We start from the raw sequence: 72,089 nt of genomic DNA, 5'->3' as shown, positions 1-72,089 counted from the left end.
ATCCAAAACATAGCCCCATAATAGCTGCTGTGGAGAAAATTATCTCTACCCTAGCCAAAACCAGCACAGTTAATGAAGAGTACAGCAGGGTATGAGCTTGCAGAAAACTTACTAAATACACAGTAACTCTTCACATGTGTCTTTTTACTGTTCCTGAAGGGGACAAAATGGGAACTCCCTTATGTTCCAGGGAAAGAGAGTATTTGCATGGACAGCAAGGGAGAAGCCAACACAATGCAAACTGACATGGGGGGGTTATTTGTTTGTCAGCTCATATCCTTTATTCTGTGGAGGGAGCAAAGAGAAAACATTGGGGTAATTTCTTTGAGCAATTTTAGAGAGACTGGATGTAGCTAATTTATTCCACAGAGATCATTATCTTCAGGTGAGTCAGAAGAATTTTACTATTCTGTTTTCAGTGTGTTGCAGAAGAACAACCAAATGTATTCTGAAGAACCACTCTAACTGGGAAGCATACTTAAAGCAGCACACAGAGATCTTAGAAGAGTTCGGTTCAAAGATGTTTACCTTTTCTATTTTTATCCTTACAGATAACACCAACCAGCCTTTTTTTTAATGGTCTTTGAGTCAGAAGGATCATGAACGGCATATTTCCTACTTGACGATCCAGTTGTCTGTGTTAGCTAGGACAGATCAATATTTCCCCTGCTCATGGCACATATATCAACACCTTTCTTCCCCAGGCTTTCTGCTGCTCTTGCAGCTCTACTGCTTGTTTATCCAGCAATAATTATCAGTAAAATCTGTTGGATATTTTCATGTATTCTGCTACTTTTTTTGGGTTGGAGGTTGAGTTTCAATTTCTAAAGTACATTTTCAATATTACTTTGGTGTCCTTTAATTTGTTTGATGCTTTGAATATTAAATTCTAATTCTGATCTGTTTGGAAAGAAGCCTAGGTTGAACTTTTCTTTATAGACACAAAATACAGTGCAAACCCAATTTTGGTATTTTGAACAATTACAGCTGGATTGATTACTCTTGTCACAAAGTCCATCATTATCCTGAAGTTTTCTTCATTTACGTTTCTGGAACCATCCATTAGGAAAATAACATCTTCTTTCTTTGGACAGACTGCAGAAAAATAAGGAAAATATATTACTAATAAAGTACACAATTCTATGTTTATCATTAGTAATTCTGCTTCTACCTCCCACATCCTACTAGTCATATTGACAACCCCCCCAACAAATAGATCTACAAAAAGAAATTTAAGCACATAAAATGTAATGTACATAGAAACACAGACACCTAGTCCCAGAATACAGAACATACTCCTGTAGGCATGTATGTTGCAGAGTAACCGTAGGTAGATTTCCCTCTTACCTACTAAGAAAACAAAGTTACATTAGCCTAACCAAACACCCACAGGGAAGGGCACATTTCATCTCAGCCTCACACAAATGCCAAGTCAGGTGACTCACACACCAAAAATGCCTATTTCTATCCTTGCTGCTTTGAAAGGCAAACTACAGTGACTAGACATGACAGCTACAGAGAGCTAAAGCTGAGTAAGATAAATCCCATCCTATGTGCATATACAAAATTGAAACCCTTCACGATTCATACATGAGGTGTCTCCCCCATCCAAGAACCAAATTGCTCTCAGCATGCTTACCATAGCCCAAAAGGACCAACTTCCAGACAAAGCAAAGCAGCCATAGCTACCTCCATTCAGAAAGATGGCAGAAGGAGAAGGTAGGAAAGAGTAGCCAATACAAAAGCTGACCCGAACAAGAGGGAAACAGAGATGACTGTAATTTAAATCACGTTAATCAGAACAGATTATGTTATCTGTATCAATCTGATAGATGCCTTTGCAAAACCTTCCTTTAAACAGTTGTAGGGGAAGAGGAAGCTAAACACAACAGCCAATAGTGAGTATACACTTACCTGGTACTGAAATATCACATATATTATTTGTTATATTCGTGGTTAAGTTCTCAAGTCCTTCAAAGGTATCCACATAGAAATACTCATCCTTTGATCCAGCCATTGTCAGAAGCTCATTTTGATTAGCTCCTTCTACTCCAACTGTGTAGGTGATAATTCTTCTGTTCCTTAATCTTTGGGCCATGTCATCCAGCATGGTGTTATCACGGGATTCCCCATCAGCTATCACTATCAGAACTTGGGGAACTCCTTTGCTCTTGCGGCTGCCGTGTTCTTCAGCGAAGAACACTTCTGAATGGACCAGTGTCATTGCCGAGCAAGTTTTTTTTTTCCCAGAGGGTCATCTCTCTGGGTAGCCTCAGTCACCTCCAGTTTTGTAGTATACTTACTGAGATAGATGAGCACTACTGGTTTGTAACTCTGAAGGGCAGTGTTCTCCCAGTTACAGACATACAAAGCAGCACAGATGATAGCTGGTGACTGCTTATATTTCAAGCTTCCCTGTTTATACCCGATCATTCTTACTACATAGCGACGGATATCTTTTCCAAAACTGCTGAGAAGAACGATGCTTAGCACCTTGGCTAATTGTAGTAGTACTTAAAAACTCTCTGTAGTTACAAGTTTTGTACTGCGGTAGAGCAAAGACATAGCCACATGTCTGAACGTTGACTGGACGTCTTATGACTCCAAATAAATCACCCTTGCATGCCTTATGCTTTGGTCTTGTCCCCACTCTCCTCTCTACCTCTGTCACCTCACCCCTAGGTGAAAAAAGGGAGTTTTGAAAGCTCAGAACCTAGATGCTGGGTAGAACTGAACTCCGGTACTGAACTCAACAGTTTAACCCAGCCTCTTTTAAATGAGTGCAATTTCCATGACTGAAGCAGCAACTTTGAATCTGAGTTTTAGCAAGCTACCCTACGTTCTACGTTTATACAACAGAGATCAAAAAGTACACACCCTTTAAAGTCTTTTGCACTGCCACAGCAATACATTATGTCTTAGTGCAACTGAATCTGACAATGCATAGCTGCATTTCTGTATCAAATCAAAGCAAATTTGCTGATTTTCTGTGTTGTCAGGACAAAGTGAAAGCATAGCCTTACCTTCTACAGTACCGATCTCTCAGACAACTTCATTTTTAATGTCTTTCAGCAAGTCAAAATCATGTACAAAATATACTCTGGTTTTCACTCCTGCAATCTCATAAAGCTGAGTTATATTAGCTTCCCTCACATCAATGGCATGTTATTCTCGTCTTCCCTGAGTTTCACGGCTGGTTCCTTCACGCTGTCCTGTGATTCTCCATCTGTGAGAACAACTAGATGACAAGGCACTGTAACTCCTCACTGCCTCCTGGCCTTTTCAAACAATGGCTTCATCTAAGCTAGAGTTCCCCCTGTACTGGTATTTCCACCTATTTGCCAAATATTTTCAATCCCTTTTATCAAATCACTTGCTGAAGTGTATTTATTAAGTTCCAACTCCAGTTCATTGAAATGTGAGAACTGCACAAGTCCAGATCAAACTTTATTCATTCCTATGTCAAACGGCCTAATCATTTTCTTCAAAATATTCTTCATATCCACAAAATCCAAGTAGTCAAGATTTGGTGAACCATCAATGAACAAATAAATATCAGCTCCTTCTGTGTCGAGGCATCCTACATGAAATGAGAAAGTCTCTGTTAAATCACCTTTCTGCGCATGGACAGATCACCTATCTCCCCTCCTTTAGTAATACCTAATAAACATGGACAAACTCTCCTTCTGGTAACAAAAAAGTTGACAAACTTGACCTGCTAGGTATTTTAGGCATGGCAGCAAGAAACAAAACGCTATTTATCCATGGCTGTATGACTGCTTTCCTCACAGAAAACAAAACTGACAGCTTGGAGCTTTCAAACACATCTGAAATGCTTTTAAGCAACTACCTCCAGCAATTCCCAGACTTCTGAGTACAACTTATATCAGCCACCATCAGAATTCATCATCCATCATTACATAGCCATGTTAAACATTTAACCGGTATGACTGTTTTTACTGTTGAATAAAGTTCCATGGGCAAGCAACAGTCCACTTAATGTTCTGATAATCCACAGCAGGTAACCACTGACTTTTAGTGCTCTTAGACATAAATCCACAGGTAATTTTTAATAGAATATCTAAGACTACTCTGCTGTTACTACTTCTAGACCAGCCTGAAAACCTCAGACACTTCATTTTGCCGTGACATACAACCCGATGTCTTAAGATCTGCCAAAAAACCCATGATGTACACATTCTTGTCTATGTTTTCTAGGTTTGATTAAAATTAAGGGTAAACTGACTGGAAGGTTAACATTCCGAGGGAAATCTCATTCAGATGCAGCATCGTCCAACAGATCAAGCTCTAACGGTGCCTTAGTAGGTGTTTAACTTACTCTCTAACAGGAACAGTTGATGTTTCTGCCAGTATTAGTCCTTCCTATTAAATAATGGTACAAATAAGCAGGCTTTTAGTACTACTGAATTTTAGCAGTATGCTAATGAGTAAAACGTGAAGCCATGTTCAACTTTAAATATAAACTCCTCAAAGGTTCAAACTGAAAAGTTCTGTTTGAGAACGTGCAAAGGTTCTCAAAACCTCAGTCAGAGTTCAGGACAGTCTTCAGTTAAAACCCCCTAACCTGGAAAGAACCAAAGTTGTTTGGAAAGCTTTAACGGTTTTGAGAATCTCTTTTCTTTCAGAGTGGACATAGAGCTTGTTTTGTATTTAATTCAAGAGCTTCTTTCAAAAAATTGTATTTTGCCTTTGCAGATCAGAAAAACCTTGAGACCGCTAAACATACTGCTCTTGAGGATAAGATGCTATCTGGACAAGCCGTTGACTGGAAGCATCTTCAACACCTATGGCAACCTGTCACACCACTTCTTTGCAGAAGAGTAGCAACATCACTCACACGGTCTTGAGAGAGTCTGTGGGTAACCGGAACAGCTATTTGCTCTACCCCTTGCTTCCTTCTGCTCCCAGTACTTTCAGTAAAGAATTTTAGCCTTGTGACATTAATATCTGCACCAGTGTTGGCTTTTCTTGACCCAGCAGCAAAGGTTCTGTATCATCTGCAGAATTTCAGCTTTCTTTGTGTCTGTCTTCAGATGACACACCACTTCTTGTCCATCAGTGTACATCACCAGGCCAATTCTTATGCACTTCTCTTTCATATCAAATGAGGATGTTAGGTTTTGTAGGACCAGAAGAATTTTTTAACTGTTCAAAGTTTGACTTTGAAGTACTATGATCAACTATAAACACAATGTCAGCAACCGAGTCTTCATAACATACTGAAGTGGAAAAAGGATGAGAATAAAGCAATGTTAGTGGCCATCTTCTATGCTATTTCTAAAATTAACTAACTATGGACTGTTGGGTGGTCTATTTTTTTCCTAAGGCAAGGTTTCCTGCTTTATTTTAAAGTAAAACAAGTTCATAAAAATGTTTTTCAGCCAAAGATGACAGGCTACTGAAAGACAAACCAATAAAACCTCATTTTAAGTTAAAATAAATGACCAAAAGATCAGAAAAGCTAGGATATATAATAGCAGAAGGGTGTATAGGTTTTATATGAAACATATTTTTGTAACTTCAACTCTTGTCTGTATTTTCTAGTGTATTGATCCAGAAGGATACATATGTCAGGATAGTGGTTAGACCATGCATGTTAAAAATCTTCAAGTACAGGTTTTTTTATTTATTTTTTGATCACTCGTCTGATACATATATAATAAAAATGCCAATACACAAACCTATTTTCAATGCTACATGACAGCTGTACCATTAAGGATTTGATAATGGAGAGTATAATATAATTCCTTTAATTCACACTTGCCAAAGGTGCTCAAAGATTAATCATTAACTTACCAACTGTGGAGGGTCCATAGACTCACAAGGAGTTGTATTCCATTAACAGTTACTAGTTGTATCAATTACCAATGAGTGAAAGCAAAAAAAGATTACTACATCTCACTCCTCTTAGTATCAGAGAGCACAGGTGCCTCTCACACACCTACACACATAAAATTACCAAGTTTTAAGAATAATGTCAAGCACAAAACTTCATGGGCACGAGAGTATGTCCGTCTCATCCATATTCCTGCTTCCCTATTTTAAAACATGTTAAGGCCAGGCAAAGTATTTAGAACCCTGGATAACACAATCCTATTCTCTCTATTTCAGCAGCCTGTGTATCTTGAATGTTACACAAGTTGTTGGAGATGAGAAGGTACATGAGGGCTAGAGTGGCTAGCATCAGACTGAAGGTCTAAGTCCTTAAATGTCATCTTGCACATTATTGATTTTCTTACCTTCTACTTCCTTAATGGTATCTATTTGGAACTCCACAAGAATATTAGAGACATTTTTAGAAAATATAGGGAGGTCCCATTCCTTAGGAAAATAATAAAAGAATGGCTGCATAGCCATCAAGCTCAGTTGTTGTACCACTGCTTCATGTATCCCAAGGGCTATCACTTTTACTCCGTTCTCTCGTAACATTTTTGCTGACTCTTCCACATCATCTTCAGAAGGCAAGGAAGACAGGACCACTAAAATCTGATTCCTATCTGTTCCGTTAATCAGTACTTTGAAATACCTTTCATAAATGAGACGGAGGGCATTGCCAGTTTCCAGCAGCCCACCTTGCAATGCTTGCATTTCTTGCACATGCATCAATACATGCTTCTTTGTTTTATATGTGTACAGTTCAAACTCTTCATGAACATCATCATTGTACTGGAGAAGTGCAAGGCGGTATTGGTTAGATTCCAGTGGCAGGTCTTCTATCAATTTGCTAATAACGTCTTTCATGTAAGGAGACGTGTAATTTTCTGTGTCCTGTTGGCCAAGAAAAAACAAGGCAATATCTGTACTACCTGCAGAGGCCACACAAAAACATAGCATTAACGATTTTTAACTAAGAATCCAGACACAAAGAATACATTGGTGAGGCAATAAAGTGACAGAGTGCTCACTCAGCAATAGTCCAGCTTAAACAGTTTCTCTACCTAGAAGCTGGTCAACATAGCTTTTACTTTTTTAAAAGCCCTTTCACTGTTACAACATTTAACTAACAGGATTCTAGACAAATGTTGACTTGCCCAAAATCTGAAATTCTTGCTGACTTTAGCAGAGGATTCCACATCTGTAATTCCTCAAGATCAAACTTGAGGAAATGCTGAGATCTTACATTTCTTATAAAGGAAATGAATTCTTTACATTAGTCCTAGTAAAGAAAATGCTTTCAAGTATTTCATTTCTTCCAGAATTTGAATTCCTGAAAGCAATTTCATTTCTGTGCCTTCTTTCGGTTACAAATATACAGGGCCTGGATTCAGTTCATATTTTGAAATATTTCACATTTTGAAATATTTCATATGTCAAAACCCAGCACAGGAGTTCTGCTCCAACTAACTAATCCTCCACAGACCAGTTGTTGTGGAAATGGAAATGATTTTTTTCAAAGAATTGAATACAACATATAACAAAGCTGCAAATTCCATCATTTGGAAGTTGTCAGGTTCAGAACTGCTTGTCAGCACCAGTTTTGCGACCCATACATCCTATTTCTGCATGACACAGAGTTCCCCTAGGAAAAATTGGACAGTCATTAAAGACAAGCCTGTAGTTAACATGCAAGCGAGAGTATGATTTTACATTGCTCAGGAAACTTTCAGTTTATGCTTTTCTACCTTTGCAGGGATTGTTTAGACAACCTTGACCTTCTATCTGTGTGATGTTTGTCTAATACAGGAGAATTCATAGTTTCACTAGCTATGTGTAGACTTATTTGAGACTTTCTGCTGAAAAATGTCAACGATTTTTTTAAATGAAACCCTACACATCCTTTGCCTACTGTAGCCCTTTCAGACAAGGTGGGAAAACAGCTTTATCCCACAAAAGTTCTATCCAGAGTTAGGAAATTTGCATACAGCTAAAAATTAATATTTCTTTTACTTTGCAGCTCTTACCAATGAGAGTTTCGGCAGCTGGATGAAACAACTGCCAGACAGAAGTGCCCAAAGCAGTAAAAGTTGCACCGCCCCCAAGCACCACAACCCCACAAGGGCTGCCTGAAATGGGACATGAGATCACTTGGTGTGCTCCTTCCCATCCTAATGTCCTTCTGGTTTGTAGAAAAACTCCAGGAAAATAATGTTTATTCCTTGCAAGGAATAGATGGTTTAGGACCCCCTATCTGACAATATTTTAAAAGTAATACAAAGCTGCCCTAATCTCAGAGTAGTATCTTCTAATTCCCTGCAAATGCATTCATCCTGTGGAACCCTGGTATTGTAAGTTGAAATATGAAAATTATGTGCTGTCATAATATATTAATAAGTTCCCTACGTCAGCAAGGTCTGATCTTCAGCACAGAAATTTACTGTGCCGCTCAAGAGCCTGCATGCCTGTTGACTCTCATAGCTCTCACTGAGGATGCAGTTAGGGAAGAAAAACGGCTTGCACTAAAGCTCCAGTGCAGAGTCTACTGCATATGCCAAAAAAACCCTGTATTTCAGAAATGCAATATACACACTTAAAAAGTAGGAGAAGTCTAAAGAGGGCAGAGGAAAGATTAAGACTACAAGCAATCTTCCCATTTTATCTGCCACAGAACTATTGCCTTATTCCAGCTGAATGGTAAGAAGCCTACTCCAAAAAGAAAAAGCCCACAGGTGATGCGGTGCTTTTTCTTTTTCTCTCTCTTCCCACTGTCTCTCTGTATAGACCACGCAATATACATTACAGATCACACATGCAGTATTGAACTAGTGTTCAGAACCTGATATCTAGCCACACACCCAGACAAAATATTTGCTAACTGATGTTCCTTTTTAAATGCTACACAAAAGTTATCTTAACATTTGGAAATACAATGCAGTATACTCCAATTTTTCTGATGGATTTTTTTCATTAGAATACTGAAAATGGTCATTACTCTCTATGGAACTGACATGAAGTAGCACATCTTAGCCTCTTGCACAGCTGTCATTGTGATCAGGTATACTTATTAAGTTGCTGATGTTTACTTGGATAAGATCATCAATGATCTTTGGCATATATTCTGAGAATTTAGTCAGCTCCTCTACCACTGGATTTTGGCAATGACATGGTGGGGCGGCCATCTCAAAATGTTCATTATATGGAGCTTCTTTTGTCCCTATAGCTATTAACTTTACTCCAAGACTGCAAGCTTCTGGCAGCTTCTTGAACATCATCTTCTGAGGGTCCTAATGTCAAAATCACAATGATCTGTTGCTTTCCTTTTTCATCTGCTAACTTTTGGAAAAAGGTTTCATAAGCCTTATTGAGGGCATTTCCAATTTGCACTGGACTCCCACCATTAAGAATAAATTCATTTCTGATATGATTCACCATGCAACCCTTTCTTCTGTAAGCATCCAGCATAAATTCAGTGGACAAATCACTGTACTGAGCAAGCGCCAGTCAAAACTGGTTAGGCCCCATTGGTAGGCTGTCAATCATATGGATCATAAAATTTTTCACATAGGGGAGAGATGAAGGTTCCATACTGTCGGAACTGTCAGCTAAGAGGACAATATCTGTAGGGACTGAAACACAGAAAACTTAGTCTGCTACATCAGCTTTCTCTTCTGGAGCTGTAACATAGTCGGACGTTGCAACTGTCAAGAAACACGACTTTGAAAGAAATTCTGCACATCAGTTAAGTGTGCTAGTGACCACACAGGAAAATGGATGCCTGCAGATAGGGAAGTCTCTAGTCAACTGCACCATGACAAAATTAACCAGATATTCCACCAAGTGTAGTTTCACTTAGCAACATACAAATGAAGGAGAGTAGGACTAAGATACAACCTCTACCTTTCTGATTTGCCTGCTTACATGCAAGTCATTCTTAGGTGGTTTCTCTTGCACACAAGATCATTATATAGGCAAAATTTTCCAAGAATGGCAAGAGTTCACTGTTTCACAAAAAACATGGATGAACAGGTTAGGAGGTAGATTGCCAGCATGGGAAATTCAGCAAAAAGGGCCACAGAAAACCATGTTTACACAAGCCCAAGAGCCCTCTATAGGGGTGACTGGCAGCTACACTATCCCCTGGCAAGTCTGTGGGAATGAGTTGCAAGGGGAGTCATGGCAGGGACAAACCTCCTGCAGCCCATTCCCAGGCAAGGCTGCATTCTGGAAAATGGCCAGCCTCACCTCATCTCAGCTCACCTCACTCCTAACCCCTCCCCTTCAACGTCTCACTTCATACCTCACCTCATGCTCCAGCTCACACCTCAGCCCTCACTTCACACCTCACACTTCAGCTCATATCTTGAATTTCACCTCACCCCCAATATCTCAGCTCACACCTCACTTCACACTTCAACCCACCCTTCAAACCTCACTCAAATTTCATCTCATCTCAAACTTCACCCCTCAAACCTCACCTCACACCTCTTGTTACCTCACACATCACCTCTCACCTTACCTGCCACATCAGAACTTACACCTCAGACTTCACTTGTTGCCATTCAAGCTCAGCTTTGGCTACTGTGCATGGAAGTTTCTTTAACCTCTCAAGCTTCTGGTCAGCATTTAGTGCAAAAATGACAAGCAAAGATTTTTTTTTTCCCCTTTAAGAATTACATTTTAAAAAGAGATATTAAAATACCAGTGTCTGGGGAACAGACATGTGCATCTCAAAGAGGATGAAGAACAAAGACAGCAGCATCTTCATCTCAAGTCAGAGTCCTCTGAGCATTCTCTCTAAGGAAGGTGAAAGGAATGGCCACGGTCAGAAAGTTGAAGAAACTGCTTTTTAACCATGCATGTGTATCAGGAAGACCCAGCTATATTGAGACCCAGATGCACCCTGCTTTGTAATTTTTTTTAAATTTGGAGGGAAGTGGAAAGCACTTAACTAGTCACCTGTTAAGCAAATGGTAATTATTATTACAAAAAATAATTACAAAGTAGTGGTTTTGAACAGCTATTAACCCTTAATGAATGGGCATGTTTGTGACTTCAGAAAGGCTGTGTGTCTTGTGTTGAAATACTGTTGTTTTCCATGAAAGGTTTTGTTTTTTAAAGTAATCTGTGGTGAGAAGCCTTTAACACAATCTTGATAGATGATCCAACTTCTGCTGATTTTAGCAGGAGCAAGACTGTACTCTGAGGCTTGATTTGTGTGAACTTATTTTAGCTGATATCCAGCATCCATTGGGTAACAGCATTCAGATACTGAAAGTTTATGGAAATAATCTAACAACCAAAGGAGTCATTGCTCTCCTGAATGTTGCTCCTGCTCTTGATAGCCAATATAAAAGCGGGAGGAAAAGCCCCATTTGAAAATGAGCTTTTCTATTCACACTACACTGAATTTGGAGAGCTGCAGGAGTAAACCTATGCCAGATAAAGGCTATTTCAGCGTGGGCTGTGTGGCGTTTCCAGCCCTGCATGGAAAATGGCACTTTAAACATCTCTGTGAGTGATCAGTCACCCTGACCCTCTCTATAAAGTGAAGTCCTCTGCATGCCAGCTCGGTTGCCAGCTGGCAGGCTTTTAAAAGCAAAAATACTTCATAGAAATAATTTCCAGTCCTTCATAGGAAATCTTAAGTAAGTTATCATGTAAATATTCCCCCCAGTCTCAGGCTATGATTTGTTCATGCCTGTAACCATCCTGCTTTATAGAAATACTACAACCACAGCTGCCTGTGCTGGAAGCCAAAGCTGGTGCCAGCAGCTCTGTGCGCTGGATCAGGGTCCTGGGAAAACAGTTCAACTGCAAGGAAGAGCTGAGTAAGAAAGGTCTTGGAGAAGCCCTGCCCAGATTCTCTGCCCTTTGCCTCTGGGGGCTGCACTGCAGGCTGGTCCATCACCCTCAGTCCATCCCTGTACTACACTGCTGGCATGCAACTGCCCGGCTGCTCCCTCACCCGGACCCCAGCCTAGAACACGACTGCCTGGCTCAGCCTTGGACTAGCCTCATCACCAGGGACTTGTGGTGCTGGTCTAAGTAATTTGATATTTTTCCCTAAAAACTCCTGGAAAGCCACATTTCCTCCTTTTTCTGACAGCATTGATAAAGCACAGTCACTTGCAGGACCGTATAGGACAGCTGGCTCTCAATCCCTATCTTCTAAGGAGGAACACAGAAAACTGATGTTGACAAAAATCTAGCATCAGTGGGAAAAGTCCTTGCCCAGTACCAAAGGCAAATGGGCACCTTCAGGTGCCAGGTGCTGAAAGTTCTGACAAGTGGCTCTGTACAAAATCTTCGCTGTCACTTCAGATAGCTGAAATGGGATATTGCGCTTGTATAACTTACCATTCTTGCCTTTTACTGTCATTTTGCATATGTGGTAAAATTCCAGTGATTCTCCATCATCCTCCAAAGATCTGCTCTTGATTTACGGTATAACTAAGAATATTGTTTGGCCCATGCTTTCTCTAAGAACATTTTAGTATCAATGAAATCTGAAATAATAGCTGAAATAATGAGTATAAACTCTGCTTGTTTTCATTTTATCTGACAAGTCATAAATGATCCATCTATTAAATAAAAAATAATAAGCTTACTTATTAAATATCTGAATTGAAATTCTGCTCTCAAGCATACCAGAGCAAATGCAGGATTATTAGAAATACCTTCAATTTTTTATCTTCTGTGAACTAAAGTAATAATCAAAGTACTCAATAAAAGATACCACTGTAAAACTTCAAAATAATTGTGCACAGATGGCTAAAAAATGTAATTAATTTAGGGATGCCTGCTCCTCTGAATGGACACAGAAATTGTGTTAGTTACACTGTTCTTTTAAAAGCTTTTTTAAGGAGAAATTTTTTATTATTGAGCAATGTTTTTAGGTACAAAGCAAACTTGCATGAAGAAAGGGAGGTATGTTTCTTAAGGGCTACTCTTAAGAAGAGGAAGCCCGAAGAAAGAGAAGGGTGAAGGCACACACACACTCCCAAGGTGTAGAAATCATGAGGTTCAGGCTTGGAAATGCCCTTGGAAGTAGTGTTTTTTCCAGATTCTCCCTATATAACAGAGTAAGACTTGTAAGTCTAAGGTTCATTGTTCATTGCTACATTTATATTTGTTCTTTTACATTTTTTCAGTCAGGTGTCCTGGAAAGCGATACCCACTACTGATACCCACTACTGATTTCCATGCATTGCCATTACATAGACTATACCTTGTTCCTCCCACTCACAGAACTAGTTTTTTTCTATTTATCAAGTCCAATCAAATTAGCTTTCAGTTATATTTTAAATATTTAAATTTTCAAGAAAAGAATCACCCAGCATTGTCCTCATGGCTAGGCCATTACAGAAAACATGATTAAAACCAGTGGATATCATTCATCATCTATAATAACATTGCTTTTATTAAGTTTTGGAGCTCTGTAAGATTTTACCACCATTCACGCATAACTACATCAGTGTGTATAACAGATATAATCTGAAAGACTTCACTTACTTTCCTTAAGTAACCATCCTTTCAAAATCCTGAGTGCAGAGTGTTAGCCTGCGTGTGTATATGTTCAAAATTAAACATTAATATATATGCCTAGTACAGAGGCAGAAACAGAGGAGAGAAAAAACCCAGAACAACAAGTCCAATAGCTTTTAGGGAAAATCAGTAGCAATTTCAAAAACTCAAATCAAAGATTTTGCAGAGTCACATATTAGCAAATAAATACAGAGAGAAATTTCTCACAAGGAGTTTTTTGTTGTTGCTGTTTTTTTTGAAGAAAATATTTTCTGATGAGCAGAAGAGGTAGCTTGTAACACTTACCAGACAAAAGGAAAGGTGTCTGAATGGAACATTCCAGACCATCAGGACCCCTAAATGGCTTATGTAGAGTGATACCCTTTTATACAGTTTCAATTAATTGGACATTGAAAATCCTCCCACAATGGTATTAAATAGATACATTCTGTTGGTTTGGAAGCCTCTAAAAAAAAAACCCATGTTTGTCATCTTCCCCTCCTACTATTCTTTTCCTTTTCCCTTCTTCACCTCCCGCCCTTTTTCCTGTGGACCAAGAGCCAAGCTGACCTTCAGTACTGAGCTGCTTCAGACATCTGGAGCAGCAGCTCTGGAACTCATATTTGGCTCCCCCATGACATCCCTCTTCTGGGATTTTGGCAGCACAGTCATCCACAGCATCCCTCAGCCTTCTACATCCATAGCAGTGAGGCAGTAGCCAGCAGCTCCTTCAGAGTCTTCAAGGTTGCTGGTGCTCTTTTTCCTAGTTGGGAATAACATCTTGATACTCTCAGTCACCATTTTTCAAGTCTTCACCAAACTGGTCAAGGATGGGGCATTGGCACAGTCTTACTGGAATATATGGGGGAAAATAAACAGGCTTCTATAGAGATTCACTGCCTCCAAATGCCTCATTAACATCATTTCTGGCCTTGCTATCCTGTATTCTTGGATGGCACTTTCATTGTTTCGCTTCTCAAAATTCAATATATCTGAAGCATCACAGTAACTTCTTGGAATTTAAAAAACAGATTTAGTGTATAGAAGACAAACAGCTAGCCAAAAGCTGCAGTTGCTCTTTGTCTATGTAACTTACAGAAACCTGATGATTTTAAGCCCAAAATCAGCTGCTGTAATAAGAAAATCTGTATAGAGCCTTTGCAGTCTGAAAATATTTGTAGAGTTGTAGAGTATTTGTAGGCCACTGGAAAATTTTTTTTAATGCAATTTGCTGTTCTCACATTTATTTCCACTTCAGGCTGCTAGTGGATGATATTGTAGGACATCATAGGAAATGTTTTTTAAGATAATCCCACAGAGTGATGGGCCTGACAGCAATAACTACTTATTTATCTCCATTGATTTCAAAGGAAATTTCACCATGATAAGAATTTGATAGTAGATTAAAGTCTTGATTTACCAAAATCCTGAAATGCTTTCTGGATCTAAGGGCAGCCCAGGTCCAAGTAAACAAGCTGCATCATGTTCACCCACAGACCTCACCTCACAAAGAGAAAAGCATGGAAATATTCTCCGAGATACTTACAGAGGAGATGTATGTCCTCCCATAGCTGTGTTTCACCTTCACAGGGCCTACTCCAGCTCCCTTCACAATCACAGGAGTATTTGGGTGGGGTTGGGAGGTGGTGGTTTTGGTTGGTTTTGCTTTGGGCTTATTTTGTGAGGTATAACTATATCAATCTCATGAGATGCTTGCAAAGAAAGCTGTATCTGTTCCACCTCCGCTGAATGAGTCAGTCTGACACAGACTAGATTCTCTAGGACTCAGTGATCAGGTGCTACAAATTTCTGCCTCCCTTTCACAGCATATAGGACACTTCTTCCACAGTAACACAGGCCCCCAGCAAGATCAGCTGGTGGATGTAAACCACCTGGCAGAGGCTGAGCCTGAACAGGCCAGGAATGATATGGACACGGGAGAGGAATGTATCTGGAAGAATTTGGAGCCGTGATTTAGTCTTCTTAGATTGGTTGTGCTCACCCTTGTTTTTTCAATGCAGTTGAGCAATATTTTGGGAGTCTTCCTTACCAACAATAAATTCTGATGTAATAGCATTTGCTAGTAATAGTTTTCACCACTGCTTGGCTAGGAGACTCTGCTCTGAGTCAGCCAACTTTGGACAAACACTAGTGTAAACTACAGCAATGCAATATTTCTGGGCACAAAGCCAGCAGCTTTTTTAGAACTCCAATAAGGTTACAGCAAAGTGCTTTGTTTCCTCAGGAGCTCAGGCTCTGCTAATCTAAGAAGCCTGGCAGAGTCTACTGCACTCCATCACAGATATTTGGTGTAAGTTAGGTACAGCTGAAACAGGGAGACAGGACCAGAACAGGGATAGGATAATTGCAACATGGTCTTTCACTGCTAGAACATTTTTGCCAGCGCTGGCAGTCCTGCATTTCAACAGTAATTATCTAGAGAGCTGGCTCCTGATGGCCCTTCAGACATGGCCTTTCTTGGGGCTGCAGCTGCTAGCACTGCCTTGCCTAGGGAATGCTATGGCAGCTCAGCATCCTCTTGTCACAGAAAGTGTAAAGAAAAGAGAATCTTTCAGAACTTAAAGCTCTGGTTTAAATTAGCCAAGAAAGCTAATTAAAGAAGAATAATCATGTTATTTCCTCATTAGATTCTCCTAGAGAACGCTCAATCTTTTTCTTCACATCAATGTTGCAGTAAACCCATGCCCTCCCTTGCTATAGATGTAAGTTAACCGATTGTTCATGTGCTCTCAGTTATTTCTACAGGCTTGCAGTAAATATCTGGAAAGATGTAATACACAGCTTCTACCTAACAGATGTTTTAACTCTATAAAGACATCAAACAGTCCCTGGTTTTCACAGTCAAACACTGTATTTCTCAAATGAAGTGGAAACGATCTTCCATTAGACACACTTCAGAGCTAGCAGCAAGAATTTTTTTCCCCCTTTTTTCGAAGAGAGGGTGTGGGATTTGGAAGTAAGTAATCCTTGATTTTCCCTAAGGTCTTGAAAACTGCTGACAGACTTCCCTGGAACATGAAACACGCATTCATCCAGAAAGAAAGCAGTCTGAGCAGAAACAGGCCTACAAGATACTTCACAACACTACCTGACTCCAGAAAACAGTGGATGTACATGGCAAAGGTGTCCATTGTCCAGCAGGTGCATTCAGGTTTGATGTGAGTTGGACCTACGCCAGCTGCCTCTAAAGTCATTGGGATCTCACCTTTGGCTTCAAGTGACAGACACAGCAACGTACACCTGCTAACAGACTTTCTTCTCCTCTCTTCCTCGGTGGCATACCACTTGGTGTAACACTGCTCTGCTGTGCCAGGTTATCAGGTTTATCAGCATGGTTATGAAAATGGAATCAGCCTCAGTGCAAGTTAAATACTCTTCACTTCTGCCACTGCCACCACACAGCCAATAACCCAGCATGGTCCCGAGGGATTCTTGCTGCCTTAAGGGAAAGCTAAAGTTTGCCATGGTGCTCATGGCATTCCCTCAACAAGTACAGACTGCAACAGCTGCACTGCCGAAGTCACAAAGATTTTGTTTTGGCCAACAAACTACAGGAAGAGATCAGCTTCTGCATCTCCCTTCCACTCCAGGTAAGGGTCTCACACTGCAGATCTGCCAGCTAAACCTCTTACATGAGGGGTCCCAGGTCCTATCAGGTAAAATATTCAGGCTTAGCCCTCAGACTTGCAAAATTTTTGTTTTCTTTTTCCCCAAATCAGGATTATTTTGTCAGAAGTGCATTAGGGAACCTTAACACCAGCAGCTACATCAACAGATCTGAGAGGGTGAAAAGACAGCAAAGGAGAGGCAGTGACCTCCCAGTTAGTTCTGCTACCCATGGGTGTGCAAATGGCAGGCCCTCAGCAATACAAACGTTAAGGCACCTCAGGGACTATGCAACAATTTTTTTATAGTAAAGGAAGCTTTACACTTGCCATTGTGAAGGTGGAAGCATTTCGCAGAGGTGGGGCTGGCCCAAGACACCTCAGCCCTTCCACTGGAAGACAAAGCTACTAAGCACAGAGAGGAATCACAGGGAAATCTGCCTTCTTCGCAGGAGTTCTCAGTATGGAGTCAGTCATGTCCCTCCAGTGGACTCTCTGAGTTTGGCTTGTCGTGCATCAATAAAGCACGATGTGTCCAGCTGTCCCCTGTTCAGAGCTACAGAAAACTTTGCTAAAACTGGTTGCTTTTGGCAGGATGTGCAGAACACTTTGAGTGAGAGGAAGCAAGTAATGTAAATGTTTTGCAGGTTAAAATTAAAAGGTTTTATTTAACAAGAAACTTTTATGTATCTTTTATGACAGTGGCTGGATACCAGAACACATAATTGCTGCTGAAAGCACGTTTTCCAGCTGGATTCACTCATGAAACCTGACTGCAGGCAGCAGAGTTATTCTGGAGCAACCAAGAGTAGGGCTGGGTAGGAAAGTCAACATTCGGAGCTTACGTATATTTGTACATGTATTATATGTATGTTTACGACCTGTTAAAAAGCAAGGGTGGATGGTTGTGTTGCACATCCTACGTAGAACAGCAAAGTAACTTAATTTTGGAAGCAAACACAGCTCCGTCCAAGCCCTCAGCTCGCTTTAGAGGTCTGAGCAGTTCAATCCAAGCAGGTTTGCATGACACTACCTTGTTCAGCCATGATTCCATGTACTTGCTCACATTATGGGAGAATTTTGCTTGAACGTCCCAAAATGACAAATGAGGATATTTTGCACCACTGGGGACATGTGGGATTAGTCATTAAGTACAACATATTAGCTTAAGCCTCAGTGACAGAGGTAGCAACGGGAACAGATAATGTGGTATAGGAATGGAAAAACAAGACATAAGAAGGGAAAATAATGAGACTTCTTGTGGTAAAGAGAAAAGGGCTTCCTGACTGCCACGCACTGGTAAAGGTTCTGTGTCCAGTTGACTGCACAAACCCCTGCTAATGGTTTTATGCAAATTTTTGTGCAAATATTTCTAATCACAATAGCTGGCTTGCTCTCATGGCGAATTGTTTCACCCTGTCTCAACAGGAGAGAAATTGTTGTATATTTTGGCAGTTAGCAGAGTTCTCACAGAAGCAGTAGCTACACAGTCACAGAACCACAGCATGACTGAGGCTGAAAGGGACCTCCAGAGGTCATCTGGTCTAACCTACCTGCTCAAGTAGGGCCACTTACAGCCAGTTGCCCAGGACCATGTCCAGATGACTTCTGAATATCTCCAGGGAGGGAGACTCCACAACCTCTCTAGGCAACCTGTGCCAGTACTCAGTCACCCTCACAGTAAAAAAAATTTTCCTGGTGTTCAGAGGGAACCTCCTGTGTTTCAGTTAGTACCTGTTGCCTCTTGTCCTGTCACTGGGCACCTCTGAAAAGAGCTTGGCTCTGCCTTCTTTGCAACCTCCCTTCAGGTATTTACATATATTGATAAGATCCACCCCTGAGCCTTCTCTATGCTGAACAGTCCCCGCTCTTTCAGCCTTTCCTCATGACTGAGGAAAGTCATGAGGACTTTCAGCTCAATCCCTTCAGCTCAATCCCTCAGCTCCAATCCCTTTGTCATCCATGTTGCCCTTTGGTGATCCCTCTCCAGTATGTCCATGTTGCTCTTGCACTGAGGAGCCCAGAACTGGATACAGCACTCCAGGTGTGGCCTCACCAGTGCTGAGTAGAAAGAAAGATCATCCCCCTCCATCTGCTGGCAATACTTAAATACAGTCCAGGTTACAGATAGCCTTTGCAACAAGGGCACATTGCTGGCTCATATTCAACTCTATGTCTACCAGAACCTCCCCGTCTTTTTGTGCGTAGCTGGTTTCCAGCTGGGTGGCCCCCAACATATATTGGTGCAGGGGGTTATTACTTCCCAGGTGCAGGACTTTGCACTTCCCTTTGTTGATCTAATGTTGAACAAAAAAAAAAAAAAAATAAAAAGGAGTTCTTGAAGTCACACTTCTTGTTGAATTTCGTTAGGTTCCTGTCAGCCCATTTCTCCCACCTGTCCAGGTCTCTCTGGATGGCAGCACAACCCTTTGACATATCAGCCACTTCTTCCAGTTTTGTGTCATCTGCAGACTTGCTGAGGGTACAGTCTGCCCCATCATCCAGATCATTAATGAAGATGTTAAACTGGACTGGACCCAGTATTGACCCCTGTGGTACACTGCTAGTTACTGGCCTCCAACTAGACTTCACACCGCTGATTACTGTGCTCTGGGTACAGCCGTTCAGCCAGTTTCCAATCCACCTCACTGCTCATCCAGCCCATGCATCGATAGCTTGGCTATGGGGATCTTATGGGAGGCAGTGTCAAAGGCCTTACTGAAGTCCAAGTAGTCAATAACCACTGCTCTCTCCTCATCTACCAGGCCAGCCATTTCATTGTAGAATTTTGTCCAGCTTGTAAAGCATGACTTCCCCCTTGATTAATCCATGCTGATAACTCCTGACTATTTCCTTGTCTTTCATGTGCCTGGAATGGTTTCCAGGATTAGCTGCTCTGCCACCTTCCCAGGAATCGAGGTGAGGTTGACTGGCCTGTAGTTCTCTGGGTCCTCCTTCTTACCCTCTTGAAGATGGGAGTAACACCTATTTTCTTCCAATCTTTCGACACATCACCATAATTGATCAAAGATTATCAAGAGTGGCCTTGCAATTAAATCTTTCAGCTGCCTCATGGGTGTGTTCCATCAGGGCCCATGGACTTGTGTATGTCCAGTTTACTTAAGCATTCCCTGACCTGGATCCTCTTCCACCACAGGTAGTTCCTCCTTACTCCAGATTATGCCCCTGGTCTCCAGGACCTGGGATTCTTGAAGGCCTGTCACATGCTGGAAAACAGCACCAGGTCACTACCAGCAACCTGCAAACATCAGGGCTCTACAGGTCAGTTGAAAGAGCAACACTGACTTCTTATGCATTGATAACTGCCAATCCTATTCAAATTCTGCACATACACTGCACCTTGCCAAGACATGATGGCATTCAGCTTATGTCTTGAGGAAGAACATAAGATTTGCATCTCATTCACACTGGGTTCAACTTATGGCCAGGACAGGTACCAGCCTTGTTACAAAAGGTAAAATTTACCCATTACATGCTTTATATGAGCTGGGCAGCTTTCTTATTAGAAAAGCTGGTTTATTCACCTGTAAGATATGCAGCCAAATTCTGCAATAGGAGCTAGAAAATAACACAAAGCCAGGAAGCTGGATGTTTCCCCTCAAACATGCTCCAGATCTTTTCTCTCTCTAACACAGACTGCCCCCATTAAATTAATTAAGATAAGTATCACTAGGTCTAATTAATATAAGATGCAATCGAAACCTGTTACAAATTAGTACTAGATTATGAGCATTTTCACATCATTATAACCCTTACAACAAAAAATAACCAAATAAACAAGGGCATTAAATTTACTCACTTTCATTCAGCAGGCATTTCATTTCACAGGCAGTGTTTTGGTCCCAGGGACACCTGTTCTCTGTTGATCACCTTCCTTTTCAGAGAATTGGGCCTCAGAATTCAGCTACTCTGGATTACAAAACTTAGAATATGTGCATTTGGGTTGACATATAACAGTAGTAGCATTAGGTTTAGTATATCTACCTTCTTGCACTTTTTAAACTACAGATTATCTTAACCAAGGCCCTCAACAGCATGAACATCACACACAGGTTTAGTGTGACAAAACTAAACTGCTCCCTAAACAGATATGTGTCTTGACTCTCTAAATACAGCCTCTGACAACATCTATAAAGAAGCCATTTCCTTGTTACTTCTGAGAGGTTAATGGGTGTTTTTTTTTTTTTATAGTTGGGGAGGAATTTGGGATTGAGTAGGGAAAGGTTGCTCTTAATTCACTCAGCTGAGCAGCAGGTTCATCTTCAGAAGGCTGCTTTCATTAGAGGAGAGATGTTATCTCATGGCAGACAGTCATCTACCAGTAGAAACAGTCATACCTCGGTTTCTATTCTGTTAACAGACAACTATTCATATATTAATTTGTCTTTAAAAAGCAGCATTTATTAGCATTGGCAGAAAGGCCTTGAGCTACAGTGTTTAAACTACTTTCAAACTGGAGCCAGCTGCAGGAGAAGACATACGGTAGCACAGGCTATGTAACTATGTAAGCATAGCTGCACAAGGGCAGCTGGGGAACAGGGTAGGAGGAAAGGCAGGAATCCAAGGAGATCACTATGTGCCACACCGTACACTAGAGATCCTTTCCAGTTCCACCATTTGTTTACACGACAGCCATTCAAAAGAATGCCAAGGGTTCAAAAAAAGTAGGTGCTAGGTATTCCATTACCTAGAGCAAAGTTCTGAAGTTTAAGCACCCACAGCACCAAAAGTACAGTATCAACTCAGGCAACATAAGAAATTCAGCACCTAGGCTTCTCGCAAAAGCCTGTTAAGTGCCTAGAACAGCAACACCAGAATATTTCATTGGCATTAGAACTTAATATTTCACAAAAACATTTTATCATCTGCTGAATGCTGATGTTTCACAACTCAGTGAAATGCAGCAGTCAGAGTAATCTGATCAGTTGCCTTCAAAATAATCCTTTTCATATGTTATCTGTGTAAGTGATCTGAATTCCTATAGGACTCCATATGTCTGAAAAGGAAAAAAAAAAAATGCCTGCGAATGCTGCTTGCTGGACCATTTGACACAACCAGAAGGATGAGACAGGGGTTAGACAACAGACCCTTAAGCATCCTATGGAGGCTAGCATATTGCTCCCTTTGGAAAAGAACCCAAGGGATTTATGCCAGGGGTGAAAGAACTAAAAATAACAGATTAGGAGGCTTTGATAATCATTCTTCAAGGCAGGGCAGCTGGTTGGTCTTATCCTGCATCGCTCCAAAAAGAAGATCATCAACCAACCTCTCTGAGGTAATGAGATGGAAGATGTGTGTGTACAAAGCATGATCTGGTCAGTCCACACCAACATACAAATTTCTCCTTATCAGGGAGAGAGGATCCCATGCAGTGGGACTCTTTCTTCACTGAAAAAACAAGAATTTTGAGGCAGCAGCATGACTAGCCCCAGATGACAAGAGCCAGCTGAAAGGAAGAGATGGATTGCAGGCAGCTGAGATCCGTCAGGGGACTCCATGTCTCCTGGGCCAAAGAAAACCCGAGATATCAAATATTGCTTCTGCTACAAAAACAGAGATGTTGATTTTTCACTTTTCCCTTCCAAGCAAAAGATTTATTTACTTATCTGAACAAAATGAGAACATTAAAGTTCTAAAGAAAATAGGAAATCAAACTGCCAAGTTGTCCTGTCTTAGAGGCAAGATTTCTGTAAGTCTCCTGTAAAAAACCTAGTTCTCCAAAAAAAGGCAAACTCACTTCTCATGTACACCTGACTTTAAGGGGAGGGAGCCATTGATTTTGAAAGAGGAGAGAAACTACTGCCAACTGGCAGCATTTTTGGAGAAAGAGCTATTAGAGACAGGTAACAGCGTTTTGGAAATTAAACACTTCAGAATTAAAAGCACTGTACACATTGTAGTAAAAAGCAAACCCAGATTCAAGTTATGGCTTCACAAAATAAATAGAACAGTTCAAGCTCCCAAACAGACAGCTAAGGTGCCCTCCTTAAGTACCATCTCCCAGTCTCAAATGTAGAAAAAGAACAGAGAGAATAGATTATCTCCCACTCCATGGAAGTCTCATTCTGTCACTTGCAAAAAAACCCAAAGATGAAAGACCAATGGCTTCATCAACTCACCCATCCCCACTCAGAGTTTGGGTCAGTAGCAGTAACCCATGAGACATTTTGACCCTTCCTCAGCTAAGAGTGTCACTGTCCCCTTTAGCATTGAGTTGCTCAGCGTTATAGCTCTGAGACTGGCAAAGCCTTACACGAGTCCGCTCTGTTCAAAGTCACTGTTCACAATAGACTCCCTCTGGCTGTCCGCCAAAAGCACGAGGCTCTGAAAATCCAAGTTCATGTATGTTCCTTAAAAGTTTGTTGAGGAACTCTTGGCCAGTAGCCCATGCAAATCTAACAAGATATCTATCCCTACTGTAGACAAATAAAAAGAACAAAATTCCAGATGAGTACAGCCACCTCTACAAAGAGTGGCCCAAGGTGACAAAGTTAAACACATTATGACTTCTACAGATATAAAATGGGCAACAACAGAGCTTGGGTAAATCAGCAAAGTGTGAAAGCTCATTTACTGTTTAATCAGTAAATGTCCTCAGATTTTTTAGTTTCCCTCAAGAGCAACCACAAAAAATCTAATGTTCTAAAATGAATGCACTTGTCTAACCTTCGGTTACAAGGGAAAGGGACCAATGCTTATTTACATATGAGAAGCCACACTATGAGAATATGCTTACATCTGTTTCAAGAACTAACAACAGAAGCGAAATATTTGAGAATGATTAATTTTATTCACATGTTGGATTATTCAGAAAAAAAATTAAAAAGCCAAGGATGACTCTATGGTAGAAAATCCTCTAAATCAAAGTGATGTAAATTCTAGTAAGACTATGTCCTTTGAGAGCTAAATGCTTTTTGGTATTTTCTATAAGCAGGATAAATGCAAGCAAACGCATCAAAACATTTTGACATTAGTGTCTCGCATCCAATGTTATTTCATGACAATCCCTAAGGTATTGTTTTATATTATTCAATACATTTAAAAAGTGCACATTTGGGTGTTTATGGAACAAAGTCAAGTTTCAATACTTTTATTGCTTTTAAACAATACACTGTTGGCTAACACAAGTTTCTCAGTACTCAGCATGTTGTATCTGATCAACTGAGAAATAGTTTTAATCTTATTTTCACTGTTAAGTTAATAGGTAATAATGTCACAATCAATTATTTCTGTCAACTGAAACATGGCAGCTGAGTGGTTATGTAAAGCTTTCTTTCAATTCCTTTTCCCCATCACCCTGATAGTGTAACTGAAGAATTAAAGTAATTCAAGTGTCTCTGCACTAGGAAGACTCTATACACAAGAATCCACATTCTTCTTGCGTTTCAAATCTATTTTTATTGCCTCCACAGCCCCCATACCAGAACTGATCACACATTTTCCGCTCTTTGTCGTAGTACCACTTCAGAACGTGATTCTGACATTCTCCACTGTCTTGAACAAGGTCACATGCATCTGGAAAAGGCAAATAAGAGACAGATTTAATGAAAGAAAGATCAACCCTTCTCAGCATTGTAATTTCAGGGAAAAGTAACATTCAGTGGAAATTAGCAGATGAAAGAGGTAGCCAGTGTTCGAGGTCTCCCAAAGATTCATCCACAAACCCACAGTGACAGTGTGGCCTGAAGCCTGCTTCTTATGACTGATTCAATGAAAAAGGAATGACTGAAACAACTAGATTTTCAGTGGCATAAACAGAAGGAATGCTAAAAGGTTTTCAGTCTTCTAACATAGACTTCTTACTAAAACTATTGTAAAATTATTATACCTGGTCTATAGGGACTAGTTAAAGTTTTTCAGAATGTCCCTCCTCTTTATTCCAACTTGTTATACTTGTATCCATCAGTAAAATTTCATAAACAAACATACACAGATGGTTAAATTATCCATAACCTCTTAGCCAAACTCAGGGTAATATAGATTTAAATTGCATAAATTAGCCCCAAAGTAGGTGAGACTGGCATACTTTGTAGCAATCTGGTATTAAGTATAGATCTAATCAGCTTTCACCAACGTAAATTCAGAGTTAGTCAAATGAAGTCAGAAGAGCAGCTCTAGGCTTTGGTATCTGTATGACATCTAAAGGGAAGCACTGAGAAGTAAAGCAAAATTCTGACAAAACTACCCAACCTAAAGATTTAAAACGACATAACCTTCTCCTAATCAACTGAAAAACCGTAATGACAAGTAACAGATCAGTTACAGATCAGTTACATCAGTACATCTCTCAAAAGACAAGATTTAGAACTATGCTACATGTTTTTAGAAGTAAACTGTTGAGCCACTAATTACAACTCAGGATTGGGAAACGGCAGTTCATACGCCTCCAGTAAGCCACTTAGGTCACTGGTCACAACCTCAGTGCAATGACCCTGACTACTTCCTCACTGGAAATATTGTATTTGTAAAGTATAAACAGTAACATACCTTCATGCTACTGAATTTTCTCTGTGACCACATAGATCATGCACTGCTTAATGGGAGCACTGATTCAAGACTGTACACTTGCAGTTAAGCAACAGGACGAATTCCATCTGTGCTCAGCAAGTCTGCCATGCACTATGGATGTATGGCATTCCCAGAGGTACATTAGCTCTTAATCAAAGATCCAATGTTAAAACAGCTGTGCAAAAGCACTAGGCCTCTCTCATCAGGGATAGGGCTACCTGACATTCCCAGAATAATTTTTGAGTGGAGAGGGATGAAGAACAAAGGGACAGCAGCTGTAGTAATGAGCTACAACACCCAAAGCTATGCAGACACCATTGCATTTTTTTCCACAGAAATCTCTCCAATTGTAGTCTAAACAGTAACACCACTCAATGGTGTTAAAAGAATGCTGGTGACAAATTATCTCACAATCAGCTTCCCATACCTATTGTATCAAATGGCAAATCTCGAAGAAAACATGCATAAGTAGGAAGGAAAGTAAAAAAAATGTGAAGAATATATACTTTGATAAGATACCTCTGCTGAGGGATCCTGTTCTTCCTACAGGAACAGACTGTAGCAGAGACATATTTAGTTCTTCCATGTTAAGCTAAATTAGCAGCAGGAGTAACTCAGTAATTATAGTGCAACTTGGGGATTTTAAATGATCAGCTGTTTCAGGGATTAGAACTTCATATTATATTATTACAAGAAGTTACATATCAAAGCTAAAGTCATAATGACACCTGCAGTTCAGCCTTTAATTACAAACCCTATTGTCTCAATTTGGACTGAATACAAACATGGTGACAAAATGCTTTGGAAAATGTAATTAATGGAAATGCTTCATACTGTATAAATATTCAACTGAGCTCTTAATAACTTAGAGTCTTTTTATTTAGTTAAAAAGTTTTCCATATTCTAAATCATACCATAATCACTATAGGCAGCTCTAGTTTCTACTGTGGTCTCTAAATTTCCCTTGTTCTCCTCCTGAGCTTCTCCATACTCTTGTGGCTTTTCTCCTTCAGCGTCTTCCTCTGTGAAATATTCATTCTCCTCATAATCATATCTAATTTCTGGCATCATGTATACAGGTTCTGTGGTGGTCTCTCTAATATTCTCCAGGACTCTACTTTCAGTTCTTTCAATGTCTTCTAAACCATGACCGTAACCAGTTTCATCAGTTCCAGGAAAAGGCATCCTTCCAAGGAGAGAAAAAAACCAATTAAGTATCTAAGCACCAGTACGGCCTTGAAAAACGCATCTGGTTCATTCCTTCTGAATATCATGAAAAAAAAAATTTGATCCTGTTTGTGTTAAAGCTACTTTGAATATAACTACTAATCCAAAGGGAGAAATCCTATGTTCAGAGATACACACTTAAATAGTTTAATAGGCAGTTCCAAACCTTTCAATCATAGACTGTTGCTGTTGTGTGTCTCCCTGATCTAAGTTTTCACACTCTTCTTGAAGTTCAGGTGAAGGATAACTGTTCATTTCTTCTGTGGGGAAAGCACAGATACCATGGGTGAGTTTTAAAGTCATCCAAACCCCAGTATGTTTAATAAAAGGCACTACATGATTTTTTTTTTTAATTGTGAACTGGAGTTTGCTCCTTTCAACAAGTAACGCACCATATCTAGAGTGACAGGCACTATGTCCAGGAAAATGAAAATTATGTTAGAGATCCACTAGATGAGATTGACTCCTGAACCAGCCTTTTATACATTTGTCTTGCTCTGTAATACATTATTTATCCTTCTATAGAAACTTGGACATCTCTAAGTAGATGCTTCTGATCAGTGACAGTTTCCGTCTTGATATTCTTATTTTTATTTCAAAGCACCTAAAACCTGCTGATCTGCATGAATGTGTCTTGAAAAGTAAAGTAGCTCTTTCTCTCCTCTACAGAGGAGGAATAAGTGCAGTAAAAAGAGGTTAATGCCAAATCTGCTAAGTATTTAAACTTGTATCTGCTCCAAAGCCTATATAGGCATAAACAGCTCAGTAAATCTGGACCTGCCAATGGTCAGAGGAGAAATGTAGGCCTAAATCAGGAATGTAACTGTGTTGTCTCAGCTGAAGACTGGTCTTTCTTTAGCCAAAGTGGAGTCAGAGTAGTCACACGTTAACTATAAACTTAAGGCAAAAAAACCTACTTGGGACTTTGGCATAAGGCACCTTTAGAATATAATGCTGGTCTGTCATTACTGGGACTTCCATTAGCATCCAGCATCTGCAACAAACTAAAGGTGAAAGATTGGCTAGCTGAATTATGACTAGAAGCTGAATGATAACACATATACACTGACTACCTTCTTCGACACAGCATTTCTTTCTTTCCATAACTTAAGCAAATGCCATTGTGCGCTACTTACGTTGTAGAAGATTTAGAAATGCCCGACTAAACCTCTGAGCGTATGCCATCTCAGACGTTGAAACCCTGCTCAACGTCAGTAAGTGCTGGTCTGTGGGGGGGCTTGACAGCTCCATCAGCTGATCATCATTCACATCATTGCCAAGTGCAAGAGTGAACAAGGTGAATCCTTGGCACTTGGCACCAAGTGAAATCTCTTTCAGCTTCTCTCTGTCCCACGTGCTTGTTTTGCTTCCAACTATTGCAAATACGACCCTGTGTTTTCTTTGTCTGGGGGCTTTAAAGAATACATTTTCAACTGTCCACTGTAGGGCAGAAGCAATGGCTGATGGCCCTTCCAGTTGGTGAACAGACTCTTGGATATGTTTCTTCATCAAATCTTTATTGCTGTATGTGACTAGATCAAACTCCATAGCCACAGGGGTCTGGTTTCGGTCAGGCAGGAAGCCTCTGGGAGCCTGCTGCACCAGTGCCACTCTAATGCCTCCATATGATTCATTTGGCTGTGAGGAAATGACAAACTGGTCTAGCATGTTGCTCACAAAGTCTTTGGCTCTCTGAAACTCTTCACTGCTGATGCTGCGAGAGCTGTCCACAATGTAAGTGATATCCATATCCATCAGAACAGGGGGAGAAAAGGGCACCTCACAGTTGGTACTTGGTTTGCATTTATCTAGAGAAGAGGACCCAACAGGCAGCAAACTATTTAGCAATACAACAAAAGCAATAGTTTAGAGAAAAATCACACAGTCCTACTCAACTATTTTATTTTTCTTAAATTTTGATTTTAAAAAACATCAGTTTGACAACTTGAAATCTTGCTGTTCTATTAGGAAAAACAGATGAGTGTTGCTGAACAAGGTTTTGACATACCATGGGAAATTATTCAGGTATGACAGCAAAAAACATTCATAGGTAAACCTTAACAGATGAGAGTTCCCTCAAGAAATTTTCTTCAAGATCTAAACATTGTAAATGATCCTGGAACAAACTCTATTTTTAATCTCATACCATTGTTCAGCATTCTGAAATATTATCATTTAGTAGCTTCTCCCCCCTCACAACGCAGAATTTACAGTAAATGAGCTTAGTTTCCCAGAATCATAATGCTATTTTAAGTGCATTTCTGTTAAAAAGGAAATGCCAAACACAACAATTCATTTCACATGGCTAAGACAGCAACTAATTAAACAGCTTTTGTGGTTTTGAGATTCTAATTCTTACCATCCACTGAAGGGGAAATTCAGATTGTAACTTCTCAGCAGTGGTAATCTGTAACCAAGGAATGATCTGGCATGGAGGGTAAGAAGACCCAATTGCACAAGGGGTTAAACTGGCTGGAAGCAGGAATGCCAGAGACAGAACTCCCTGTAAAGGAGTGAGGTTTCTCTTGGTGATGACAAGAAACAGCCACAGCACTGCCTTGTAACCATCCTGGAATGCAAGCACCCAGGGGCCACCTTTGGGCAGCAGAGCTGGGCTGAATCATGCCATGCAGCCACTCCTGGGATTGGTACTGGTGCAAGGGTATACAAGGAAGCAGCTCTTAACACGTCTCTGCAAACTCGTTGTAGAACCACTTATGGCAGCAGGACTCTGCCCAATGCATTGTTTGTTTTTGAAAAAATATATTTAAGCACAAACATGTTTAACATGTTCAACCATGCAAACTCCCCACCACCACAGTGCAAAATAAAATCCATAGGATTTGTTATTTAAAGGGTAAAAAGACCAATACAACAGCTGGAATTTGTAAAATGTCTTACCGAAGCAAAGTGTACAATATATGATGTTCTCCAAACTTTCATCCTGTTGTCTTTCCCAAACAAATAATTGAAATCTTCTAGTATCATCAATCTATGTTTTAAAGCAGACACAAAAGTAACATTAAAAAGATACACACAGATGTTTTATCTTTGTTCGTAACACTCAATGCCCTTACTATTTCTCTGTTAAAATAGATACTATCCCTAATGTGATGGTTTCACTGCTATTGGAATATCGAGCAGGTACACAGAAGTGTGTTTCATTTGCCATTCTGGAGCATTCCAATTGCCTTGGAGGATTACAAGGAAACTTCTTAGTGCCTGAAAGTTTAACTCTACGGTGTGCCATACGGAGATTGCCAGGTTAGCGTAGCCGCTAATGTCAATTAATTGGTGTCAGCACAGCTTATAGCTAAGAGTATTGCATTAAGACAGTCATGACAGATTATTCAAAGCTAGCTCAGGTATTTCTGCATGGCGTTGAACTTTGGTCCTCTCTTCACTTTCATTTTATATGTCATCTTTCTGCTCTTCCTAGATCAGGTAGGGACTCAACTTTTATTCTCTGTATGTATATGGCTACCTAGCTCTTGACTGGGGTGGCTATGTGCTACTGTAATACAAATGAGGGGAAAAAATGAGTCACCATGGGATTGCAGCTGAATGCAAATGAAAGAAAACCCTTATGGTTTAAATTAATATATCAAGAGTTTTTCTGTAAAGGTCACCATATGCTCCCCTTGACAATGCAGAGCACTATGTTCTGGCTTGAAAACTTACTTTCTTTTAAAAAATATGGGGAACAGCTTTATAGGTATGAATGAAATCTCAGCACAGGCAAAAGATATTAAGACCTTCCTTCCCCCCCCCCCCCCCCCCCCAGTGAAGGCCTATCACTTTTTTTTTTCTTAGTAGGGTGCTACAGAGAAAAGGGTTGGATCTTCTCTCTCAGCTCTTTCTGGGACAAAGAGATCTTCCACAGTGAACATGTTTTCTTGGGAAAGAAAATTCTAGCATTAGAAAATTTTAGCATTAGAACAACCTATGTGTTGCCTGTGATTAGCTGAAGAAAGACAATCTCCCCCAGTAGAAGGCTTGACCATAGAAATGCTTGAGGAACTCTGAAGAAGCTCCAACAACAGCCTAAATTTCACTGACCACCCAACACCATCCCAATGTGATTCAAGGGAAAAAACATTTCCTTGTGGAATGAGATAAACAAAAATGGCTGTAAAATATAACAACATTGCAGGATATGAACCATATATATGGATAACCTAAAACGGTGAGGAAAGAAATAATTACCTCTTTGCATTAAACTTAAGCTTCGTGCGTGTTATATACAATACATACACAATACAACTAACTTCAGATTAATGTCTGTAAAGGATGTTATAGATAAGCCCCTTCAAAAGAATTAGAATTGGCAATGACTGTTTAAGTTATATCCAAACTGAGGCTCCTAAAGCAAACCAGCCAAAGCCAGTATCTGTGGCTACAGGCTGGTAGGATCATGACAATTAAACCACCTCTCAACTGCAAGGGCAGAAGTCCATCTGAAAGAAAAAGGAAGGTTGTATTTTGTTGGGGGGTTGTGGCAAGGTTGGTGGCCTTCCCATCACTGTAACCATAAAGGAAAGCTGGGCAGTGAATTTTTTGCCTTTCCCCCTGCTAAGCAGCTTTTTTAGACTTTTCTACTCTCAAAACTGATATATGGAAAGTTGGCACCTTTGTAAATACCATATGTCATCATATGCATTCGGATTTGCAATCTATTTATACTAAGTAAACAAAATACTGATGCTTGCTCCTGTTTATCCTGTGGAGCAACCCAGTGAATATAAGCTTCCTTCTCATATTCCAGCAGAATTTTTTCATTCTGCTAAATTAACATTCAGCCAGACAAATACGTGAATTGACTAAGAGATATGAGGCTGCATGAGAATAAATGTAATACGAAGATTAAGGGGCTGACTTAGCTGCTACTAGATCAGAACTCAGACTCCAAGTTTTGCGCTTTTTGTCACATGTAAGTAAACATAGTTTCCTTCTGCAAGGATAATTTTTAAGAAACAGCAGCTGGAAGGAATTTTATTTCAACAAAGTTAAAACTGAGCAAAGATGATACAAAAATAAATTGAAAAAAGAGACAACATGGAATCCATATTATGAAACCTTAAAGAAACATAGAATTGTTTTCCTTTAGTACCTAGTAAAATGGACTGCTTGGTTTTTTGTTTACCATCTTTTTATATGAAGTCATATTTTAAAACAGAAGTTGTTAATTTTCTCCTGTACTAATGGCAAAACATCTATCAAAAGGGTTTTTGCTTAATTTAATTTTGTCTTGAAAAAAACTGGTGTACTTGAAGCCTTCTACCACTACTTTTTCTAGAAACTAGGGCCACAGCTTGTTAATTAAATGGTTAGTACATGTCAACTTCAGAAGAGAAATGGCATAAGTAACCAAGTGCAATTAACACAACACTATTGAAATTCTGTGATTGGCCTAAAAGTACAGGTCGTAAATAATTCGTGTGCACAAAGAGGTCAGATGGTGATCGTTATGGTCAAGTAAATCAGTGTTTCTTTGTTAAAATCGTAACCTTAAATAAACCCCTTTCTAATAAGGGATTGGACAGTTTCTGTAGAACTCACTGACTGGAGAGCACGCTTTACTCAAATACTAGTAGATACTCAGCAAATGGACGACTGACTCATTATTCTATAGTCTATCTACTTACTGAGAAGGCACGTCTGACGTTTGGCACTTCACTGAAGGCAATAACCACTGGAATGATATCCAAAGCACTCAACTCAAGTACAGCTGTATTGATGGCAACATCATCCTGCGACGGACCATTAGCAAAAAATAAAGCAACTTTTCTTGTAAGGATACCCTGACGAACACGTTTGTAGACATTTCTTGCAACAAATCTCATGGCGGCCCCAATGTTACGTTTTCCAGTGGATCTCTCCAGTGGTATTCTCTGGACTGCTTGTAGCAGCAAGTTGCTTTTTTGGAATTCTGAGAATCGGATGAGATAGTGCATATTGGTGTTGAAAGAAACAACTGAGACACGAGCACCTGTTGGGCAATTGCTTTCGCTGATCTTAATTGTCTTCAGCAATAATATGACAATGCTCCTCATTCTTTCAAATGCAGCTGGCGTAACATCTTCAGACATATCAAAGGCAAACACCACTTCAGTTGGATAAACTGGACATGTGTCTGTATATTGAAATAAAAACTTTGTGTGAGAACCTTTCCACAACTCAAACATTGTTAGTTTTTTCTTCGAGTCTATAAAAGAACAGACATGCAGAGGCCAGATGGGCTTACCTGATGAGCATGCTGGAATGAAGAGGTGGAGAGCAAATAAATTATTTTTGACTCATTAATTAAAATGGTGACATATTCACTAGCTTTCACTAAAAAGCCTGATCCAAAGCTCAGACAACAGACAGAATCTGTCAGTGAGAGACAACATTCCTCTTCCACAATCAAATACTCAAAAGTTTTACTGGCAGTTTTACTGGATGAGAATTTAAGAAATTGTTCTGGGTTCTGCTGAGTACACAAGTCAGGGAGAATGAACACTCCAAATCTGGATGACAGGTGATATTCAAATATTGTCTTCTCTCAGAGAATTCCCCAAGGGGGGACTGGCACAATGCCAAAGAATGAATTCAATCTTAAATGAGGACAACAGACATTTGTTACAGTTTTTGTAATTAAGAGACAGGAAAAATAAGCAAAAAGTGTAAGCCGGTTTCATACACCTACTAAAAACCCCTCAGAGTTAACAACTACCAGTCATCATCAAACTGAACCCAGACACAAACTGCCAGTCTACAGGGTTTCCAATAGACACTGTTCCATTTAAGGAGAGCGATCAGGTGGAATCAGAAGTGAGAGAGGATGCTCCCTACTTACGGCAGTTTTTTCGTGTAAAATTCACAAGTTCACAAGGCTGCAGGAGCAAAACAAAAAAGCAATTAACAGCAGATCCATCCCACACCGGGAATCTTACTGTTGGTTTCAGCTGAAGGTCATATCCCAGTTCCTGAACTCTGACTACAGTAAATCCAGAATCACACATTCCAGTTCCTCTCTATTTCAAATAGTACAGGGGCTGTGCCCCTGCTGCAGAAACTAAGGGGGTTTTTAGGCATGCTTTCTTGGCATTTAATAGTGGTCTGAAGTATTAAGCACCCATTTATCCATTTTTTTTATTTTGTGTAATAATCTGATCTAGGAGGTCATCAGGCAACGGCACTTCCATAGGAGAATGGACATTTCAATAGCAACTCACATAAGAAGAGAGAAGTCCACAAAGGAGGAGAGGACACACAACACACCAGTCCTCCAATTGTCTTATTATGCTTGGCATATTCACTTCACACTTCTCCTTTCTGTCTGAGTGGGTGAGACCTGGACTATGCCTTTATGAAAGCTGGATATCAGTAAGATTTATAAAAATAAAGAAAAGCTGAACTTGAAATGAATTAATGGCATGGAAGAGTTGAAGAGAATTCCTTTTGCAAGTTGTCTTTTAAGTGAAGAAAAACCTCAAGCAGCCGGGGACCTTTCATGGAACAAGACAGCAAGCTTTAACTCTTCCCCTTAACATCTTCCTGCTCCTTACAGACATTACTGTGCAAATGCCGGGAAGAAAAATGACATGAGTGTTACACAAAACTGGCCTTAAAAATGTAACCTGTCACCAGCCAGGAAAGACTTGTGGCTCTGGGACTGACTCCATTTTACTTTTTCTCTTTCAGTGTTCACAGGAAGAGAAAAATGTTTATTTCAATGGTTTTCCTTATTGAACGTGACAAGCTTTTCTACAGTCCCATGCTCAGGCAGCAATAGTACTGCCTGCAGGTAGTTGTCCACACAAGGGTTAGATGGAGACTTTACTCAGAAGTGTTCATCTTACATGGGATTAGGATTCTGAAGAAATCCTGCCCAGTGAAAATAGCTACTGCTGAGGAAGTGCCTTCCTTATGAAGAGGGTGAAAAGTAACCCTAAACCTGAGCTGGTGTGCAAACTGATCTGAATGAAGAAACAGATAAAGGAATATTAACAGTCCAACAGTTTGTAAGAGTTTGGACACGGCGTTAATCCATATGCATAATTCTTTCTCAGTCCTTGATTATTTGCAGAACAGAAGAACCACTGCACTCTGACAAGTATTTGAAAAGGATAGTTTTCTAACAGCTAATTGTGCTTATTGCAGTCAGCGCTTATAAATGGTACAGAGCTAAAACCATTACTTCCATACAGTGTGGAAGCAGTGTGCAGCAGTTAGCTGCAAGGTAATTACTTACTTCCATTAAAATGGTGCCCGTTGGTCCCTTGGCACCCTGAAACAAATTAAACACAGGTTCAGAAAATCAGACCCCAATAACGTATTTCCATCTATGACTTCTTAGCCCAAAGAAAATGCAGACATGAAGCGTCCCCCTGATAACCACTGGTGAATTTGAAATATGAGGAGACATCAATTCCCAGCACGGATTTCTGTGGACCTGTTCCCAACAGAGTTGCAGACCACTTCTCAGACCTATTTCTCAGTCCACTTTCCTTCCTGGTTCTATAAATGTTCAATACTTTTTGCCCTTGAGGACCAGTATAATTCAGAATTGGATTTCCTTTCTAAACAGCAATTTCTGTGGTTCAGTTATCTGCATCTTACATCCTTTTCAACCTCTGATGTGTTATCTGCTTGCCTTCTTCCTCTTGCAGGGTACAATCCCCACAGTTCTACCTCGAGAGATCCTGCAAGACCATACACACATCATGACTGCTCAACCAGTCTAGCTAGCTTTAGCTACTCTGCAGTCTTCTCCTTGGGAGCTGTGGGCAAATGCCAGGATTCCAAGCATTATTTTTTTTTTCCAAAATAAAAGTACTGTTTAATCTTCATAAAACACAGGGAAAAGAACTTTTTTTCCAAGGCAGCTTGGAAGTTTTTATCATGCATGTAATTCAGATATGTATCAAGACTACTGAAAATTTTCACTTACTCATAGGGGGTTGCAGTAAGACACACCAGATAAATCTGAACTCCATGTCCCACGACCTTTACCTTGGCCTCTTTCTACCATAACATTGCAGTTTACAAAAATCATATATTTCCTCACATATCATATACTTCCTCACATTCCCAAATTACATCCCCATCTCCACTTTTGTTGCTTCCCTCTCCAATCCTCCATTTCAACAGCAACCCACATAGAAGAGAGAGGTCCATGAAGAGGAATCCTCCCCTTCCATTCCTCCATCTCCTGCCTGAACTACCTTCCTTATCTCCTCTGCTGTCTTGCTGCTAGCACCATTGCAGCCATTCCATGCTTTTATCTTATGTTTCCCAGCAGGTCCCAGTTCTTCTTTGGTACTGTTCAGCAAGAGTTAACTGTGAATTGCCTGAGCCCTACTGAATACTACTTGCGGCAACTTATTAAGTGATGACTGAGCTGTGCAGATTTGACCCATACAGATAATCATGCCACCAAGTTAGGAAGGATGGGTAAAACAGGCCTGTTTTGGCTGGCCCTGCCTATTACCTGTACCCCTTCCTGCATCCCTCTTCCACTTCCCACAGAATTCCCACTTTCCCATTTCACTGATGCACTGCTACTACAATAATCCCACCAAGCCCATACATCTCAAGCCCCACTCTCACTTCTATATCTGAAGAGAAGATCTTGAGTGTGAAATCTCTCTGTAGACTTCTTGGACCATGGATTGGCAAGGCCAACAGCTATCTGGCTCATCAGCACCCCAAGGTTGGTCTGTCTGTAACATTATGTGAGCAGCCAAGCAGCAGAGAGGGCAAAGCATTCCAGCTGGCACTCTTGGCCATTCTTGTGCCCAGCATCATAAAACAAAGTGGGCCAAGTACGTTCATTGACCAGCACAATGTAATGACAAAAAAAAAGGAGAATTTTTTTTCTAAGTTGCATGTATCCTGTGAGCCATGTTATACAGGTAAAGATACTGTTATCAATAATGTTCCATATTTAAACTAAAAGACTAAGCCTAAAAAAGCTTAACAAGAAAATAATTAACAGTAGGGATTGTTTCTGGTTACCATGGAGCTGATTTGCAGAACTGCTGCAAGACAAAGATAGACACATACAGGGATTTTCCTAACCACCTACAATGTTAGTCATGAATCTTCCTGAAATCCACGAACCTTTATCCTGCTTAGATACAGAACAAAACTTTTCTTTGTATGAAATGAAGATCACAGACACTGGAAAAGCACATCAAGACATCTACTTGTATGTAAGGATTAACAGGTTACAGTCAATTTAAGCTTTAGTTAAGTGTCTGTAATTGCAAGTCTGGTTTGAAATGGCTTTTCTTTTTAAATTAAAAAATACATTGGCTTTCAGCAGAACAATTAGTTCTGCATTTTAGTACTCTCTTCTTTTTTAATTAGCTTTTACCCAACCCAAAGACAGTACCAAATACTGTGGAAGAAATTCTGCCCTGTACTGTATCTTTGCAGTTCCATTTCCAAAAGCAGGTGCTCTTGTGCATACACATCCATAGGCAAAATATAACTCTATACTACTGCCAGGCTGATTAGGCATAGTTTACCATAAGAAGCATTATTAAATATTCCATTAATCTAATAGCAAGTTTAAGAGCAATCTAAGAGGGATTTTTAAAAAATAAAAATATATTACCTTAGGTCCTGATGGCCCTTGGTCCCCTGGATCTCCCAGGGAACCTGGTATGCCAGCATTACCCTAAAAATAGAAATACAAGTTTTATTCTTTAGAATTGCACTCACAGGTGCAGAATTTCAGCCGAGAAAAACCTCTATAACTATATTGTGAGTTTGATCTTGCATTTACATAAATACAGACTACTACCCCTAATAATTACTAGCAACAAAGATCTCTAAAGAATTAGACCTGCACTCTCTCAAGGTCTCTTGCCCGTGAAAGATCAAAGTGGGAACCAATTTCAAAAGTCTTTGGTGAGGAAACACTTAAGACATAAGGGTTTTACTCGTAGAACTCTTCACAGAGTTAACAGGTTTATCATTCTTACTCTTCTACCCCTAACTCCTTTGGGTCCTTCAGCTCCTGGAATGCCTGGGTCTCCATCTTCCCCCTGAAAATTAATGAAATCCAGAACTTTATAGGAAAGGAGAAGACAGACGAAGATAGATTACCACTTCCAAATGAGAATAATGTAAAACAAGACATAAAGAGAGCAAACATGCCCATTTAATCATACCTCTGGACCAGGATATCCTATGAATCCAGATTCTCCCTACCAAAAAGAAAGGACAAAGACCTCATAAGAATGTAGAACTTTGTCATCTGCTTAGTGTTTGATGTCTTTAAACCAAAAAACAATTTCGAAAATATTTTTAGCATTCCATCCCATTCAAGTAACAGTGGCTACTACTCAGGTCTCAAACGACACCATTTTAGATTAACACCCTGTTGATCTAACAGAAGAGCATTTTAAAAATTTCCAAGTTCCTGAATTTTCAGTAGAATTCTATTTCTCAATAAGTGTTTTATCAAAACTTATTTAGGCCTCCTAGTAACATACAGTGGAATTCCTGTTCAGCGATCATAAATGAAGTATAGCATTTAGAACTCAGTGTTCGAATGCAGTTTCAAAATGTTGTAACCGCCATACTAAATAGTGATACCATAATATTTTGTTAGCGTATTAGATGTCACTTCATTAATTGCTTTCAGTTCCTTCAGTTTTTGGTGTGTTCTTTGCCCATTTATGAGAAATATGAGAACCTTCACAAAGACCAATCAGAATTGAAGTGTATCTTTCCTTGACATCAATTATCAGAATTCACACTACTTACATATCTCCCTGTTTTAAGAGTTCCCTCCCATGAAAGTAGACATGCTCGTCAAGTATCATATGACTTTATCCTACAATTTCTAGAAAGTTACATGCACATAGGCCCCATATTACACCAGGAGTGTAATGTGACTGTGAACCAGTATAATTAATAGCAACCTTAAGTAAAACCTTACCAAAGGCTTTCTTCTTAGCTATGAGGGGAGATCAACTCTTGCTGCATCACTATTCTGGGGTGAATTGTTTTTTGTTTTCATTAATTGCTCTAATTCAGGCCCTGCCAAACCTTGGACAGACACATCAGTGCATAAGAATGGCTTTAAGTCAATCCTTTAAAACAATGAATAATGACAAGATGATTTAGCAGAAAGCTTTTTCCTCATTTCTTGTAACAAGGAGAATGTTCCCTGAAATGAACAAGTAGGAGATTCCAAGAGATTAAAAGACGCAGTCTTACATATAACAGATGTGTAACCTGTGAAACTCTCCCATCAAATGAAATGGTTGGAGCTAAGAAGGTAAGAAAAGAGACTGGATAATAAGAAGCATCAGGAATCATTTTAATAAAAAGCCATTTTAGAAAAAGGTCATCAATTGGAGAGGCTCCTGGGAAGCCTTTCATTTCTTTTCTGCAGCACTCTGCTTCTCCCACAAAAAGGGAGAGTGAAACAGATGGGCCTCCAGTGAGATCCATTGGACCACTTCTGTTTCACAAGCAACAGGGACGAACTAGTATTGTAGCACTACACAAACCCTTTGAAAGGAGGTCTGCAGCCGTTTCCAACATCCTGACCATTTTGCTCACGGACTGACCTACTGGTGACCCAGGTGCCATGATTTTGCCCTCATCCTTTCCACATAATTATTTTAGCGGGATTCTAGTATGTTTTTGGAGAAGTAGGTATTTCAGTGCTATTTTTTTCAAGGCTGTGAAGGGGTGTTAAGAATTTCTAAATATGTAGCAATCCCGAGGTTAATCCTCAGATCTTATTGCTGACCACAGGAGTGCAAGGAAGAATATTTCACATTAAAACACACCCTCAACTTGGTGGTCAAGGAATCCCTCCTCTGAAAGAAGAAAAAATTAAGAGTCCAAGGTGGCTAGCCCACCAATACTTGCCAACAAGAGTGGCTAGTCAAGCAGGCTGAAGTGAGGAGAAATCACTGTGTACTCCAAGAAGTACAATCTCCCATACCCATAAACACACACACATATCAAGGGAAAAAGTAAAAGAGAAGAGAGAGTGGTTCTCAAAAGAAAATCCTCTTGCAGAACTTCTCACAAGGGTGGTTGTGGGAAGGCTAAGCCTCTTAACGAACCTCAGAAATGCACAGTGGCCATGTCTCACACTTCTTTTGAATCGAATGTGGATGGTCATGATTTGACACTGCAGAATGGAGACTGAGAGACATCCTAGCATCTAGGCACTTACCTTTGCTCCTTTGCTTCCTTCAGGACCGTAGGCATCTCTGCCATCCATGCCCTGTATATGTTGAAGATATCATGAGTTATAGCATTTAATAGAGGATTAGATTCACATCCAGTTCCATTTTGGAATAAACACCTCCCATTACAATGAAGTGTCCAGGCTGTTAAGACTGATGAAGTAGGGCAAGCTATCACAACACAGTCTAAAACCAGTAGCAAATGTTGGCAAAATCTGTAGAGAGAAAACAAGGATTAAGGCCACAGTTCCTCTCCACTGTGTGCCCTCCCTCTAGCATATTCTCTCTCGCCTAGAGAACTTGAGGGGAAAGATACTCTCTCTAGCCCACAAGGAATCTAGTGTCAATAAAGAAACTGACCAAACGTGAAATAATTTTAGTTGTATCAAATAGAGAAAATATAAGGGAATGAACTGTACTGATTCAGATGCATGGGTATTAAACTACAGGGGCCCTGAATTAGGGCAGAAAGACTCACAGGCATGCCTCTCTGTCCAGCTGGCCCCACTGGACCCTTCTCTCCAGTGTCACCAGGTTCACCCTGTTATAATTGAAACAAAAGGCATTAGTTTGGCTTATCCAGGAGAATTCTTCTTTCTGAAATGTAAACTTGTCTGCTAGACTGAAGTGTACTTATACATTTTGTAGAATACTTGATGCTGGTCAAAAGCATTTCATTACAAGACCGTGTTTCATAGAAGGTTTTGAGGTGGAACTGGAAAGTACTTGGCAAATTGGAATATGCTGAGCATTCATGCAGCTAAACCCCAAAGGCCTTCGTTCAATAAAACTCCCATTGTTATATAGAATTACCAGTGAAAACAATTCCAGTTTTCTGGAAAAAATTATATTAATGGTAGCAGGACATAGCCTGGAAGTCTACCAGTCTGAAACACCTGTTGATAGAAAGCCTGCCTGAGAAATAATGTCTGCTGCATGTGCTCTTAGTCCTCTTGCAAGTTTTCTTCAGTTCCTTTTCTGGTTTTCCCTTTCTTAATGAACTTTATTCTAAAAACAACCCCAATATTAAACAGGGCAAAACCAGACTGAAAAAATGGAATGTATGATGGATTAAACCCCTATGTTTCTTCTCAAGTTCTGTCACTTTTTCACTCTATGTTTTCACACTTCTCATAGCAGCACTTTGACCTTCTGATACCTCTCTGTCACTGAACGTAATAAACCTTCAAAGAGACTGAAAGGCTTAACTAACTGGTATTATTTAAACCTTTTAGATCTAGAGATGCAACGACCTAAAATGAGTTGTTTTTATTTATTAAAGTAAGTGTCCCATATCAACGCATATTAATGAAAATAAGGGATAACACACATATTAAGTGAACCGTAATGTGGACCACCTATTAGTATAAGCCTTTAACTTTAATGTTGATTCAGTTCTTCTCAACACATTCATTCCTGCATAACAGACATTATAACAGTCAAGGTTCCTTGAACTGGTTAGGAATCTTTGGAACAAAAAGGTTAAAATAAGCAGCTATGCTTCACTGAATGTGGAAGTTCAGGTCTGACACTAGGAAATGGTTGTTCGCTGGGAGGGTGGTCGGTCACTGGAAGAGGCTCTGCAGGGAAGTGATCACAGCACCAAGCCTGTCAGAGTTCAAGGAGCATCTGGACAACTCTGAGCCATACAGTTTAGCTTTAGGCAGCCCTGTGAGAAGCAGGGAGTTGGACTTGATGATCCTTATGGGTCCCTTCCAACTTGAGATATTCTGAGATCAACTGGTATGTATTTTCAATAGATTGGGCAGATTCTAGGAGTCATAAAACAAGCTCAAGGGTCAGCACTGCCTTATTCCTACTGCATCTTGCGAGAAGCCAGGCCCCAGCGAGAACCACGACCACAACAGCAATTAGAAAAGCAGTCGTGGCAACACTAAAGACTTTGTAGTATAGCTCTAACACCTGTAAGATTACCTTGAACACATCACTTGCCTTCCCATGCAATCTAAAAATGTCTATAAAACTTAACATTCTTCACATGTTCCATAGGAACAACACAAGCATTAGTTCACACTTCTTAAGTCAGATTCTTAAATGAATGATGCTGTCAGATTGCTGCAGTTAGGTACCTTAAACATCTTTACCTTTTCTCCTCTTGCACCTAACTTCCCAACAGAGCCAGGTGAACCTGGGGCCCCCAGACTACCCTGTAATCAGAAGCATCAGTTAAAAGGTGCACAATGAAGACTCATTGCACTCAAGAACTCCTTGCCACTTGACATTATTACAGAATCAGTATAAGTATTAGCACATTAACAGGTTTTTGAGTACCACAGTAACAATTACTGGTCAAGCTATTATTCCAGTTATTTCCTGGTTTCTGTACAACTGCTTTAAAATTCTCAAAATGTTAAGTATGACATGAATGTTATTTTCTATCTACATAGATACCTAGCAAATACATGCATATGTGCACAAACAATATTAATACATATACACACACACACAAATGGGTGTGTAAGCATGAGCATCATTACATGACTGAAGCAAATGCCCAAGGCTGACAGAGCAGGACATTCCAGTCCTGAGTTACACTGGCATACTTCCAGAATAAGAACCCCCAAAATCAATAGCATCACACGAGTGAGATCAGCAGGGAGTGCTCATTAGTTACAACCTCATCAGACCCTAGCATTAAATCTCACAGGCCACTGACCATTATCTAACTTTGCCCTCAACTACAGCACTGTACATCTGTGTTTACACGTGCTGCAAGCCATGCTGTTAGTCCTGATACTGTAGAATTGAGAGGGGAATCTAGAGCTAAGGCTTTTCATTGCAATCATGTAAAAGCTTGGTGACACTGAAGTTCACTTCCTATTCACCCACCTAAACTTATTTTCAAGGCTGTTATTTTATCATGTGAGGCTGCAAATCAGTTTCCTTAAGCAGTACACTGAAAAAATCCTCAGTTTCTTCTTTCTATAAGTTTTTAAAAACTCTTTATAAGCACAAGGATCAACACTGAGGACAAAAATCCCTAATGTGTACAACAGGAATATATTTAAAACTAACCAGAGGGCCTGGCACGCCCTGGGGTCCTGGAGGCCCTCTGATCCCTTGTAGTCCTCTTGGGCCCTGATGTAAAAAAGCCATTAAAAAAAAAAGTCAGTCCAATGTTGATAGCCTTTCAGTGAAGATTAGATTGCTGCAACAAGCAGAATCCAAGTGCCTGTTTCGCAAGCCTTCATGCACAGGTGAAACTTCTGGCTGTTTGGTTGTAAGGATTTGCCTGTCTGAAGCAGCTGAGGTGGTCACTGCCCGAGGGCCAGAGAGCCACTGCAGTGTCTAAGATACCAAGGGAGCCATAAGCAACCCACTATTAACTATGCACACTTTCTCCAGATGCCTATATCAAAGTTAAGAGCATCTTCAGAGCATCTTAAAACTGGGAGCTACTGTAGGGAGTCTACCACCATATTTCTCTTCAAAGTGACTCCACCAAGTGAACTTTTAAAACACAAAGCTTTCCTCATTGTTTTTTTCAATCAGTATATCATTTTTGTCATTTCAATGCACCCTGGAAATACAGTACGTTCAAAAATGAAATAGATTTTATGTACTTATTGCTAGCAGTTTGTAATTAATTCATTTTGAAGATATCTGCTTGATAATATTCTGTAAGCTTGAGATATGTTTGTTAAATTACTTATTTCTGTTATTCACTTTCTGCTTTTGATTTCACTGGAAGCTGCACCTACATAAACCGAAAGAGAAACTTGCCATATTTAATTCCTCAGAATTGCAGAGGAGATTTGACAGGGAAGAATCTTACTCATAATATCCATTAGTTGAAGTAAACAAAGCATTCCAAAAAAAACCCAAAAGATCAAGACTGACAACTCATCTTCTCCATAGCTAACAAAAACAACTCAGAAGTTCTTTTAGCTACCTGTGGGCCTGGAATACCAGAGTCTCCCGGGTAACCTTCTTCTCCCAGATCTCCTTGCTCACCCTGCCAGAAAAAGAAAACAACAACAAACCAACTAAACTGAACCAATTAACACCTGTCATGTGTACATCAACAGATAATTTCATATCTACATAAAGTATCCATTGACAGAATATTTTTCAATGCTCACAAGCAGCTTTCAAGCAGCTTCAAATTCCTACAGAAAAAAAACTCAATTAAAAGAGTTGAGTAGCTTTTCTTTTTGTTTAGAGTGTGTGATGAATAGAACAGCTGCAGCACAAGAGGTCAGTTCTATCTGCTTGGCATTTTGCTAAGTGCATTTTACACCATGGTCTCAGCAATAATCCTGCATGACCCTTGTCCACTGCAGAGACCACAAGAAATCATAAAGCCAGGGCCACAAGGGCAGATCCCCTTCATCCTTGTCCATGAAGAACTACTCTGAGGGGGAACCATGACCTCATAATTCATCCTAGAATTAGATGTCTTTATACTTCCCATCTTTCACTCTGGTTACTCAGTGAGGGAAGTCAAGTCTTCCTTGATGATTGGGGAAAAAAAAAAAAACAAGCCCACAAAACTTTTCCAGCTCCCATCTACATAAAGTCTCAAAAGTTGTCTCAAAAGGTTCAACTAATTCTGCGCTCTGATTTTTCTAAACAACTTGAATATTTTTATTTTGTAACCATATCAGAGTTCTTGTGCTTGTTAGTACAACAAAGATAAGGTACAAATCCATTTCCACAGACTTCAGTTTTTGTCCTGTTACCCTCATAGCTCACTTGGATTATTTCTTTCTGCTGGTACCTGACAGAAAAATGCAAATGAAGACTTTAGAGTTCCGCAGCAATCAAGTGGAAAAAAAAAAGAAAGCGCAAAGTTACATAATTACTTAAGAAATTGATTTCTGAGCTGTTAAGCAAGAATTGGAATAATTAAGCGGCAGATTGATTAATATTGTTCAATATTTTAACCTAAAATGTCTGCATAAACCCTGTAAAGAATTTCCGAGATAGAAATAGGAAACAGTAACTATAAAATGCTCATATTCTTTCATGTTATGCTGATCCCTGTGAGTAGCCAAGGCATAGTGATTTCCCCCTATTGGCAGAGGCTATCAAATTCTTCCAGAGCCTATTCTTATCTGCGATACCCAAGGCAGTGAAAATTCTGGATTTTCAAGGTGAAATCCAAACTGGGATTTTCAGAAACCAGGTGGGGCAGAGGTTTTGGCACAAGGCCTACCTTACTGAAGCTGGGATGTGACTGTAGTTTGGGGAACTTGCCGGTCTCTCACATTTGATTGTCATTTCCCAGAGAAAAAATAATTTGAATCAGTTTAAAAGTTAAAAAAAAAAAAAAAATCTGTGTCACCTGGTGGCAGCACACAGGAAGACAGCCATAAAGGTACAGCAAAACTCTGCTCCTCTCAACAAAGGAGGGACAGGAAGCCCAGAAATGACAGTCAAATCAAACACTGTGCTGTTGAAGAAATATTACTACCATAAAAGACACCCCACCTCTCCTAGCAGCCTTTTTGCTTCGCTGAAACTTATGTTTTACAGTGCATCATTATGGTTATTCTCACTGTTATTAACATTTTACATTTGGCCTTCAGCATAAATGCTTGTTCCTGTTGCAGAAAAAGCACTCAATCCATGCAAAAGTTTCATGAAAAATCATGAACCTTTTGCCAAATTAAGCACTTCAATTTACATACTGCACCCACTTGTGAGTATGGTCAAATGGTCTACTCAAAATGCTGATTTGCACATTTATTCAGAAGCTACAACTCTGCCCATTTCCCAGACTCCAACACAGGGCAGGACTTCAAGACATATTCCGTCCTGCAGGTACTGACAGTATCATACCCAAAATTGTGATGTTTCTCTGGGTTTATATGCATTAAGATAAAGGGGAAAGGCTATACCAAGGAATATACCATCTTATCTGTGTCAGCAGCTCTGCAGAGAGATTGGGTCAAACGTGAACTATTTGTGCTACAGCAATGTGATTCCTGGAATGATCATATAACCTATACTGGAGAAAGAAAGCAATAGGATAGAGATAAGGGATGTATCTTGCAAGTAGATGTATGGAAGTCATGGTTTTAAATGTTCTTATAGACTCTTGCCAGGGTGATGGACAAAGGAAAATGTTTGTTTACCCTGTCCTATAAAAAAAATAAAAAAAGAGAAAAAAAATAAAGAAATCTGAGTCTTTTTGGGCTCCAGGAATTTAACTCTTACTTGCACTAATCCACTCTTGAATATAGCTGCTTTTAGATTTGCTTTGATAACATATTTTGTAATTTATACCCTGCGACAAACAAACTTTCTTTTTTAAGAACATTATTAAAACTTCATTCAGGAGGATGGCATTGACGTCTTTACCAATTACATCTCAGGAAAGTTTCCCTTCGTTGTGGCTCCGTGGGGTACAGGTTTAGGAATACCAAGGCTACCACCTAACAATGACATGAGACAATTTTCCACCAAGAGAGGATCTTCCTAGAATGATCAGTCAGCATGCACTGGGGTTGACCTATTCATTGCATCCCATACAATCATTCAAACTATACTATATTCTCTTACATATCTATTTGGGAAACTAAATTGTTTCAAAAAATCTTCATTCTTTTATATGCTTTGAGCCAATTTTCAGAGCTGCAGTCAACACACTATGTTTACGTGTTAGTAAAGCATCATTTAGAACTTGCCTTAATTTTGTCTCTGCTGCATATGTGCGTCATGCAGATATCTGTGTGCATGCAGCAAAGGAGAAAAAAATGTCAAACTTTTGGCCTTATGTTTTAGGAATGCAGCCTGACTATTCATTCCCATCAGCTTTAGCGACAGTCTCTTTATTTACATTCCCACATTTATTTACATTCCCACATTTGCCTTAATCATAAAAGTAACTGCCCTTTCATTTCAATGAAAGCTCCTTTCCAATTCTAAATCCTTCAGGTCAGGAGGGCCTTTGGTACTTCCACCTGAGATCCAATACGTGAAATGGCTTGAAATAGACTTTTGACTGTTAAACACTTGTTAAACTTGTGTGTTGGGTCACACTGAAATTTATCCCTTAAGAGGAACGAACGCTGAGGCGGGACATGTAGCTATATAGATAGGTAGCAGCAGTTATCAGCCACTCACCTTTATACCTGGAGGGCCTCTTCGACCTGCTGCACCCTAGGAAGGAGGAGTTGCATGAGAGATTACATCCAGAACACTGAGCAATATGTGAAACAACAGCCTATAATAAAATACATTATACATACAATCAAAGCAAATACAGCTTACAGAAAGCAGATATTATTTCCAAAGGAAGGTTTCAGGTAAAAATAACAAGAGTGGAATTGGGACAGAAATTCTTACACAAGTAAGCCTTATCAAACAAAAAGGCTTTAGACTCCTAGTGAGTGCAGAGGGAAGGCACCTCAACAAAATTCTGGAAAACATCTTCCCAGTCAGCTGTCCCTTGGCTAAAATAAAGAGAACAAGAGCCCTCTTCTCTTTATCTGAGCTAAGAGGTCTGTACCACTTCCCACTGCATGCTGCTCAGCAGCACGAGTGAATGCTACTGTTAAACTTCACATCACTGGAGACCTTTAGGATGCTTCTGCAGCCTGACTGAGGAGTGATCATCATTCCACACTTTGGCATTAGGCACCTTCCTGACAGACTAGATGATGTGCCTTCAAAAGTTCCAGTCCGTGGTGCATTAAAAAGAGCAGCTCAGCTGATGGTGAGTTTATATTTAGGCTTAAACAGGCATACAGAACTTGCAGTCACAGGGAAAAAGAAGGGATAGATATATCTATGGTGAAATTATGAAGCAAAGGCTCATAGGAAAGGTTGCATTGAGTTTAAGGCTTGTGATTTCACGTGAATCAGACCTGAAATTAACAGGACAGCAAATTCCTGATTTCAAAAAAAACCCAACCCAAACCACATTGCAGCACACATAAGCTACTAAATTTGAAGACAAATTTTTGTTCCCTCTCATTGCAGGAGTTAAGTATGCGATAAAAGGAAGAAGAGAAAAATCGGTTTTCTCAATGGGAACCCCACTGTATCTTGTAAAAGTTACTTCCACCTTCCACCCTGTAGTGATTACTAATCTTACATCAGGGCCAGCATCACCCTGTTCTCCTTGGAGTCCATGGGGTCCTGTGTCTCCCTGCAAAATAAAGGAATTAAACAAGCTCTTTAAATACTCTTTTTCTTGCACTTACAGATTCTTCTTCATACGTTCCTTTTTTGTTCCTTCTCCTAAGTAATTTCATTGCAATCAGTTGTACCATGCTAAATGCTGATTCTTATTTTCTGCAAATCATTTACAATCAAAAATTATAAGGCTTTTGTGAAATAATTTTTGTTGACTTCAGTCTTTCAGCTGGACTTCTTAAGATCAGTAAGTTTGATGAGGTTTGTTTCCAAAAAGTCATCAAAACAGAAATATTCTCCAAAGACTGACCCTCACAGTTTTTCTACTGCTTTTAGCACATTCTACATAGACATGTATGCATGCACACATCTGAACATGTGCATACAACCCTACTTGTTCAGATAGAATCTAACTTCTAAAACAGTGGATTTTTCTTACATTTTGCTAGTTCTCACCCTCATAAGCTTTCAACCACCATCACTTACATACTACTGTCCAACTACTTATCATCTTTGCTTATCCTTTCCAAAGTGCAACAGTAAAATGGGCTGTGCTTTTCTGTTATGTTTCTCTTCTTGCAGTATTGCTTAAATTCAGACATCACTAACTAAGCACATAACCCAGCTCTTATCTTCTAGATACAAGTCGAAATGGAGTTTATCCACCACCCTGAGGAAACAGCAGTTACACAGTAAAATTAGCACAGCCTGTTGATACCCAATGCATTTTTCCTAGCATGGTTTTTAACATGGTTTAGCATGTTTTTAGCATGGTTTTATCCTTACAGTCCATTACTAGAAGCCTCTCAGGTTGGTGATATAAATTTGAGGTAGAATTATATATTTATACTAACTCTACATCTTCCCTTAACTCTATATTATGAGAATATTTCCATAGTCTTTGTTAACCTTTTTAGCTTTTTTTTTCCTTTTTTACAGTATCAAGCACTTCTCAAAGCTTTCTATGTTGCAGACATACACTAAGAGCAAAATACAAAATAAAAGAGATGCAAGTTCTATTGGCTGCCCAGTGACTAAGCAATTATGCAAACCCTCTCTCCATAACATAGAGCTATTTGCTTACCTGCTGTGCTGAGTTTCCCTTTTCACCCTTAGGACCAGGAACATCATTGCTAGTCCCAGGATCTCCCTGGAAAAGTTAAGCAGAAAGCTCAGCATTTTCAGTGACCACACCTTTATTACTCTGATTACAGAGGCACAATATGGAAATAGGATTAATGAGATTTATCATTGCAGCCAACAAGAAATACAAAGGCTATTTTAAATTAAGATGCTTGTAAGAACACTATATAGTTCTGCAAAGGCCTCAAGTTTCTTTTGCAAAGAGATGAAAAGAAATATTACTAATAGGCAACAAATTAAATCCTGAAAATGTGAAGCTGTTCTGGTTGTTTGGGTATAGTCAAGTGAGTTAAGATCATAACTAGTTAGTGACTTTTAGATGGGGTTACACTAGAATGGAGTCCCATTTAGCCACTTAATGCTAGACACAGGTAAGATCTTGATCTTTCCAAGAGGCAACATATCATGACATTTTTTTTTCTTATAAGCATTAGAAGACAGGAGTCAACACTACATTTGTGTGAGAAGACAAAGTTGTGATACAAGAAGTGTGGTGCCTCCACTGAAATTTAAGTCCTCAGGCACTGCATTTATATAGGGCTCTAGAGCATGCAAGGAAAAAAAACATCAGCATGAAGAAATAACTTCATTATAACTTCATTATAACTGCATCATTATAAATTGCTAACCAAAAGTCAGTGCACAGGATTTTCAAGTGATCCAGAAGTTCCTCTGTAGGGTGGGAACCACCAGGGAGGACTAAGTAGCTCCGAAAGAAGTTATGTTGCCCACAGTGAAAGCTAACAAGCAAACAGATAAGTAGAACAAAAATGCAAGGAACAACCACAAGACCTGAGGCTTAAACACTCACTTCCAAGCAACATATCAAAACACATCCATCCATCTGCATCTAAGGAGTTCAGGACTCCTGTAATACGCCATACTTCTTGCAGAGTACTGCATCATCTAGGATTGTGAAAAACTCTTCAAATCACCTATATGTCAGGCAGCTCCATCACAAAATCCAGGCACAAATCAGTGCAACGTAACGAAAATGAAGGAATGCACTTACATGATCTCCTCTTAGACCAGATTCTCCTCGTTCACCTGGTTCTCCCCTGGGGCCTTTTCTGCCCTAAATTCATAAAAAGAGCACAATCAATGTAGGTACAGGTATAAATAACATCTGTGGTAGAAGGCAGCCAGAGAAGAGAACACAGATCTGTTTAAGTCAATGGAGCTACACTGATTTAAATCAGGAGCCACATCATACTAGAGAACAGGCAGCTATTAAAAGCAACTCACAGGCATTACAGATATCTAAACATTACTATAAAGGATACTTCACCTGTTTTCCTGTGTTGCCTTTCTCTCCAGAAGGTCCAGGAAATCCATGTTCTCCCTAGACTCACAAACGGGGAAGAAAGAAGAAAAAAATTAATGGTTGTTCTTTCTGATAAATGTGGTTCCCAAATTTTGTCTGGCAGAATCCAACTTCAATCAGATATGTGACTCTGAACATTAAATAACAGAACTTCTGTTCTATTTTAAAGCCCGTTCAAAGGCACAAAAATCTGTGCTTTTGAACACTCAGGTAGGTGTCTTTAATTGCACTGCACATTTAAAGCAATGATTACCTGCTCTCCATTAGTGCCATCAAACCCATTCTCACCACGTTCACCCTGTAGCAATAAGCAAAAAAAACCCCAACCCTATTAGCATGAGTCTCTGAGCAAAGGAAGAAGTGATCACCTTACTTTTGGAAACTTGAATAAGAACAGTGGTTTTCAGTGGGTGGCAAGAATAATTAAGAATTATAATTATAAATAGGAATTAATAATTCATATTTTAAATTATTAACATTTAAAACCACTCAGAATGAAGTACACTTAATAAGAACAATGGTTATTAAAACTATAGATCTTTATCAGGATTTAAATTCTGCTTTTCTATCTGTTAGTTTTCAAATATTTTCCCAACAGCAGCACCTTCAAAATCTAGATATATGCCAAAATATAACTACTAGTATCTGATCTAAAATGTTGATAATCTTGTAATTCTGGTGTCAACCATCATACATATTTGGGTTTTGGGTTTGTTTTTTTTTTTAGTAATTTTATACTGTGAACAGTATATTGAAAAGCTAGAAAGAAAAAAAGCTCCAGGACTTGTTAAAAGAAACTTTATTACTGTTTCAGCAATGTGATGCTTGCTACATAAACATCAGTCACATTCCCATTCAAACACACAGTGATCTTCTCTTTCCTTTGTCTGCAAAAACAAATCACTATGTTGCAACCATTTATGGAAGCCATTTTCTCACAAAACACCCGTCTCAACAACTTGTTGTTCAGACGAAGAGTGAGGCTTCTGAATAGAGTTAACTGTGATAACCTTATTTCATTTATGTGTGCTCTACAATGTTTCAGACCTGGCCAAATAACACGCTCAATTTTTAAAGAATATTTTGAAGTACTTCTTCCACCTTTCTTTATTAGGATAAAACTGAAGGAATTAACTGTGATGTGTTTATTCATAATAAGAAATGAACTTAGCAGAGACCACTACCCTGCAAGCTGAAAGGATATTCCACAACTCACTGAAAGTGGCACAAGAGCATGTTGTAAATGCTAGTTAAATAAACAGGAGTCCCACTCTGATAGAACGTACAGATAGAAGTGCTTTGTAGATTTTGATGCTAAACTGACTTTGCAAAACGACCTAGTTAATGTTGCTGAGGAAAATTTTCATTCCTTTATAACAGTTTTGTATGTACCACAAGAAAAATTAGCTGGCTGTACATTTTGGTAAGATTAATATGTCACGAAGAATTTCTTGAATAAGTATTCCAGAAACATTTTGAGCACTAAGTAAGCAATCATGACTTTTACTCAAGTCTTAATTTTTCCCTCACTCATTTCCTACCAGAAAACCTGAGCCAAACTACATAGTATTAAATATTCAGTATTTCCCTTTTTTCTCCAAATAGCTGTATTCAAATGCCTTGCAGACTTTACAATAAACTGCCTCAACCTTACTAAGTTAGCAGTACTGAATAGGATTTTTTATGTGCTGAAGGTTTCATGTTTTTAGTTAAAATAAAATTGGTGGATATAATGACACAACATAATGAAGACATTCACATATTTATCAGATTTCAGTAGAGCTTGTGCTCCTGGTAAGTCCTACTGTACAATTTAACTTGGACAAATCAAAATTGTCAGCAAGCACTCTCCCTCTTCTATCATCAGATGTTTCAGATATTTAAAGGAGGACAAATTACGTCAGGTGACAGAGCAGAAAATGGAAAAGGCAAGAAAAACACATGGGAGGATTAAAAGAAGTCAGTAGAGAGCACTACTTTAAACAGAGCTGAGGCATCAGAAACACTCTCTGAACTTTCGCACATGTATAGCTGTTCAGGTTTGGAAGCAATTGTCTTCTGGGACTTTGAGACTCCTAAATCTTTTCTAGGAGTGGTTTTGTATAAAAGCACTCAATACAATTTGAATTCAATTTTAATTGCTCTAGCTTGGAAACTAATACTGCTAAATAGTAATAAATATTAATAAACTAACTATAGATCATTGTCTTCCAGGCTTCACATTTTATTAATGAATTGGTGACAACAGGTATGTTTGAAAGGTTAAGTAAGCAGACTTGCAAGATCAGTGGACGACAAAAACAGTTGATGAGAAGCTTGGATATTGAAAAAAATGTCAGTAATGATTCAGTGAAAATGCTGTCCAAATATGCAATGAATATTAGTCACAATCTTCCCCCCCCGTTCTGCACTGCTTCCCCAACAATCAGAACATGAGATTCAGCTGACCAGAATTACTACCTTGAAAGACTATTAAAATAGCCAGTAAATAAATTCCTTTCCTGTCAATGAGACTAAAACAGCTATGACTGCAACCATGCTAAAAATACAAGACTGATGGTTTTTGACAATGTGATACCTAACAGCTCACACTTAAATCCATTTGTATACAACCACAGCAAAAGTACATTACTCTGAATAATGTACAGTATACTGAAGTTTTTGCACTGTTTTCCTTCCTTGTTGATATTTTCACCCTGCAAGGTAACATGAACTTCAAAGGAAGCAGAACAGTGTTCTCAAAGAAAATTGATCACACATGAAAACACGTACCTGACCTCCTCTATAGCCTCTGGCCCCCTGAAATTGAAAATAAATATAGATGAAATTTGGTGAAAGTACTTTTATTGAGCCTGACAAGCAGGGTACAATAGTTTGCTGTGCAGAGGCATGATGGGCTCATATTTGGACTCCCTACTCTAAACCTGCCAACTGCCACATACTGACCCCTTTCCTGTGGGAAGACAGTACAGCCTTCATTTTCATTCCCATTCTGTAAAACTTCAGAATTTTACCTAAGGCCAGTCTGGGGTTGGTGGTAGAAAAGTCACAGGCAAGTTGCTGAGTTAGCAAACTCCTTAGCCATTTGACCATTCTTTGGTTACACAAAGTACCTCTCAAAAGGAAACAGCAAAAACTGTCTGCCATTCTTATAGCTGAGTCTTACTGTCCATCCATGCCTTTACATTACTGTCTTACTGTCCTCCATACAGAAAACAGGTTTGTGGGAAAGAAAATTAGGAAACGCTTCCCAGTGGCGTACTTGCCTTACGGCCTCTGGCACCTGGACATCCCCTGTCTCCTTGAGTCCCGTTGAAACCAGCCGGGCCTCTCTCCCCCTAAGAAACAAAAGAGAACGTTCAAACTCTTCTATACAATGATAGTTACTGGTTAACTCATCATATAAGATTAAAGCCAGACAGAATTATATCAGCATTCACTGCACTAAAGACACAAATGGAAGTCATCTGGAAATTTTCATACTGGCCATAAGAGAACAGTCAATTACTAGTTTGAGTTGCACCCTGGTTCTCTGCTCTCACCATCATGCCATCTGCACTACCAATCTCTGGCTGAAATCTCTGTACTTGAAAGTAGGCCTTTTCGTGAGCTGTTTTTAACTGAATATTGAATACTTTTCCTCTAGTCACTGAACCCTGAAGACTTCTATTCCAGGTTTGTTAGGATGGAAGAAAATTTTTTTTTCTAAAAATAATTGGAAAGAGAGCAGCATCTCCCAGCAGATCCCCTTAAAATTGCTGTCTAAAAAGGTAAACAATGACCAACAAAATTAGAACAAACACACAGTAAACATGAGAGCTCCTGTACTACCATGCAAAAGAGAAGACAAACTTGAAGAGGCTAAGATCAGACAAACAAAGACCCCTCTTCTCTCCTCTCTAAAAAAGGTGTGTCTAAACTAGTAAAAAAGCAACATGGATCACATTCTAGATTATTACACCGTGGTGCCACAGAACCAGGCCACAATATGAAAAAACAGAAGTTTAAGCATTTTGGCCTGGCTGCATTCCCTATGTGAAACATGAAGACTAGTTCCTGAGCTAAGTACTACACCATGATAAACCAAAGCTGTCCAGCATTATCTCCTCAACATCCTTTCCTTGTGGCATCTTCTGTAGCCTATTTTCAGCACTCTGCTTTCTGCTTTGTATTTACTTCCTTCAACCATTTTGAATGTTTCAAATTCTCATCTTGTGTCTGGAAAAAAGCTTAGCCTTTAGCAAGAAAAACTTACAACATGGAAGTCATTTGTAGGCTTCATACACAGGAGACAGAGAAAGTTTCTGAAAGTGCGGACAATACTACTTCTCATCCTTCCACAGTAAAGAAAAGGAAAATGAAGGTAACAGAAAATTCAGAAACAAGACTTCTGTAATTTACCTTTCAAGAAGACTTTTCTGGATTCTCAGAAGGTCAAAACCAGAAATTCAATTTCATACACAAAAACAAATTTAAAAATGTTTTCATGCCTTCACCACTTCAAAAAAGACAAGACTTAGAATCTTTAAATCAAAATGCTGCGGTGAAAAATTTGGAGCATCCCATTTCAATATGTTCATAATGTTTCTCATTTTAAAAAACCCTCAGGGTTTAATTTTAATTCCTACTTAATCATGTCATTCGTATCTGTGAAAGCATGTGAAAATAGCTCTATTCCTGACTAAAATAAGTATTTTTAAGTCATTCTGGAAATTCCTTATATGGAATTTTATTCTATCATTCAGCATATCAGGCCACCTGAAAAAAAAAATTGCATGGAAACTGCTCCAGTAATTACAGTCAGTGATTTCCAAAGAAACTGTAAAACTACCACCACAGTGCACTTTCTTCATAATCCCAGAAGACCATTATTTCCCACTACTGCCTTTCTCTGAATAGACAGTTGGCTTACCCCAAGCTGCCTCACTAAAGACAAATTCAGGCTGACCAATCTACTGTGATAACTGGAATTACTCCAATGTGGATTTTACAGTTATGTAGAGAGAGAAATCCTTGGCTAGTTCTTGGTTTGCAGGCTTCTCACCTGTCATTAGGAGTAATATTCATGTCATGGGTTCAGTGTTGTAAACCTAGTTCCGTGCTTATGGTGCTAAGGAAATTATGTCTTATTCTTTGGGGCAATTTTGTTTGTTTCTAGACAGCAAAAGAGGAAGAAATACTCCCAGTTGGTTGGGCTTTTGCTAGTGCATATTATGTTGAAGTTTATGTCAGGAACAGCACACTGTAAACGATTCGGAAATCACCAAAACGCACTTCAAAATTTAGATTTGTTATCCAGTCATAACATATTCACTCATGCTAAGAAGGTAAGGGATGGCATTTTCAGTAAGAACTACCAGCACAGAATCTGGTACAGTCTGTCACAAGAAATGAGTATTTGAGTTTAGTCATAATCATGCCACATAAGATGCTGTTGTGTGATTCTTTCTAATTGATTACTTTTCTGCATTAGAAGTTAGTAATGACTATGGTGAGATGCAGATGCACAGAGAATCAGATCCATATATTTACCTTCAGATACATGTTGCTTAAACACATTTTAAGTTAACGCTGACGAGCACTGAGTGAATGAGTAAAAGCAGACAGGTTCAGGCACCAACCAACATCACCTTAGCAGAAAGGAATAATGCTTACTTACAATCCCACCTTCCTCACCAGGATGGCCAGGAGATCCTCTGTAACCTGTACTTCCCTGAAAAACAGAAACTTAAGAGATAAGTAACACTGTTCTCCAAGCACACTGGGTTCCCTTCTATCAGATTACTCTGCACATGAAGACAGAAAATTAGATCTGGTTATGCTGAGGGAGGCAGGATCCATCAACTACATTTTCACAGACACTCTGCACAGCCCTACGTACCTGACACGGCTGCAGGAAAAAAAAAAAAAACCAAAAAAAACCAATGATGCTCAATATAAAATTTCAGTATGTTACTTCAGGAAACTGCCTGTTGGGTTACAAAGCTCACTGGGATATTTGGTCAAATTAAATATCTTCCTCAGTGATTTGGAAAAGGAAGTATTATACAGTAATTAAATTCTAAGGTGAAATGAAAAATATAAGGAGTTGAAAATTTATTAGGACAAAGATATTGCAATACCTTACAAAGACTTTTAGGAACATTGCAACTTTGCATTTGAAGTTATGTAAACCTCATACCCTTAGGGCAAAATCTTCAGCGGAAAGGAACTAGAACAAATGGAATTTCCAGGACTGAAAATTAACAAAAATGAGACATGAATTTGTGCTGCAAAAACACGCTTTAACACAGTAGGCTGTACAACCCAGGTATCATGTCTGCCTGCCTGCAAAACAACTATGTCTACATTCTGAACACTATTCTGTCTAAGCATGTTAATCAAGACATTTTAGTAAAACAGGAAGGTGTAAGAAAATCAACAAAAGTAATGGAAGAAATCAGTAAATTTGTTTATGAATACATATTAGGAAACTACACTTTTGCTAAGAGATAACAAAAAATTCATTTAACTGCAACCACGTAACTGAAGAGTGTGAACTACAGATACAATTTACTTAGCTTGTTACTGGAATAAGTAAAAATAATGGAATGAATAGTAGTCAAATGGAGACTACGTATACTAAAAACCTTAATAATGAAGCCTACTAGCATGCTGTAGAAGTGGTGATATATGTATTACTCTAAAGACTTAAAACAGACAATATAACTTCTTAAAGGAAAGAATGTAAATTTGTACTGTATTGGATCAGAAGAAACTTATAGAAGAGAATATTTGGATAACCAGAGGCATAAAAGGATAAGGCTCACACCTAGTGAAGCAGGATTATCTTCTACTTCCAGCTTGTCAGCTAGAAGTTTCTCATTCACAATAGCTAATAAGCCCCTTGGTTAATCAGACTTAATTTTTAAAATCCCTCTCCATTTTCTGCTGAATTGGTGAAGGAAAGCGCTTAATGATTTTTTTATATGTACAAATGATTTTCATTACAAAAATACTTCCGCAATAGGAATGTGCAGCAGAGAAATGGTCACGACGTGTTTCTCCTTCACCTGTCCCCACAGCAAAGGTCATGGGCACATGCATGCATGCTCTGAAATACTAAAAAAAACCATAAAACACTTTGAAAAATAAAGCAATTCTTAAGTAATGTCTATCTTAGCTCTCCTACCTTCCTTCCAGAACTTCCCTGGCCACCATGATCACCATTTTCTCCAAGGCATTTACAAACAACCTTACAGCATTTCCTTTCTGCAACAGTATCCTGAAAAATGACATTTCATTTATATATATTAATCACAAAACAAAGACTGATTTTTCCCCCTTTTGTTTATATCACAGAAGGACTTACAAGATTTCTCTGCAAGATGTTTGCAATCTCTGCAAACCCAACACTCAAAGGTTCATTGTATCCAAACCCTCTGCCAAACTCTATCTCCTGAAGTTCAGTCAAGTTCTGTGTATTGTCCAGGCCAACTAATAGAAGGGCATCCAGACCTTCAATGTAAGCATAGATTTAAATTAGTAAATGCCTGACCTATATTATTTAACCAACAATATCATTGTGAATAACAGCAGTTCTCTAAAGGACTTACATTTCATGGCTTCAACACAATACGTTAAAAGAAATTGAGCTATTGAGAACAACGTGTAAGAGAAAAATCCAGAGCAGCAATTTTCCAATTCTTTCCCAGTTGTCAGACCAGACTGCTACCCAGTGCCCAAACAGAAGTGTAAAACTGTTTTCTCCTGCAGAAGTCAGAGTTGGGTCTAACTTCTGGTGCTACACTCATCAGTGAGATGGGCTGCCCTGAATTGCCTCAGCTTCTGGAGCTGAACTCCAGAAATCAGAACCATTCCAGGCCCTCTTCACACCTACGTGTGTTTCTGGCATTATCTGCCAAGCAGTGACCAGCCATCGTGTACACCAGTTCACATGGAGAAGTGACTCCTGAGGAATGCCATCTGAGCATGGAGAGGTAACGTTATGTGGAAAAGTTGCAGTGGGGGAGCAATACATTGGGCTGTTGGTAGTAGGGGGCTGGAGCATCCATGCAGTGCTGTAATACCTTTAAAGCGAAGTGAGTCTGCTGCTTTTCTGAGATCTTCCAGCGAATCATCCAGCCCATCTGAAAATACTAACAGAACCTGTCAGGAAAGGCAGTAATGCCAAGTCAATTGAGAAGAGACTAAAAGTTGAGTCATTGTGAAAAGTACAATTTGCATTGAAAACTGACCATTGAAAAGTGGTCAAATTGCACTACACTGTGGTAGATCTGAAATGTGCTGAAAAAATTGCTGAGGAGCAAGGAGAACAGAACACAAAAGCCTCTCTTCCCTGACAGTGCTCCCATTTGAGGGATTTGTCTTGCTGACAAGGTCACAGCATTGCTATTAGTTATACCTGTCATCTTAGAAAGCCAGGTGGAAGGCCAGTTCTGCTGTGACTTATCCACAGAAGAGCTTTCTCTGATGTCAGAAGAGTTCTCCTATATATGAATGTGGAGAAGAACTTAGAGCAAACAAAAATTTCCCTTTCTGCAAAAGCAGCTTCAGTTGGCTGTCACCTGGGAAAGTGCATCCTCTCCGGGTCCAATTATCTCTCCCCACAGATGCTTACGTCCCCTTGCCCTTTCCATGTAGGCAGTGCACCACCCTGCTCCACTCTCTCATATTCTTCCTTGTTAAGACATAGGGCTTAGCACACCTAAGGATGCTAAACCTGACCCTTTCTATTGGCTACATTCCCACCTTTTCCAGCCAAAGAGATATAGTTAAACCTCTTTCAGGGCTGAGGAAAGCACAGTTTCTTACAGTTCCCCTCCAAGCTACCAGTCTCTTCCCATTTCTCTCCTCACCTTCCCCCTTCAAACCAGCAGAAGTCTTCTCAAGCCCACTCATCTAGTGGACTAGGTTTCCCAGAAGGAGGCAGCACAGTCAATGCCTTGTTAAGAATAAACTGTCAGGGCAGTCACCCCGAAACACTCCAATGAGATCCAAAATTCTTTCACCTAAGTGGAAAGATTTCCCATTCACTTCAGAAGATATTAGATCAAGCCTTATGCTTCTCCACTTCAAGACAGATTAATTAACTGCAGCATCTATGCAGATTTTCCTGACCATCAGTTATCCATGAGCAGAACTCAGCTTTGTTATTTGAAATTATTTGACAGGTTACTACACAAATAGACTTCTGTAAACAGATTTCTTGGATGATGTTTTCTGTGACTTCTGCTTCGAGCTGTCATTATTCTGGACAGAGGTTCAGATTCAGAATTTAGAGTTTCTGAAAGAGAACTGTTTCCACTACCCAAAGTACAAAGACATTCCATGGTATGGTATTCCATGGTAGACATGGAAGAGAATTTTCTGTATGAATACTCATGATCATATGTATTAACCCAAATATTCTGGGTACCATCTCACTGCAGGAGTGCCTAGGGAATCAGAACTGATATATGCAGTTATATCAGGGTGAATCAATCATAGAATGATTAAGGCTGGAAAAGACCTCTAAGATCATCAAGTCCAACCGTCAACCCAACACCACCATGCCTGCTAAACCATGTCCTGAAGTGCCATATCTACACGTTTTTTAACATCTCCAGGGAAATGAAAGAACAGGAGGTTCTGTACAAACATAAGGAAACACTGTTTTACCATGAGAGTGACTGAGCACTGGCACAGGTTGCCTAGACAGGTTGTGGAGTCTCCATTCTTGGAGATACTCAAAAACCATCTGGACATGGACCTGGGCAGCCTATTGTAGTTGACCCTCCTTGAGCAGGGGGGTTGGACAAGGTGACCTCCAGAGGTCCCTTCCAACCTCAACCATTCAGTGATTCTGTTTATTGGATTCACCAATTCCTGAACTACCTTTTTGTCTCCCTGCAGTACTCAGCATCAGAGACTGTAAACATCAAACTACATAAATATTTCCAACATATACGTTCACACAATTAACTTACCTTAACTTTAGCAGAGGTCGCATTAATGAACTTCTCAAGTGCCTGTAAGAAGTCTGCATTCAGGTAGGTGTCCACAGTGATCTGTGCCTCTAAGAACTTCTGAATGATCTCTTCATTATAGTCTTCAAAATCAGAGTCAAAGATTAATTGTTTGGTCTGTGCCAATACTTGGAACTTGAATCTAATGTTGACTGGAGAATCAGCACTACAGCTGGTATTTGGCAGCAATTTCATCTGGAGTAAAAGCTTGGGGAGGAACGCTTGCAATTTCTGTTTCAGAAGCACTGTGGCTGCTGGCCTCATGCGCCTTGAAATATCGATTGCTATAGAAAGATCTATGTTGCAATCTGAAAAAAGTAGAAGAAACAGTAAACTATAAACATACGCTATTTGTGATCTTGTCTTTTGTCAGAATCATGGGAGTAGAACAGAATTCAGTACGGTAGATTTAAAACCAGAAGTCAGAATCAGTGAGATAGGTTTTCCGTAAACATAAAATACCGTCAGCCCATTAGTTTCAGTAGGCCTATGTGAACTTGCAGATACTAAGGACTACATTACTGGACATATGTACACACCTAAAGTGCAAAATGGGTAGCTGTTCTCCAGCTGTCTAGTGCCCTCAAAGGACCTAATCTTGCAAATGTTTCTGTGAGCTTTGCTACCAACTGAGAATGTGCAACGCACATTCCAATTGCAACAGGAAGCCTGAAGGCTGACTGTGCTTTATCACTTTGTCACAAGACCAGATGATACATACAAATGTAGAACAACAGGCCAGAGAAACAAACATGAGAGAAAGAAGCAGCATTGCTTGCATACAATGTCATATATCTACTGTGAATAACAGTAGCTCTAGGGTGAGGGCTACCTCAGTTAGGGAATTGCTTGCATAGGTCCCAATAACAGCAGCAAATACTGCATTGTGGTTAATTCCTCCGCCCTCCCCAGTCATCTTACCCTCATCAAGCAGCTAAACCACTTGGTTTATTTCTTTTGTACCTTGATTCTTTACGTGTCATGCTGAATTTTATTCTGTGCCCCTAGATGCATTATCATCTGTTGTGGTACCTCTGCAAGGAGGTCAGAGGCATGTTATTTTATCTGTAAAAGAGCACTCTCCCTAATTTTGTTCCTCTTCACCCATTGATTCCGAAACACTTATCAAACACAAGGTTGTTTTCCATGTTTGCTACTTTGGGCTAGTTCCTATAGACCATTATTCCAAATAAGCTTCATTAAAGTTTTCTGGGTTTTCCCTCACTCATAAAAAAGATGAATGTGTTCAGCTCTTTAACCAAATAAATCCAGAAATAATTTCACCTAAGAGTGGCCATTGTTATGTTTCAGTATTTTCACGTGTGGTACAAACTGCCCCCTAGAGGGTATGATTTGCTGGTAAGCAGCGTGAAAATCTACATGTAAAAAGCTCATGTTGAATGAGAAATTTTCATGGCTAAAAATTCCAAGATTCAGGCCTCAGAGCAACAGAATGAACCTACCCAGCCTTTCTGTTTAGTCCACAAGAAAAAAAAGTATCTTAAACAGTTAAATATATCTATACACACATATATATCTACATACAGCCCACTCAGTCATGCCCCTTAACCAGGCTGTGAGGCTGCACATCTGATTTCAAGATTCACAGAACACTTGTGATGCAAAGGCCATCATCAGTTCAGGGAACAGCACTTTGCTAATTGTGAGGGATGTTTCTGATTAAACATTTTGATGAATATAAAATGTATTGGTTATTTCTTCCAGTATGTGCTCATGTCTAGCACACACAGGGTACGTTTTCGTAATGAGATTTTTCTGAGACCTAGGTCTTTTTAATAAAATAATTTGGATGGAGTGTGAAGGGCAACCATGGATTCAGCAGTTCAGCCCTGACAATTGGTCACCCACGCTGCCTTGCTCTTCCAACATTCCCTGCCAACTCCCCCGTGTACCAGCAATAACACCAAAACAGCAGTAAAGCATTCACTTTTGTGCTGCTGTGATGTGCATGAGAATATGTAAAACAGCTTCTGGTAGGTACTCTATCCTCTGTCGATAATCTGTATTTATTTGCAGAAGTAAACACCTCTGTGTAGCTAACCTTTTCTAATCACCTGTTCTCCCACACACATCCATATTGTTAAACTGCCCCATCTTACTGCTGCAAAGATATCTTTGACTTTCCATACCTTGAATGCAGTTTTTTTAATTTGAAAAATCTGGCAGTAAAGCAAAGATGACTGGAGAAAGGGGAATAAATAGATTTATTACAAGAGAGAAGGCCAGCTAATATAGGAAAACAGATGACGGGACAAGATAAAACAAGCTTCACAGGAAGCTGATCCTTGTTTTATGAGATAAATGTATGCAGAACTTAACAATAAATACATGCATCAGTAAGATCAAAGCCAATATGCTTTCCTTAACTTCTCCCTCTCTAAACAAGTGTACCTATATATATCTCAAGTTTACTGCTGCATCTCCCATTAAATCTCTCTGTTCCCTGGCCGTGAAACACCAGGAGGTGCTACTGCATCAGCAACCATCACACTGTTCCGTGGCAGTGCACCCCGCTTCCACAGCAGCCCTCTCTCTCTGCTTTCAGGAGCCAGGTGATGCGTTTCCAGCTGGAGGTTTGCTCAGCTCTTGGGAAAAAGAGGGAGTGGGGGTGCAGAGCTCACACTGAAACAAGCCCAGCTGTCCTCTCTGAAAACCACCTGAGCAGATTCACACAGAGTAGCTTCTGGCTTTAAGAGGGAAGGCTCAGCCCTTCTTCTTGCCCCCAACACCAGCCAGTTTTGCTGTCTTTAAGATCTCACAAGCTTAGGGTGCAGGAGAGGCAAAGCTACCTATTTGTCGAGCCACTGTTACAAAAAGCCTTAGACAAGCAGTGTGGTCACCCCGGTGCTCCTTTCTCACAGTAAGTGCCTGTCACTAAGGGAAATGAAACCTGGAGAGCTGGGTAGGATCAGTTTTATGGCATAACAAAGAGCATGTTATCCAACACATGTAAAACATCACCTATATAGTGAAAACACAGGGAAGGCATCAAGCAGGTCTAAAGGTCAGTCACAGTCCCTGTAAAGATGGGTACAGACAGAACAGCTCCAGCACTGTTTCTTCCTGCTATGCCCAATACACACCATCCATTTATACCACAGTAGGTCCCTCTCACCTTCAGTAGAGGAAGAGCTCAGCTTTTTGATTTATCATTCACTACATTTTTCTTTTTGCAACTTAACAAATACATCTAACAGTCTTATTTTACCACAAAACTGGCACGACTATATAATTTTAAAGAGAAGTTGTGTATGTTTTCTGCTTCAGTCTTCCCGCATAGGAAGGTGACTGACACCATAGCACCAAGTTGGAATAAACTCAGATACAAAACCAGCATCTGACATCTGATAAAAGTTGCTACATTAATCAAAGGCAATACTGAAGCTTTATTTTCTTTGGGGTTGGGAGCCTCTCAGGCTGTGTGGCATCCAAGCTACTGCTGCCACCAAGAAAATGTAGTATGAGATACCACCTTCTGTTTCTTATATAGGGAAAGCTTTTGGGTAGCATCTCAGCATTACTGTGGATTTGCTGCTCACACCTTGTCAATACCTCCCACATATCCAAGGATGGATTTTCTCACACCCCCTCTCCTCAGAGCCTCTGAGACACTTAAGTTTTGTCAACACATTGCTGCTGAAAGTCCCACTGAAACAGTATGGTCAGTTGTAGATGACAAAGTCAGGTTTCTGGAAGGCTTTTTTTTAAGTAGCACTGAATTGTCTGTTTTTCTTTTTTGATTGCGATATCATGCGCATACCTGCCCCGGCTCCTTTCAGATACTGAGGAGCTATGAATACGAATGCTTATCTCAGAAGCTATGTCTTACCTCAGAAGCTATTTGCCATAGTGACTCACCTCATAGCATTTGCCACAAGAGTGGAAATGGTCCTTGACTGAAGCAAAGTGCAAGTCTAGAAAGTTGCAATACTGAGTAACCCAAGCAGTATTCTTTGGTAAAACAGTTGCATTGCTGTCCAGCACAGGTACTTTCATCAGGGACTGAGTGTAGCCATGTGGTTATTCGCCATTACACACCCAATGAAACATTTATGTTACTTACCCTGGCTAGGAAGATCTTTGGATTCACAGACTTGATTGACAATACTCCTTTCAATGGTTTTCAGTGCATCAAAGTTTTCCACTGTGAACACTCTCCTTGCATCACCAGCTATTACAAGCAGCTCAAAGGAGTTTATAATCCCTATGCCAACTGTAAAGACATGGATCCCATTGCTTCTCAAAGCCATTGCTGCATCTTCCACCCTGTCAGCAGAGTACCCGCCTGTAATCACTATAAGGTTCTGTGAGACTCCTTGGCTCTTGCGGCCTCCATTGGCAGGCTGAAATAGGCTCTGGACAAGACTCAGCCCTTTGCCAGTGAACGAAGAGGACTGCAATTGCTCGATTCTGTTGATCTGTTCCTTTATCATGCTGTCCGTATAGAACTCATTAAGAGAAAATTCCTTCCGGGGCTCTTGGCTGTACTGAACTACTCCAACATGTACTTTGTCCCTAGAAATAACAAAGCTGTCCACAACTTCCAACATGAAGGTCTTCATGACAGAAAAGTTACTTTTTGATATGCTTTCTGATCCGTCTATCAGGAATACCAGATCCGCCACTTGACTGCTGCAAACTTAGGGAAAAAGCAGAGGGAAAACCAAACAAACAGGAAAATGAAAAATCCAAGTCAAAAATTAGTGAGGAACATAACCTTGGCAGTGTTTAATCTTTTTCTTGTTCTCTGCAGTGTAAACCTTTAGTCACAGAAGCTGTTCACAGCAAGGTCATGCAAGGCCAACCGATCATCTCTCCTACTTTAACCCAGACACCTTCCATGCATAGATAAAATCCGTCCTTTTCCACTACTAACTTGCAGAAGAAATCATAGATCTTTACATATCATCTAAAAGATTAGCTGGGGGAGTAATAACAAGACAGAGCTTGTAACCAAAGACAAACCCTCAGCAGAGGGAGGTCAGACTTTACCTACCTGGAAGTCAGATTAACTGTCCCACTCACCACACTCATCCTCTTGCTACCTGAAGGGCCACTGTGAGGAAAAAAACCCACTTGAACTGCACATCTGCTGTGGAGAAAGACAGTATGTTGGTACCCCTGAAGTGGACAGAATTCTTCCCTGTCTTTCCTTGCAGAAGCAGAGTTCCCTATACATTTTTATTGGCAGTGCATCATAGCTCTGTGCAAAGAGTAATCTTTCTTAACCTTCAGTAATCTCTTCAAGTTCTGCTCTGCTTGCTTTGTGCACTCCAACAGCAGTTAAGTTGATTTCACCTCACTTCAAAGCTTTTACAGCCATGGGAAGGTTGGCTCTATCCAATGGTGCAGTTGGTTCATCAGTAATGAGAATAAGGATCCTGGTGACAGCAAGGAAAAATGCGCACCCACCCTAGTTCACACCAAATCTCTGCCTGGCAAAGCTCAAAGGTCTTGCTGTGAAGGGGTGGCCTGGCAGAGGCTTCAAGTTGAATACTGCTTCTCTACTCTAAGACTCAGAGGGCAGCTGAAACTTGAAATATATACACACCAATCACTGAATCCTTAACTACTGCTTCTATGAGGTACTGCACATTTTTGAACTGCAGGTCTGTAACACCAGATGATCCCATGCACTACATAGGGACTACAGGACCCCTAAGCCTGGCCCTAACTCTGACCCCAGGCCCCTAAGCCTGGCTCTAAGCTGGTTAGCTCTTACCTTGATGCTATTTGGGTTGATCACCACCAGAACTTCATAAGCCTCAATAAAACCTTTCTGAATGTTAATTTCCTCTCACATTAAGTGCAGATGGTGCACATAGCAACACCAAGCCTGGCACCTCTGAAACTTATCTACGTACTTCTTACCTTTTTTCACACTTCGCAACTGTAATGGGACTACAAATATATTTGTCACAAACTCATTACAAACCTGTGGCTTTATCTTCCATCCAATTTTTGAGAGCTGTAAAAAAAACCTCAGGGTGGTGACATGTTTCCTTGGGGGATAAGTTGCAATTTTATCAAGATTGCTACTCTCTGTGATATTCTGGATGCCCACAGCATAGACAATAACACCTTTACATTTTAGTTTAGATGCTGCTTCAGTGTAATCATCCAAGGACCGGACATTGCTGATAACCACAGCAATTTGCTGCATTCCTCATTTTTTCCTGCTGCCTGCTTCTTGAGTAAAATCCTTCTTCCTCAGGAATTCCGTGGCTGCTCCAGTGTATTTTTGCCCCCCTCAATATGCTAAGTTCTTCAAGTAGTTCAGGATTTCCAATTTACCATTGAACGCGTCCAGGGCAAACTCTAGCCTCTAGAGCTAACCACATTTACTTGTTGTAAATACTAAACTTACGTGTTTCCACACCTTTCAGAAGCATATGACACTAGTAGGGCATGGACGAAACAGTTATTTCCCTAAACCAACAGTCATGCAAAAAATGTTCTGCAACTGGACAGAACACTTTTTCAAGCAGATCTTCCAGAAGACCAGACTACCAAAATAAAACCGCTAAATCCTGTGACTTATGTTGCTTTTGGAAGTCTTACAATTGTAGGAGTTTTTCATTACTTTTGAAAATACAGAACGTCAGCACACATGAACAAAAACAAATTTTAATGAGCTGTTGCATTTAATTTTGTGGTTTTCAGGATAACTCTCCTATCCTAGTTTAAATATGTTTCATTAAAACATATCACATTATCCCTAATTACACAAAGAATAAACTGTCATCAATTCTTCATCTCTTTGGCATTTGGGTATAAATGGAAAAATTAATTTTGCTATCTACTTGAAGAGTAATTTCTTTAGTGTATTACCAGTCTGCTGTGCATCTATAGAGCAGAAGGTGGAAATAAAGAGAAGCAGCTGTGGTTTCCAGTCATCCATTTTCAAAGTGTTCCTAGAAAAAAAAAAGACAGTAAGAAATACAGAGCATAATTTCCTCAGAAAAAGGTTTTTAATTGTAAGGGAAATCAATAAGTGCATTTTATTAACAACACTGAGGCCTTCTAGCTGTATGCAATTTAAAGCAGTACTTTAATATTTTCTTCCCTCAGCTTTTAGCCTACAGGCTTTGAACACAAAGCTGTTAGAGTTTGATACTGATGTACAGCATATAACCAAAATGAACTGTTCACTGCTCTGCTCTCACACAATTGCGCTTTGTTCCGATTCACACAGCTATGTTTACCACGATCCAAAATTCGGCTAAAAAGCAAGCTATTCACAATGTAAGACTAATGGGAGTTATGCTTCTAAGATTCCCCTCTAGCCTTGAAATTTCCCACCCACATATCTGTTTAGAAGAAAAATTTGTGGTGGTATTTATATACAATAGACATAGATAAGAACAAGCATTCATTTACAAATGAAATACGCCAGTTGCCCAGTAATGAAGACACTTGCCATACAAAAGTAGCACAACTCAATGCTATGGGAAACAGGAACGAAAATCTCTCCTCAAGAAAGTACAAAATTAAGCCATGTTGAGCTTAAGCACACTAAACAAGTGAAAACAAAACAGTTGTGAAAAACTCTCATTTCTAGAACATATGTGGCTAAGTAGCTTAAAGAACAAAAAGAAATAATAGACCCGAGCCTTGGAGGCCAAGCATGCAAAAAAGGATGAATATGAACACATTTCATATGTTGTTTTTCTTTGGAGCTGCTGAAGTTTTCTGAACAGTTCCAGCTGCCTTCCTCCTGGCTCCACCCTTACATTCTGTCCTAGACCAAAACTGAGATAAGATTTTTGGTAAAATTTATTAATATAAAGGCCAAATGCTTCTGCACAGTGACATGAGTAGCAGAAAACCAGCTTGGCTGGGTATGTCCAGCAGGGAGGATGAGAAAATCAGGTATAGTGCGCATTTATTCTACGATCTTCGGTTATTCGAGTATTTGAAACGGATGAGCAAAAGATGCCACTGCTGCATTTCAGCCAGCTAAAGTCACTCCTCTCAACAGCCCTTTGCAGCTGATCCTCTGTCAACTGAGGGCATATTTCTTCCCATTATAGAGGAAAGAATAGATCAACAGAGATGCTGTCCATGTCATACTACTTTCCCCGTGGATGTGCATGTCAGATACTGTATGCAGTCTTTTCCTCAGGCCTCCAAAACACATCTGTTGGCAGCAAGGATTCTGTGGAAATTAGGCTGAGGAATGAGTCACTGAGGAGGGCGAGGTAAAATTCAGCAACCTGACATAACTCAGATATTATGCTCAAATGCTCAGTGACTGAAAAAAATCATCCCACTGGAGCTGCCCTAAGAACCTCATACTTAATATACAGCCTATGTTAAAGGTGTATTGCTCTGGAAAATGCATGGCTACTGATTTTTATGTGCTACTGCCTGTTTATTACCAAAATTTTATACAAAGCCCTGGTGAGTAATATAAAACAAGCCAAACACTGATCTGTCTCAGGCTATCTTTTGAACCTGTTGGCTGATCCTGGCAGATGCTCAGATCAGAAGAAAGAGATAGTTTGAGCCACTTATATTCTAGGATTGGGTATGACAGAGAGTACAACCTCAGCAAACCCAGGATCATGGCTTTCCCCACCCCCGCCATGGTTTCAGGGCTTCTGGAATTCTGTTGAGAACAATGAATCTAGAACTCATTTTGGAGCTCATTTACACACAACTTTACCCAGCATCTGTGCCTCTGCCATTGCTTAATATCTAATAATTATGTTTGCATGAATACTGCCTAAACTTCTAAGTAACAGAGAGGGAAATGTACGTGAAGACACATGGAAGCAATCAGAGAGCAGGCAAAAACAAGCTAGCTCATCCTCCCAGCAGCTGGAGGGCTTCCTAGGCATGCTTCTTGGAACCCAGGAGCATCCTTCTCAGAATCAACTAGTCTCAGACACAGGTAAATTCCTCCTGCGGAGGGATGTGGAACTGAATCTGCTGAGAGGGAGAGGATATCCAAGCGATGGCTACAGCATAACAGGTTAATCCACACATTAGTCTTTTCAGTATCTTCAAGGTATGTGCTGGGGGCAAGGTATCTACCTATACATGCAGGCTGCTCCTCTTCATTTCTGTCACTTTTGTTTGATAAACTTCCCTTTGCCACTATTCAGCAAAAAAGTCATAGTGATCATAACATAGGTCCATCTTGCCCAATCCCTTATCTTTGACAATGGCCATTAGCTTAAGGAAAGAGTATAAAAGGAAAATTAAGGAAGCTAGGTACCTTCTCCCTTCCACACAGACTGCTTTAAAGGTTTCCAGGTTGCATTTGGGTGAAGACCATACTTTCATAAATTGTTTTACTTTCCTTTAAAGCAAGCTATACTTTTATATTAAAATCACAAACCAATTAGATTGTTTATCATATTGTAAACATTATTTATGTTCTAGTGAAAAAGCAAGCCAAGTATCTGTGAAAATACAAGTTGATGATCAAATGCTGCCATTAACAATTCATTACACTGGTTTTTAAACTATATCTTGGATCTTGAACGGCAATTTAGTGGAAATGCTACATCTACAGTTAACATCATAGCACAAGGTTCAGTTCCAAGTTCTTAGTGTAACAGTATGTAATATCACTCTAGGTATTGTAAATAACAAAAAGCAATGAACAGAAATCATCTGCTTGACTCTATATTCTACCCTCAGGCAACAGCAAAACTTCATTTCCAATTATCACCACACCAAGCCTCACTGTAGTCCCTGAAGAGTTCTTTTGAACCTTCTCCTGTGGGGAGAAAAAAAAGCCACATTTCCTGTATTTCAAGACATTTATCACATATGGGAACTCTCTACTATTATTAGTACTGCAGTAACACAGAGATTACAGATGTACCTGAGGTCCCTATGCAACAAAAGGGGTTCCAGTTACTCTGTGGTCCTTAAAAAGAACAGAAAGCAATGCCGGGGTTTGTGCATTGTAGAAGCATTCTTCATGCCTCTGCACATTGCAATTTTCTTTAATAAGCACTTCTAACATAAGGGAAACTGTGGTATGTTATACATGAAACAACAGCAAATAAAGTTTTGCAATCATCTTAAGTGCCATCTTCACAATTAAATTTTGTCTTGGATTTAATTAATTTTTCTGTATATATTCCTGACAGTTACTGAACCTCTTAAGAGTTCTCATTGATCACTTTGACAGAGATTTGATTCCCAGGTATTTGTTTTCACTACTATGCCTCATGACATAAGATGCTGCTAGGATTTCCAAGGCCTTTACTTACAGTGGTGGAGATTTTTACAGTAAAACACTGAGTTTGGGAAACTCCCAAGGGCACCAGTATCACCAGGCTCCCAGGGTGTATGTGGTTGCCTGCAGACAGACAAACAAAATACAGTTGCTGTTTTACCAAGGGGCTAGACTTTCCTCTGTAATGTAAACATTCAAGTTTTGTACTAAAGTCTATTGTGTATGGTATAGCAGTAAGAGCTAATCAGTGACTGCTGAGCTATGCAACTATTTCCATACCTCATAACAGCTGTAGTCTCTATTTGCCTCCTTCAGCTTCCTCCAGCCTCAGGACTCAAGAATGTTCCTAGCTCATGGGGTCAGATACCCCACACCTGCAAAATATCTCCCACTCTTCCTAAACAGTGAGTGCAGATGGGAAACTATTTCCCAGTTTCTCTTTATTTCCCCCTTCAATAGCCTCTGCTGACATCAGGCAGCTTCTTTAAATACACAAGGACACTGCAATTTAAAAATGTCTGCAGACTAGTTTCCCTACTTGTACCATTTACATAGGAAATTTCAGTAATGCACTACAAACTGCATAAACAGAGGTACTTTATGCCTTCTGCAAGTATTCTTCATTATTTGCTAAAGTGAAATGAAAGTAGTTTAATGGAAATCTCATGTCATGCAGTTCATAGATACTATGGATCAAAGCCTAAATAACTCACTCGGAAAAATGCAGTGTCGCAGAGCATTCCCGATTCTGCATATTAAGCTAGCAATACATTAATTCAAAAAAATATTTGAACATAAAACAGCATATACAAAGTCCTAGCATAAGCTAAATATGCATATCTATTGTTGTTTATATAAATATATATAGGCATAATCTATGTAAGACAATAAGACAGCAATTCTCAAAAATATAAGACTTCTTTCCACTTTAATGCTATTTTAGGAGACAACAGTAGGAAAATTATTAAAAGCCCTTAGAAAACAGTATAAAATGATACATATTTTAAAGTGTATTTTACTGCCAGCATTTTTCCTTATTTGTTTGCAGAGACACACCAATATGTACGCAATAAATCTCAAAGGAAGAAAAAGATCAATAGTACTCCTGAATTCTTTAAATGCTTCACAAACATTGCTTACAACTATAGTTTGTTTTTTCTTTTTTAATCAACTAATATACCAACCTTATCTTCAGTTGCTTCAATGTTTTACGCAGGTAAAAGAAAGTCATTCTGCAGATGTTTGCTGCCAGAGCAAAATGCATGGTCCAATGCTAAT

The 72,089-nt window shown here is 39.6% G+C and overlaps 1 protein-coding gene across 1 annotated transcript; it reads right to left on the bottom strand.

The window, feature by feature from the left end:
- Nucleotides 1-23,837: 23,837 nt before the first annotated feature.
- Nucleotides 23,838-71,551, bottom strand: COL6A6 (collagen type VI alpha 6 chain). Its single transcript, XM_075085704.1, is given in 32 exon segments — nt 23,838-24,584; nt 26,492-26,763; nt 26,971-27,064; nt 27,941-28,612; nt 29,706-29,796; nt 32,450-32,937; nt 33,643-33,679; nt 35,041-35,076; nt 37,411-37,473; nt 37,781-37,843; nt 37,970-38,005; nt 40,000-40,050; nt 40,491-40,553; nt 42,118-42,180; nt 43,049-43,111; nt 43,926-43,988; nt 47,105-47,140; nt 48,078-48,131; nt 49,203-49,268; nt 50,274-50,336; nt 50,550-50,603; nt 50,839-50,883; nt 53,358-53,384; nt 53,852-53,923; nt 56,245-56,298; nt 57,757-57,849; nt 57,937-58,082; nt 58,655-58,733; nt 60,554-60,900; nt 64,677-65,252; nt 66,485-66,938; nt 71,525-71,551. Coding segments are annotated over 32 exon segments (4,521 nt in total). The 3' UTR covers nt 23,838-24,411.
- Nucleotides 71,552-72,089: the final 538 nt, after the last annotated feature.

Source organism: Phalacrocorax aristotelis, chromosome 2, assembly GCF_949628215.1.
Source record: "Phalacrocorax aristotelis chromosome 2, bGulAri2.1, whole genome shotgun sequence".
Classification (NCBI taxonomy): domain Eukaryota; kingdom Metazoa; phylum Chordata; class Aves; order Suliformes; family Phalacrocoracidae; genus Phalacrocorax; species Phalacrocorax aristotelis.
The sequence above is the reverse complement of the archived record's forward strand: the minus strand, read 5'-3'. Positions and strand labels throughout refer to the sequence as shown.